The sequence below is a fragment of the Protopterus annectens genome, chromosome 9.part0 (assembly GCF_019279795.1).
Source record: "Protopterus annectens isolate FY-2018-M chromosome 9.part0, PAN1.0, whole genome shotgun sequence".
In the NCBI taxonomy this organism is placed as follows: domain Eukaryota; kingdom Metazoa; phylum Chordata; order Ceratodontiformes; family Protopteridae; genus Protopterus; species Protopterus annectens.
Window position 1 is genome coordinate 1,293,964,238 of NC_056743.1, and position 72,089 is coordinate 1,294,036,326.

The following is a 72,089-nucleotide window of genomic DNA, read 5'->3' on the forward strand; positions in this document are numbered from 1 at the left end:
GCAAGTCCCCAAAGTAAGGAGAAACAGGAATATCAGGAAACATCTGAAGAAGAAATATGGGTATGGGAAAGAAACAGAGATTTAATATGGTGTAATATTTATGCAAAGCTGAAAGCAAAACTAACCAATACAAAAAGAGCAGCACCAAAGATATTAGAAGAGAAATACAGGCAAAGGAATCGGGACATGGCAAACTTTGTCTTCTTATTTTTTGTACTGTAAAGAGGAAAAGGAGATTAGTAATGGAGAAGTTAAAGAAATAGAAACTGAGGTTATGGCGTACCTGCAAAGTGAAGGATACCATGTAGAAAATCGAATGCAGAAAGCACCACAACAGGACAGAGTAATGGATATCCAAATTAAGGGGAAACCAGTTGTTACAGAAAGCAATTGGTCTGGTGCCATATCAAGATATTTTGGAGCCTTCCACAGGAAACCAGTATAAACATTCACTTGAAGCTAGACAACAAGGAAAGGAACAGGAAACTGTGGAAACTCTGTTGAAGTCAATGTTGAGGAGTGATAGGCCAGTGAGTTCCCATGTGACAGAGCAACAGATGGCACAGAATGGAACTGAAGTGAAGGTGCCACAGGAAGATGCTATAGAACTTTCTATAGAATGCCCACAGGAAATGGAAAACAATGGATGTGCCCTCAGTTTGGAAGAAAATGACCTAAGAGAAGAGTTGCTTGATTTAATAGACATGGATAAATATATTAAAATCAATGAGAGAAACAAACTGCAGAAGATCAATAAAACCCAAAAAGTCAGAAGTCATAAAACAAATGAATGCAGTAATTAGGACTGTCCATAGAAACCTATATGATATAACATAAGTAAACAGGATATATTACAGTGCTGCTAAGTAACTGATTAAGTTCTACCACAAGAACATAGGGAAGAGAGAGAAAGGCAGGGGAGAGATCGAATACCACCATGGAAGTATTAAAAAGAGAAAATTATAAAGCAATTAAGACAAGAAGCGTCAATCTTAGAAGACTACGGAAGACGGACTAGATCAACAAAAATATTAATAAAGATAGATGTGATAAAAGCAATGCACAGTATTAGAACAGACCAGGATCTATCATGCACCATCACAAATAAACTAAAAATTTCAGCACAGGCAGAAGATACACAGATAAATATAAAAGAAAGTACAAAATAAGCAATTTATTGATGACCCAAAAAAGTTTTATAAAGACTTGGGAAATAAGGTAAAAGGAACTGAAAGACAGCCAAAAAAAGAGGAAGTAGATACATTTTGGAGAAATATCTATGAAGATTCTGTGGAACATAAAGATGCTAAATGGATAGAAGAAGTAAAAGAAAGAATAAGAAGTTTAAAGGTGCAGGATATGAAATGGGATGAAGTAAGAGAGAGAGAGAGATTGAAACAAAGTTAAGAAAAGCCACCAACTGGAAAACTTCAGGCCCAGATGCAGTACCTAACTTTTGGTTAAAAGTATTAACATCTTTGTAAGAAGATTTAGCCATGAGTAAGAACTATTTATATGCACACCTAAACATACACCAACCTGGCTAACAACAGGCAAAACAATGCTCTTACTTGAGAGTGAACCTGTAAGCTATCCTAAAAATCATAGGCCAATAACGTGCCTTCTGACGACATACAAACTATACAAGGGAATTGATGCTGACAGGGTTTATAGTCATTTAGAAGAAAATTCAATTATGGCAGTAGAACAAAAGGGCAATAAAAGGAAGTCATATGGAACAAAGGATAATTTGTTGTTAAGTAGTCATACTGGAGAACTGTAAAGAGGGGAAATAATTTAAGTATGGCATGGATTGGCTGTAAAAAAGCATTTGATAGTATCCCACCATTCATGGATAAGAGTGCTTAATGATGTACAAGACACACCCTACAATGATTGTCTACATTACAGTGACCATGACACAGTGGCAGACCACTTTGCAATTAAGCCATGATAAAGGACAGATTATTATCCTAGGGATAAAGCTTCAAAGGGGGATATTCCAGGGTGACTCTCTGTCACCATTGCGATTCTGCCTTGCCATTAATCCATTAACCCATTTACTTAGCAGCTTAGGCCACGGCTACAATTTGGCTCCTAAAAAACAACGAAGTGTAAAGACCTCTCACCTTCTCTTTCTCGAGGATTTAAAACTGCATAGATCATCAGATGAGGAACTGAAAGCACAGCTGCAGGTTGTCAAAACTTTTTCAGATGATATAAGAATGTCATTTGGTCTTGATAAGTGTGCAAAAGCAACCTTTAAAGCAGGAAAACATCAGTTTGGGGCAAGAATGTGATATAAAAGAACTTGACCAAGAGGGAGTGTATAAATATTTGGGAACTGATGAAGGATTAACAATAAAACATGAACAAATGCGAATAAAATTTAGTAAGGAATACTTTAGAAAACAAATTAATTCTGAAAACAGCGTTGACATCTAGGAACAAAATCCAAGCTATAAACAAAGTTGCCCTTCCTGTCCTAACTTACAGTTTTGGAGTGACTGACTGGCCCCAACATGTGGTGGACAAATTAGACAGGAAAACAAGAAGGATGATTCATGCTCACCAAATGATTTATAAAAATCAGTGCATACCAAGATTATGCATTCCCCATTCTGAAGGAGGAATGGGCCTCCTTGAAATTGATTACATGTATAGATCTGCAAATGTGGAACTCCACATATACCTGCTGACCTCACAAGACCCAAATGTAGTGAACATTTTGAAACATGGAAAATAAATCAAAGATGACTTCTCTGCTTAACTTAGCAGAAGCATATCACGTCAAGCAGAAATGGAAATCATTTTTTTTATTTCTGTGGTTGAATAAACAGAATTCATTAAACAGTATTCTTACTTATGAGAATGTACAAACAGAATTACTCAAAATTTAACACACTGGGTTTATTTTCTTGTATTGTATACCTCTATAATATGTATTTGTTTTGTATATCTACTTCAATTTGTAGTATGTAAACACTTTCTTGACTTTCAAAGTTAAGCTGATGTTATATAAATGTCTGTGATTATATGGAGCTTTTCTCCCTGGAGCCTCCACTGAAAATGGGTTGTTGGGCTCAGTGGACATTCCTCATCAACAAATGTCAATAAATAAATAAATAAATAATAAACCAAAAGTAGATAAAAATCAGGCAGCAACTGAATATACCAAAAAACAAAAGAAAGAATATAAGGTGAAGGACCAGATGAAAAGGCAAGAAATGTGGAAAAACCATATAGCTGCAAGTACAGAAAACATCTGGAAGAACCTCATGTTGATCAGGAATGAACGCAAAAATGGTCAAGGAGAGGCGAATTCAAACCAAGAGATGAAAGGTTAATATTGGCAGCCCAAGATAATGGGCTACGTACACGTTGGTTTACAAAGTCCATTGAACATGTGGCTGAAACAGACAAATGCAGGTTTTGTAAAACCGAATTGGAAACAGTTGCACACCTTAAAAGAAAAACTGCCAGTCCATAAGGGACCATGCGACCAAAAAATACAGAATAACAATAAACGGACCACTGCGGTAAATTGCTCTTACTTTATTGAGAGACAAACCAAACAAACTAAGTGCTTTCACCAGGTACTAAGCCCAGCTTCATCAGAGTCATTTAGTCAGACAATATTGCATATTTTTATACATAATAATTCAAACAGACCAATGACTGAGTCTCAATTAATGACCTCACAGTCTGATGTCATTACATATTTAAAGACACATAGTATAGAAGTTCATAACTTCAATTTCCACTTAACATAAAAAAAACTTCAAAATATTATTACCAACCATTAGCTATATTTAATACATATTAAAAAACACACTAAAATCTAAAAAAATATAATAATGAATATATAAATATGCATGTAATTCATGTATAACAAACATATTAAACCTAAAAATATATTTAGGGTAGATATATTTTTAGGTTTAATATGTTTCAATTATACATGAATTACATGCATATTTATATATTCATTATTATACTTTTTAGATTTTAGTGTGTTTTTTAATATGTATTAAATATAGCTAATGGATGGTAATATTTTGAAGTTTTTTTATGTAAAGTGCAAAATTGAAATTATGAACTTCAATACTATGTGTCTTTAAATATGTAATGACATCAGATTGTGAGGTCATTAATTGGGCATCAGTCATTGGTCTGCTTGAATTATGTATAAAAATATGCAATATTGTCTGACTAAATGACTCTGATGAACCTGGGCTTAGTACCCTGGTGAAAGCGCTTAGTTCGTTTGGTTTGTGTCTCAATAAAGTAAGCTGCACGCCTTGTTGCTGGCTGCAACATACTAATGGCAGAAGGACTGTATACTGAAAGGCATAATGTGGCAAGATTGTTGCACTGGGGATTGTGCAAACATTATGGTACTGAAGTGGCTGAAAAATACTGAAAACATGAGCCACAAAGCATAATAGAAAAATGGTTAAGTTTATATTACATGGGATCACCCATTACCAACAGTTCAAAAGACAGATACTAGAAAACCAGATATAGTGGTCCAAAAGAAGACAAGAGTAGCATTGATCACTGAAATCACCACACCCAGTGACTACGGTATCTTGCGTAGAGAGAGACACAAAGTCATAAAATATCAGGATCTGCAGGCTGAAATGAGAGCAATGTGGAAGAAAGATACGTATACAGTTCCAATAGCAGTAGGAGCAATGTGACTTATAAAAAGGTCTACAATCATATTTAGATATGTTACCAATACATGTAACTCCGCACAAATTGCATAAGGAGTCATTACTGGGCACACTGCAGGTGCTGCGAAGAGCACTTTTGGTTGACATCAAAGATTGAAACAATACTAATTTCATGAACTTTAATCGTACTTTGACTTAGGAATGGGGTCCATTCCCATCATGGTATTAGAAAGCCAAAACATTTGGAAAAATTAAACAGGGTAATCACTTCACTGTTGTTTTGCTAACATGCTACACTCAACACTTCCCCTTTCAATTTTATGATGTAATTACAGAATACCTCATCACTTTCAGTCTCAAAATGCAGCAGAGGTCATAGATAAATCTGGAAGGTCTGAAATGGTAAGTAGTTTACATTCCTTTTATGACTACTTTTAAAACTACTGTTACCTTATCAATTTTGTGATTTCATAGAGTTTTCTTGTTGACTTTACCCGTATCTTTCATCTTACGGATTGATGCATGTTCACAAAATCAGAAGTTAATAATGCTACAGAACTCACTAATAGGCTGCATCCTGATGAGATTTTACATAATTTATTGGATCACAGATTCACTAGTAAAAATCAAGGCAAGATGCTTTATCATGACTGCTTTTGCTTTTAATCTTACATTAAATATAATGGCGATAGGATGGCAATTTGGGTCAATTACAGATGATACACACATGCAGGGAAATCAGACACATCCTAGGTTTGTCAGTATGCCAAAGATAGTACCACTTCATACAATTTGTTCTAGACTGAACTGATTAACACACTTGCGTAATATAGGGGCATAAACTGTTAACCGAGTAGTTCACACAAGTCAATATTTTGATAGTTAATTTCTGTAAGGCTTATATTTCAATGATTTGTTTTTACAGCAATGAGTTTAGTCAGCAAATCCTTAAACTCTGCAAGGGATACACACTAGGTGACTATTACATCATATTCAAAGCCACTGACATTTATTACTGTATAGTTTCTAGTCCTGGTTTTTGCTTCTGGCTTCTGGCTTTTAAATATTTTATGAATACGGAAACATTGCCACCTCTAGCCCATTGGACATGCAACAGAGAGGGTAGGTAAAACCTGGAATTTGTTACATGTGTTTTCACACTTTAAATCAGGTTTCCATACAATGCAGAAAGCAGCATCCTTGTAAATTGGAAAGGTCTCTCATTTAAGATGGATATGAAGCCGCGGTGGTACAGCAGCAGTGTTGTTGTCTAACAGCAAGAGGTTCTCCTGTTCGATTCTCGGCTGGAGTGCCTTCTGTGTGGAGTCTGCATGTCCTCCCCGTGGTAGTGTGGCCTCTGAAAGACATGCGTGTGAATGGGCGTGCCTTCGCTGAAGGTTGGGCGTCGGGAAGGCAACTCGGCACCATAAAAAATATCTACTGCCAATCATTAGCAGACCGGAGTTCCGCTGTGGTGACCCCTAACAGGGAAAAGCCGAAAAGACAAACAAACCAGAGTAAAAAGCAATATCATAACTGAAAATGCATTTAAACAGCTGCCTTGAAAGGCTTGTTAGAATCTCAGGCTTCACTACTGACTTATTCTGATCACAAACTGAAACCAACAGGTCAGAAAAAAACTACTATATGTACAAAACAGTAGAATTTAATGCTCCACGTTATGTCAACACAATTGCCAAATATCTTGAGTAGCTTAGAAACAGTGGGACATGATTTTAGTCATCAGATACAAGTGCAGAACACTACAGGCTGCAGTACAGTCAACCAAAATTATTCTTGGTATTGTCTTGGCAGCATGGCATAGAGGAGTAGAAAGTACAGTTTTGTACCTACCATAAATGTAGATGTCCGATAGGTATGCATCTGCAGTCCTAACATATGGGTTTGTCCTGCCTCAGGCAGCCCTTCGGTCGGCCGGATTCCAAAGTCTGGGTCTGGCCTCAGCTGATGTCGCACTTCACCCGACGTCATAGCTGCTGGGGTATAAAGGCATTAGTCGACGCCATTTTCCTCTGTTTCTTGCCCCAGATGCCAGGTGCCCTCTAGGAAGGCTAAATTTGGATAAATGCAGATAATTCCAAACAGTAGAAAGCAAAATATATATATACATATATACATACAAACAAATACACCATAATTGATTCCCCCAGCTAGCTAAAAGAGGGGTAAGTACCCTAGGAATACCACAGAGGGGAAGGAGGGTGGGTAATCCTGACTGCAGATGCATACCTATCGGACATCTACATTTATGGTAGGTACAAAACTGTACTATGTCCTTCAAGGATGCATCTGCAGTCCTAACATATGGGTAGAATACCATAGCCAAACTGGGGGAGGAGGCACTAAGATAATGATGGTGTAGTTAAGATCCCTTGCAAAACAGCAGTTGCAAAACCTGCTCGGGATCTGGAGTATAAAGGAAGATTATAATGCTTGGCAAATGTATGCACGGAGCTCCAAGTAGCAGCTTCTAAAATGTCTTTGGTAGCCACTCCTCGTAGGAAAGCTGTAGTGGTGGCTGTAGCTCTTGTGGAGTGAGGCCTGATATTTTCAGGAGTTGTCTTTCCATGATAAGAGTAGCAGAATCTAATGCAATTTCCTATCCATTTTGAGATTGTCTGTTTTGAAATTGCTTTTCCTTGCACTCCTGTTGCATATGCTACCAGAAGCTGGTCAGTTTTTCTGCTGACCTTAGTTCTGTCCAGATAGTAGCGCAATTGTCTGTGCACATCCAAGGTGTGTAGTAGTCTTTCCCCCTGTTCTGTGGGTTGGGGAAGAATGTAGGTAAATGAATAGCTTGGTTCAATGATACCCTGGAGACCACCTTTGGCATAAAAGCAGGATTAGTTCTCAGAGACACTCTATCCTGATGGAAGATAAGGAAAGGCTGGACTGCCATTAATGCCTGTAATTCAGATACCCTTCTTGCTGAAGTGATTGCTAGCAGGAATGCAGTTTTCCAATATAAGTACTGTAAGTCTGCTGTTGCTGCTGGTTCAAAAGGGGGGAGTGTTAATTTTTCCAGCACAAAGTTGAGATCCCATGCAGGTAGAGGTGGTTTCCTTGGAGGCTTTACGTTTTTGATTCCTCTCAAGAACTGCCTGAGTAGAGGATGAGAGAAGACAGGAGGATCCATGTTGTACTCTGCTGAAATTGCTGATGCATGAATCTTAATGGAAGAGTAGGACAGGCCATTGTGGAACAGTTCTGCTAAGTATTCCAGGATGTGTGCTATGTTTGCCAATGAGACATTTTCTTCCTTTGCTGCACTCCAAATGAGGAATCTTTTCCATTTGGCTGAATATGTTTTCCTTGTGGAGGGTCTGCGAGCCTCCAGGATAATGTCCTTAACCCTCTGAGACAAATCTGGTTGATGTTGTTTTATGCAATATTCCAAGCAGTTAGCTGCAGTGTTTTCAAGTTTGGATGCAGGGTCTTGTAGTTGTTCTGTGTTAGAAGTAATGGACATAGAGGTAGAGGCCATGAGTGTGCCCGAGACATGCTTCTCAGTAGCGGGTACCAATGTTGTCTTGGCCAGTCTGGAGCTATCAGGATTACCTTTGGCTGATCCTCTCTGATCTTCAGTAGTACTTTGTACATCAAAGGAAGAGGTAGGAAGGCATATGCTGTCAGGTTTTTCCAGCTGAAGGAAAGGGAGTCCACCCTCCAGGCAAGTGGGTGGTATACTCTTGAGCAGAATTTCTTCAATTGGTGGTTGTGTGGGGAGGCGAACAGGTCTATCTCTGGCATTCCCCATTTCTTTGTTATGGTTTTGAAGATATCTGGATGCAGCATCCATTCGAGAGCATCCGTGGTAGTTCTGCTTAAGGTGTCTGCTAGTGAATTTTCTTTTCCTGGTACAAATCTGGCCTGCAGTTGGATGTTGAGATTCAGTGCTAAGTTCCACAGGTCCATTGCCATCCGGCATAGAGGGTATGAGTGTGTACCTCCCTGTTTGTTGATGTACCACTTGACTGTGGTATTGTCCGTCCTTACCAGCAGGTGTCCTTGTTGGAGGAATGGTCTGAATGTCTCTATTGCATGTTTCACTGCCAGCATCTCCTTTAGATTTATGTGTAGATTCAGCTGGTCTTGGGACCATAGGCCTTGGATACACTTGTCTTCCATGTATGCCCCCCAGCCTAGGTCTGAGGCGTCCGTGGTGATGGTCTGCCTTGGATGTGGTTTGTGGAAGGGCAATCCTCTGTTTATCTGACAGGCCTGAGCCCACCACATGAATTCTTTTTTCAGACATGGAATGATTGGTATCTGGGCTTCTAGACTGTGTTTGTGTTGAGACCATACATTCCTTAGGTACCATTGTAACTTTCTCATATGCAGCCTGGCATGAGGGATCAATATTATGCAGGATGCCATGTAACCCAGGGCTTGCAGGACTTTCCTTGCAGTAAGCTGAGTTTGTGTTGTTAATGCCATGAAATAGACTGGTAGTTGCTTTTGTTTTTCCTCTGTGAGAAAAGCCATCTGAGTTGTATCCAGTTCTGCACCCAAAAATGTTATCCTTTGGGATGGTACTAGCCTTGACTTTTGAATGTTGACTGCGTATCCCAAGGCTTGCAACAGTTGTATGACATTGGCCAAATCCTTTGTTAATTTTGTCTTGTTGTCCGCTTGTATTAGGCAGTCGTCCAGGTATGGGTAAATTTGAATTCCTGAAGCCTGCAATGAGCAATTACTGATGCCAGGCATTTCGTGAATACTCTGGGCGCAGTAGATAAGCCAAAGGGCAATGCTGAGAATTGATAATGCTCTGATCCTGCAAGAAATCTGAGGTGTCTTCTGCAATCTGGTCGTATAGGGACGTGCAGGTATGCCTCCTTGAGATCTAGAGTCACCAGCCAAGACTCCTTGCCCAACATGGGAAGAAGTTGCTGGAGGGTCAGCATTTTGAATTTTGGAACAATGAGGTATGTGTTCAGTGCGGACAAGTCGAGAATAGGTCTCCATTGATTTTCTTTTCTTGGTACAAGGAATAGTCTGGAGTAAAATCCTTGGCCTTGTTCCATAGATGGTACCTTTTCTATTGCTCTCATCCTTAGTAAGTTGATGATTTGTTTTAGAGCCTCTGTTTTTTGGCTTGGTGGAAGGTTTGGCATTCCTCTCTTTTTTTGTAGAGTATGGAAGTGAAACCTGTAGCCCTTGTCTATTGTTTGTAAAGTCCATTTGTCTCCTGTAACGCAATGCCAGTTGTCTGAAAATAAGGCTAGCTTTCCGCCCAAGGGTGCTTCCAGTTGTTCCCTGGTAGGCGGAATCAGAGCCAAGTCATTGTGTCTGTCCTGTGGAAGTGGTTGTAGTCATAGCTGTGGCAGCGCTTCTCTGGTTGGCCGGTTGCCACTGACGACCCCTGTAGGCACCCCTAGATTGACCTCTGCCTCTTGGGCGTCTATTTCTGCCTGTCTGTGCTCTGGAGGTGTCTGGAAAGGACCAATTCTTCGAAGGCCAATTTCTGCTAAACCTCGGTGGTTGGACCTGTAAAAAATCCTTGACTGTTTGGACAGATTTTGCTTTTTCTTCCACTTTCTTTAGAACCTCCTGTGCAGGGGAGCCAAACAAACTTTGTTTCTCCATAGGAGCATCTAGGAGTTTTGACTTAACATGGTCTGGTAAGGATTGCTCTTTTAACCAGGCATGCCTTAGAATCACTGTTCCAGTCATAGCTGATCTAAAAGAAGCCTCCAGTGCATCATAGCCACATTTTAAGAAATGATTACTGACCTGCTGAGAGTTATGTACCAAATCCTGAAGGGACTTACGGTCTATAGGTTCAGGAGAGGACAGTTTTTTATTTAGCTGGTCTAACAAAAATTCCTGGTACTGAATCATGTGAAATTGACAGTTTAAGGCCCTGGCCGAAAGAGTAGCAGATGTATAAACCTTTTTACCCAATCTCTCTAATGCTCTAGATTCCCTTTCAGAGGGAAGAGGGTTTTTGGCAGAGGCAGCTGCAACACCTTTAGGGCCCTGAGAAATGGTTTCTGGGTCTGCAACATGAGCCTTATACAAGTGGTAGTGAGTGTCCGGGACCCTGTAATATCTGTCAGGTTTGGCAGGGGCCGGAGGGAGAGAATCGGGGCAGTACTGGCATCATTATATGCATCATCAATAACTGATAGTACAGGAGGTATGGCTAAAGGCCTATGCTGTGGTAAATGTAAAAAAGTCCTTAGCCTTTTCCTTGAATCTGAATAATCCTGGCCCTGCCATTGGAAGTGTTCCCTCATAGAGTGTAGGGTTTCCCCAAAAGAAAATTCTTCAGGAGGGGAAGCAGAAGGAATGGAGTCTTCTGCATCAGAATCCTCATAAGGTGAATATGGGCCTTCCTGATGGTCAGAAATATCTGAGCCATCCGAGGAATAGTCTGTAGAGAGAGGTTCAGGGGGTTCAGTCCTAGGCCTCTTATCTGGAGGTGGTTGAGAGGCCCTGTCTGGGTGAGGTTGGGATCCCCTGATCAAAGAAATAAGATCCTCAGCCAGGCTGAGTATCTGGGAACTAGAGGTAGGCCTGTGAGAGGGAGCTTTTGTAGGCAAGGTCTTAGAAATTTTGACTGCTTTAGCCCTGGAAAAGGCCTTGATAGACATAGAAGTAGGGGGTCTAGCAGCCCCACGTGCAGGAATAGAGATGTCTAAAGGAATAGTGTCTGACAAATCCTGGGTGCCTGCTTCTGCAGCAGCAATTTCTGAAGCCGATTTAGCCATGGCCTGTGTGGCCTCGGTTATCGGTGGCATGCTTTCGGCCGAAGGGAGAACCGAAGACTCTGTTTCAGCCGAAACAGAGACACTCGCAGTTGGCCTAACCGTGGTTTCAGCCGAAACCGCGGGCAGTGTCGGTCCTTTTCCTTGCGCTTTTTAGCTAATTGTGTAGTCGGAGTCTCCGAAGGCATTTTATATGCAAAAGCGGGACCAAAAAACTCTTCGGCAAACTCCGACCGACGTCTAAGCGTCCGCTGGTTGAAGGAAGCACAGGCTAGACAAGCTGATACGTCGTGGTCTGGGCCTAAGCAAGGAAGGCAGTAAGAGTGGAAATCCTTATGAGGTATTTGTTTCCCACAAGTTAAACAATTATTTACTTTGTCTGACATCGGCTGAGGCAAGAAAGAGTCCCCAACGGGGTACTTAGCTTTTTTAGAAGTCTTCGGTAGCAGAAATCTCTGGATCTGACCGACCGGCACTTGCGAACAGCTTCTGCTTCGGGCACCGCGCGGCAAGAAAGACCGAGGAAAATGGCGTCGGCTGATGCCTTTATACCCCAGCAGCTATGACGTCGGGTGAAGTGCGACATCAGCCGAGGCCAGACCCAGACTTTGGAATCCGGCCGACCGAAGGGCTGCCTGAGGCAGGACAACCCATATGTTAGGACTGCAGATGCATCCTTGAAGGACATCCCCAACTGCAACCTTGGCAACCGGGGTTTGATCAGCAGCCACGACATCTGATGAGCCAGGAAGGGAGGGGAGAAGTGAATGTGTATGTATATGTATAACACACGAAGTCACTAGACTATTATAGTGCAGAGAATTTGTTCATCTCTGCAAACTTTAAATTAAGTGGAGATGTAAGGTGCAGTGCAGCATAGCTTTAAGTGTATCTGTAAGGCTAGTATGTGTGCCAATGTGCGTGCATGTGTGTGATTATGTACATGTCACATGGCTTCTGTCATGCTCCTCATTTACTGCCATGTCAGTAAATAGTGTGGATACATCCAGACATGCTGGTATTTGTAATTTACCGTCACATCTAAAATACAATAATATGAAGCCAACAACACACTGCCTTCTATACCAGGTCAAAAGATTCCTGTGCTACCCTTTTACAAATGACAAATTAAGGAGTCAGTGATTTTTGAGGGGCTGTTGCCAGTTGTCAAGACATCCATCCTTTTGACATCCAGGAGTCAGAAATCAGGTCTCTAACATATCTTGTTCAGACTTCAGCCTGTCATCTGGTCCTTGGGCTTCTGCACTCTTTCGGGTTTTTCTGGTTAGGGGTTGCCACAGCTGATCACCAGTCTGCTATTGATTGGCAGTGGATTTTTAAGGTGTCGGGTTGACAGCCTGGCGCCCAACTTTCAGAGAAGGCACACACACTCACCTACCTGCATGTCTTTAAAGTTGGCTTGACCATAGGGAGGACATGCAGACTCAGCACAGAAAGTGTTCCAGCTGAGAATCGAACCGGAGAGCCTCTTGCTGCGAGGCGAAAACTCTGCTGCACCACCGCTGCAGACTACCTTGGACATCTGCATTATAACTGTAGAAAGTATGAACATCTCTTCCAGTATTAAAAGAAATGTAGCAGGAGGAACATCAGTGGCCTCCAAAGCCAAAACAACTGCTGTTTTGGGGACCAACCCCGGCATCTGAGGACTATCACCTGGGGGGGGGGGGGGTTTCCTCCTGCTTACCTCTGCAAAAAAACTGGTGTTTTTAATGCACTTCAATTATCCATCACAATAATCTCATCTAAACGGCACTGTGTCTAGAAACACCCTTAAGAGTACTTGATCCATGGCTCCCTGACAAAACTTCAGTTCTGACAACAGCAAAAACAAGTCCACTACACTAGCACAGTCTTCTGGAGGTACTAATGGCAAAAACACAATGGAATATTCTTCTACTTCCACAAGCAAGTCGCTTGCTGTGACATCCCCAACAGAAGGGTTCAAAAATATCCTCAATACTGAGCAATGGTCATTGTTCAACCTAAAACAATGGGTTAAGAATCACTTTAAAATTCACACATTTGCATAATTCCATTTCTCTTGACTATAGGCAGAGTGAGATCATGATTAGATGAGACCCTAAGCAAGGTAATTGATTGGGGCCCCCCATACCGCCCGCAGCCATTCTAGTGTCCCATTACTTGGCTATTTCTCCCCAGTTGCCACTAACACTGTTCAAACCTTTCTGTGTCAATAATGTTCTCTGCTTTACTTCTACAATGATTCTGATTTAATTTAAAACTTTTATTTCAGATTTTATAGCACAAACACTGACAGACATTTGCTAAACAAAGCAATACAGTCTCTCAATGAAAACAAGACTTAGCCTTAAAACTTCTCTGCCCTTGAAACCCACATTCATTGAAATAGCAGTGAAACCCACATTCAAAAAAATGCATATGGCCAGTGGTGGATGAAGTTTACCTTTGGCTGTTTTCAAATCATAAGCCTCTTGCACACATTTTTAGGACCATGCACACATGTATGTGTTCTTTGATTCAGCTTCCCGATTGTATTAAATTGTATTCCTTGTGCAACACAGCACCACTTGTACGGTATGTTTTAAATTTGCAGTTTTGAACATTTCTCCAGCAAGCAATGAAACAAAATATATGAACCAATAATGACAAAACTGCCCAATTCAGAAAAAATCATCAATAAAAGTCTACTCAAAAGTTTGTTACAATCCACCAATATCAGTCAATATGCACAATCACTACAGAACTAAAGTCACCTGAATAACTGCATTAAAGAGATCTGTAATTAATGAAGAGGATGCTACTAGCAAACAACTTTTTATATTTCAGTGTTTCATCTAGAAATTCAGTGCCTGCTGCCCCTGAAAAATAAATTGCTTATACTACATTAAAAAGATGGTTACAATAGGGAATGGATGGCAAACTGACAAGAGGTTCACAGTTACTAGGCATTTCCTCCAAAGGAGAACTTAGTCAGGATTGCAGCACCCCACCCCTATTATATTATAACACAGCGTCAGCAATCCATCTACACGCTTGTAGGAGTAGAATTCACAGCCTTCTGCATCAAAAACAAGTATGCTATCCGTTGTGCTACTAACAATGCTTTTAAATTCTTTAGTACAATAGTGACACCATTTGCTAAACATCTGCACATTGCAAATAGACATGAGCAGCACTAAACTTATCTTCCCCTGAAGCTCTTAATTCCTTATAAAATGCACTTGACACCCAACTACATCTCTCAACCTTGAGGCACAAGAAATATGTACAAAGTCAAAATTAATGGGAGAGACACATGCGCAAAACTAGGGACAAATTTTAAATATTGCTTGCATAATCTTAGAAAGTTGCTAGAATAAAAATTTTTGGGTTACCATACATTTTGACTGAAACTTAGAAAAAAGTCAGTGTGTGAATGTGTAGACACCCACAAACACTGTAAGAACAGACAGGCTCATGTAGTAGTAAACTTTCCATGTTAGAATAGATGTGGTGTAACAACCATCTTCTATACCGTGGCATCCATGTTCTCATGACTGGGAGCTGCAGTGTGAAGAGATACTCTCCAATTCAACTTTTAAAGTTATCAGCTGTTCAGAACCTCACAGTTCCGGGTCAACTGCCTAAACAATGTAAAAGTCCAACATTTCTTTCTGGTTATTATATTTCAAAGTTACTAGCAACTTCCTCAACAAAACAATCCCCTCTCTGTCTGCTATGAGCCTTAAACTAAATTTCTGGAGGCAGAAGTTTAACATCCTGGAAGTGCTACTTAAACTCTCACTCAAACACAACACGTACCCGAGTTCCACAGTCACCTTTCTGCATTCACTTCATGTCTTAGCCATAAAGGCTGCCTCATTCTACAAACTGTATGGTACACCTCATGCCTCCTCCTTAATGGTAGTGCTCTATGCCTGTCAGCCCCATGTCCCACTCTTCTGATTTCTCTTCTTGCACATGTATGCTGCTGCTCTCCGAGCCATCCTTTTCTATTGGTTCGGATCTCTCCTAGACTGACAGTTCCCTTCTGACTGACAGACTGTCTAAAACAGTTCCATATTAGTTAAACTGCTTCACATTAAATGCAAGATATACATAATTATTCAATTGTTCACCTTATTAGACTTTTATTGAAGCTTTTCTCCGCAGGGCTCCACTGACAAGGGGCAATTTGCTGAGCCAGTCTTTTAGCAAATGTAAATAAATAAAATTTCTTACAGTTTCAGTCTTAAAACTGCACTAAACAAGCAAATGTAATCCTCTCCCACATCAGTAACATAGTTCATTACATTCAGTGTTCCTTACTTTGCACATGGCTGCCATCCCTCATTCTTGTCTAGAGTTCTCTGGCATCGCTGGTAGCTGTTTCCACTAACACAGCAATACAAAGTGCTTCTGAATACATTCAATCTGGATTCACAGACTAAATGTTCCTTGTTGATCATTCAGAACACTGCCAGAATGATAACTGCTTTTTTCAACCACATTTAATCTCAGAGACTCCTTATCTTCCATCTGATTCCTTATCAGAATAAAAAATGTTCGGAGATCAGCAAGTCCCACCCACACCCTAAAAAAAAAAAAACATTTTTTTTTATAATAAAAACAGCGAAGCTGAAACGTGGCATTTTCTCCAGTGTGTTTAAGCTTCTCAGTCTGCTGTATGACTTTCTCAGCTCACTAAAGATCATGTTCAAAGATCCACAGGATACAGACACCATTTTAGTGAGTACATATCAGTTAACAAAACAAATTTAAAACCTCAATTTCCTTGACAGTATGCACGGTTTCCTCCTTCCCAAATTAGTATCATCATGCAATGCGTTTTGATGATGCTACTATGATTCAAAAATAAGGAAAGAAGCACTAACAACAAAAATAACAGCACTATGGGCAAAGCAAGTTCAAATAATGAAAAAAGAAATTAAAGAGACACTCAAAAGCTAAACTGAACAAACATTTACTAAAAATGTCAGTTGAGAGCTCTTATCTTACTTCAGGAAGTAAGATACAACAAAAGCGCTCAACTGACATTTGGTTAATAACTTGCTTCACCTTTATTTTTCAGTAAACAAGGACTGGACAATGGTATAGATGTGCTGAAAGCAAATAAGAATGAGCAAAATTTAACAGATGAAAAAGCAGGAGGACAAAGGCTTGCTTGTTTTTATGTTTACGATATACTCACTATATATAGTACCATTCTAAAGCAAAGAGAACACCCCAAATGGCATCACTACATCACCAGCAAATGTACCTTATAATAATCCACATCAACAATGGAACAATTGCAGTTAGTGCAAGTTATTTTGAAAGTTATTTTAACTTTTATAGATTAAGAAACATAACAATAAGCACTATAAAAATCTGACTAAATGTCACAGCTACAGAAAGGCAGAAATGAAACTGCAGTGATGAAAGTCTACTTTGTGCCTTAGAAAGTACAGTTCTGTACACTTACCATAAATGTAGATGTTCGAGTGTATTCACTGTTGCAGTCATCACATTTGGGTTATCTGCTTGCAGTAGCCCTCACTCGGCCTGATTAACAAAGTCTTGGGTCCTGCGTCGGCTGCTGTCCCTTCTTCAGTGACGTCAGGTCGTCAGGGATATAAAACATGCAGCCGACACCATTACATCAGTTTTTCTTGCCCCAGATGTCAGGTGCCCCCCTAATGGGAAGCAATTAAATCTATAAATAAACAAGGATATACCTCCAACAAAAAAGAAAATACACCAAAAAGCTTTTGAGCATAGTAAAGGAGAGTAGAGGTATAGCCAAAAGAAGTAAGGGAGCTGGAGGGCGGGTAACCAGGACTGCAACAGTGAATACACTCAAACATCTACATTTATGGCAAGTGTACATAAAGTACAGTTGTGTACACTTACCATAAATGTAGATGTTCGAGTGTCTTCACTGTTGCAGTCATCACTGTAGGGTTCTTCCTGCCGGCAAGCAGCCCTCGGTCGGCCAGAATCCCAAAGTCTGGGTCCGGCGTCGGCTGTGTACTCACCCTCCCTGACGTCAGTGTGCCAGGGGTACAAAGCTCCCAGCCGACACCATGTTCTCCAGTTTTTCTTGCCCCAGATGTCAGGTGCCCAAAAATAAAGGCTAAAAGTAAAACAAAAATGTAACATACAACAAACCCCATACCCTGTAGCAAATATACCTCAGAAGAAGGGTGAAGCAGGGAACCACACCAATAAAAGTATAAGAGAGGACAGGAGGGTAGGGAACCCAAACTGCAACAGTCAAGACACTCGAACATCTACATTTATGGTAAGTGTACACAACTGTACTATTTCATCATGTTTCACTGTTGCGGTCATCACTGTAGGGTTGAATCCCAAAGCTGAGATAAAGGGTGGAGGTCATTAAGTAGAAGGGGCAGCTAGAAGGCCTTGCAAGACTGCAGAAGCAAAGCCTGCCCTGGACTTAGAATAAAGAGGGAGATTATAGTGCTTAGAGAAAGTATGCACCGAACTCCAAGTTGCAGCTTCCAAAATATCTTTGGTAGGTACTCCCCTGACAAAGGCAGCTGAAGCAGCAGCAGCTATGGTGGAGTGAGTCCCAATTTTTCCTGGGATTTGCTTTCCATGATGAGAGTAACAAAATCTGATTTCATGAGCAATCCATTTAGAAATGGTCCATTTTGAAATAGCTTTGCCTTGGGAATTTGCTGCATAAGAAACAAACAGTTGTTCTGGTTTCCTGATATCCTTGGTTCTGTCCAGGTAAAAGCAAAGCTGCCTGTGCACGTCCAAAGAATGCAAGATCCTCTCCCCCTTATTTTGTGGATAAGGGAAAAAAGTTGGCAGGTGAATAGTTTGGTTTAAAGCCACTTTAGAAACCACTTTAGGTATGAAAGTAGGGTTAGTCCTCAAAGAAAGCCTGTCTCTTGATGAAAAATAATGTAAGGTTCCACAGCCATGAGCGCTTGTAACTCCGAGACTCTCCTGGCTGAAGTTAAAGCCAGTAGGATAACAGTCTTCCATGACAAATACTTTATATCAGATGTGGCAGCAGGCTCAAAAGGAGGCAGAGTAAGTTTTTCCAGGACATAATTGAGGTCCCAGGCAGGAATGGGTGGAGTCCTAGGGGGCCTTAAATTCTTTGTTCCTCTGAGATATTGTTTCAGAAGTGGATGTGAAAAAATTGGAGGATCTGTATTATAATGTGCAGAGATAGCTGAGGCATGTATTTTTATGGAGGAAAAAGATAAACCTTTATGCAACATATATGCAACATATCTGTTAGGTAATGTAAAATCAATGGAATATTTGGAATGTGAGGATCTGATTCCTGAGCATGCATCCAGGTGTAAAATCTCTTCCATTTACCTGCATAAGATTTCCTAGTGCTAGGACTTCTGGATTCTAAAATAACATCCATGACCTGTTTGGAAAGGGTAAGATTAATTATAGACCCTGAATATGACAGGCTGCCAGGCTGAGAGTTTTGATATGAGAGTGCAGGACCTGGCCCTGATGTTGAGACAAAAGATTTGGAATCTGAAGTAGAATCCAAGGAGGTTCCTGGGATAGAGTTATCAGTGTTGAGTACCAAAATTGTCAAGGCCAATTTGGGGCTAGTAAGATCAGCTTTGGTTTGTCCTGTTTTATTTTTAATAACACCCTTGGTAGAAGAGGTAGTGGTGGAAAGGCATACCCCGAGAGGTTCCTCCAACTGAATGAGACAGCATCCACTTTCCAAGCTAGCTTGTGATATGTCCTTGTGCAAAAAGTCTGTAACTGGTAGTTGTGGGGAGATGCAAATAGATCTATGTCCGGGCAGCCCCAGGCTTCTGTAATCATCTTGAATATTTGGGTGTCTAGCATCCACTCGTGTGGTTCTGACAGGTTCCTGCTCAGGCTGTCTGCCAGAGTGTTTGTTTCCCTGGCAGGAATTGAGCTTGTAGATCCACTTTGCAAGCTAGTGCTGTGTTCCATAGAGTCATGGCTAGTCTGCAAAGGGGGTAGGAGTGTGAACCTCCTTGCTTGTTTATGTACCACATAACTGTGGTGTTGTCTGTCTGTATCAGTAGCTGCCCTGGCTGTAAAAGATCCCTGAAAGCCAAGAGGGCATTCTGCACAGCTAACATCTCTTTTAAATTGATATGTAGATGCTTCTGATCCTCTGTCCAAAAGCCTTGCAGGCCTTTCCCCTGCAAGTGGGCTCCCCATGCATAATCCGAGGCATCCGTGTTTATCACTTGGTAGGCTGGAGGTAGACTGAAGGCTTTTCCCTTTGTTTTGAAGATATGCCGTAGCCCACCAATGGAATTCCTTTTGCAGGCAAGGCAAGACAGCAATCACTGTTTCCAGACTGTGAGAATGCTGGGACCATATGCTTTTTAGGTACCATTGTATCTTCCTCATATGCAGTCTTGCATATGGTATGAGTAGGATGCAGGAAGCCATGTAACCCAAAGCCTGCAGGAATTTCCTTGCAGTTAGCTGAGACATTAATGCCAGGCTTTTGAAAGTTGAAGCCAGCTGTAGTTGTTTTTCTGGCGTTAGGAATGCCATCTGGGTTGTTGTGTTTAAAAGAGCACCCAGGAAAGTTATCTGTTGAGTGGGTGCCAAATTTAACTTTTTTACGTTCACAGTGAATCCCAGGTACTTGAGTAGATTCTGAACAAATTCCAGGTGCTGGAGTAAAATGTCCTTGCTGTCTGCTTGAATAAGGCAGTCGTCCAGATAAGGGTAAATTTGAATTCCCTTGAGTCTGCAGTAAGCTACTACTGGTGCCAGGCACTTGGTAAAGACCCTGGGCGCAGTAGACAAGCCAAAGGGCAGCGCAGAGAATTGGTAATGTTTCGAGCCTGCCTTGAACCTGAGGTATCTTCTGCACTCCAGTCTGATAGGAATGTGTATGTAAGCCTCCTTTAAGTCCAATGTCACCATCCATGCATTTTTGCTCAACATTGGCAGGAGCTGCTGCAGAGTAAGCATCTTGAACTTTGGTATCTCCAGGAAAGTATTTAAGACTGACAGATCTAGGATGGGTCTCCAAGTATTTTGCTTTCTGGGAATTAGAAAGAGTCTTGAATAAAAGCCTTGACCAGTCTCTGAATTTGGAACCCGTTCTATGACCCTCATAACCATAAGGGACCTCACCTGTTTTAACGCCTCTGCCCATTGAGTTTTTGGTAGGTCTGGCCATCTGTTTGGTTTTGGTAAGGTGTGAAAGTGGAATTTGTAACCTCTTAAAACTACATCCAGAACCCACTTGTCTTGGGTTATGCAAGTCCAATTTCGGTGAAAAAGAGAAAGTTTTCCTCCCAGAGGAGCTTCCAGGAGAGAGGTTCCTGGAACCATGCAGGGGGAGTCATTGAGCCTGTTTCCTATAAGGTTGAGACCGATCTTCTCCACCCCTGGGGGTGGAAGCACTCCACTGTCTAGGTCTATAAGAGGTCTGTTCTTGGGCCCTCCCTCTGTGGCGCCTATATCTACCCCTCTGAGGCCTGTCCGAGATGGGAAAGGACCAATTTTTAGCTGGCCAATTTCTGCTAAATCTAGGAGGCTGAACTTGTAAGAAATCCTTAACCGTTTGCATGGATTTTGTCTTATCCTCCATTTTCTTTATAACCTCTTCAGCCTTAGACCCAAACAAAACATTATGTTGAACAGGAGCATCCAGTAATTTTGCTTTTACTTGATCAGGCAAATTTTGTTCCTTTAACCAAGCATGCCTTCTAATAACCGTGCCAGTGGCAGCTGCCCTGCAAGAGGCCTCCAAAGCATCAAAACCACAGTGTAAGGTATGTTTCCCCATCTGCTCAGTAGCATGCATCAAATGTTGTAATTCCTTATTGTCTGCACATGCAGGAATGGTACACAGTTTTTGTTTCATAGCAGACAAAAGGTATTGCTGATATTTCAACATATGAAATTGACAATTTAAAGCCCTAATAGATAAAGTAGCAGAAGTGTACACTTTTTTGCCCCATCTCTCCAAAGCTCTAGAATCCTTATCTGATGGAATAGGGTTCTTAGCAATGGCGGCCTTAACACCCTTAGGACCCTGAGAAATGGTTTCTGATCAGCAGTAGGATTTTTAAATAGAAACTGGTGGGAGTCAGGGACTCTGTAATATCTATCAGGCTTAGCAGGGGCCAGAGGAAAGGAGTCAGGGGTTAAATTAGACTCAGAAAAGACATCATCCACAACATCCAAAATAGGAGGAATAGCCAGGGGTCTGTGTTGGGGAAGAAGGGAATCCCTAAGCCTTCTCTTAGATTCAGAGTACTCCTGTCCTTCCCAGTGAAAATGTTCCCTCATGTCATGTAAAGTTTCCCCAAAAGAATAATCTTCAGGAGGAGAAGCTGATGAAATGGATTCCTCAGCATCAGAATCCTCATAAGGAGGGAAAGCACAATCCTGTTCAGAGGAAGACACTGAAGAGATAGATACCTGATCAGAGGATTCAGAATCCAATTCTTGTCTTGGCCTTGGGGATGGGAACCCCTAATCATAGTTAGCAAGTCCTCCGCCATTTTAAGCATTTGTTTTTGAGATTTAGGTCCCGGATCAGAGGAGGCCTGGGCTTGAGTCTTTGTTTTAGAAGGAGTCTTTGTCTTTGCCTTTACCTGAAGCTGCGTTGGCCTGAAAACCCCCTCGGAAGCCGGTACCTGCACAGCGGCTCCGGACCCATCAGAGGGAGCATTATTCAAAGGTCCTGCACCTGGAGTATCCGAAGGCCTAGTTGGCTCCTCATGGGAGTCCGTTTCGGCAAGCGGTTCTGTAGTGGCCGATGACAGGGGCTGCGAAAGCGCCTCACTGATGACGGCTGAACCAGCAGCTGGCTCTGATTGTAAACTGTCATCTGATTTAGACCTCGGAGGCCTATCCTTATCCTTGCGCCTTTTATGAACTCCGGTAGTCGGAAGCGTGTCCGACGACATGTTATAATTAAATCACCTCCCAAAGTAATGAAAGGCAAAATCGTATCTCCGTTTAATAGTACGTTGATTAAATCTAGCACAAAACCGACAACTAGCTACGTCGTGGTCAGGGCCTAGACAAGGAATACAGTAAGAGTGAAAATCCTTATGAGGTATTTGCTTCCCACATGAAATACAATTATTAACTTTTTCTGACATCAGTCTGGAGCAAGAAAAAAGTTTCCCCAACGGGGTACTTAACTTTGAAACGAAGAATGTCTTCAGTATGAAGCACCAAAAATAACAGGAGTCAGCCGACCGGCACTTGCGAACTGCTTCCACCGCACGGCAAGAAAGACTGGAGAACATGGCGTCGGCTGGGTGCTTTGTACCCCTAGTGCATTGACGTCAGGGAGGGTGAGTACACAGCCGTCACCGGACCCAGACTTTGGGATTCTGGCCAACCAAGGGCTGCCTGCCAGCAGGAAGAACCCTACAGTGATGACTGCAACAGTGAAACACGATGAACATCTGTAATATGTTCTTTGTGTTTCACTGTTGCAGTCATCACATTTGGGTAGATTCCCAAAGCTAAGAACGGGAGGAGGAATTTAGATAGCATTATGACCAGCTATAAGGCCCTGCAAGACTGCAGTGGCAAAGTCAGCTCTGGATTTAGAGAAAATTGGCATATGGTAATGCTTGTTGGTGAAAGTATGTACAGAACTCCACATAGCAGCTTCTAGGATGTCCCTGGTAGGGATGACTATGGGAAAGGCTGTAGAGATAGATGCAGCCCTGGTTGAGTGGGGTCTGATCCCCTGTGGGATTGGTTTTCCATGGCGCTTATTGCAGAAATGAATGCAATGGCCTATGCATTTGGAAATGGTTTGCTTTGAAATAGCCTTCCCCTCGGCCCCTGCAGCAAATGCCACCAGCAGTTGTTCAGATTTCCTTTGAGGTTTAGTCCTGTCCAAGTAGAATCTAATCTGTGCACATCTAAGGAGTGCAGTATCCATTCCCCTTTGTTCTATGGATAGAAGGTTGGCAAATGAATGGACTGATTAAGGGCCACACTGGATACCACCTTGGGCATGAAGGAGGGATTGGTCCTGAGGGACACCCTGTCCACATGAAAGATGATGAAAGGCTCCACTGCCATAAGGGCCTGTAATTCAGATACCCTTCTTGCTGAAGTGATTGCTAAAAGGAAAGCTGTTTTCCAAGAAAGGAATTTTAAGTCTGCAGTAGCAGCTGGCTCAAAAGGAGGAAGAGTGAGCTTCTCCAATACAAAGTTAAGGTCCCAGGCTGGAGTTGGTGCTCTCCTGGGTGGTTGTAACTTTTTGGCCCCTCTGAGGAACTGCTTGAGCAATCGATAAGAGAAGAGGGGAGGTTCTTGAGTTATAATGAGCTGAAATAGCTGAGGCGTGAATTTTGATGGAGGAGAAAGACAGACCCTTGTGAAGCATCTCAGTTAAGTATTGTAAAATCTGAGGTAAATTGGGCACTGACTATAAGACTGCTGGTGAAACTGCACAAAATTACACCAAAAAACACTTAAACGCCAAAAAGATTTACTCCAAAACACACACAAATGCCAAAAAGAAGGGACATGAATAATATTTTAGAATTAAAAGAATATGAATGGATCATTAGACTGCAAGCAGATGTTACACCAGGTTTGAATACTACTGTCAGTATAAAACCTATATTAATTAAAAGGCAGAGAGAAAATATATAAAATTATATTTTAACTTTTTTATTAAGTTTTAGAATTTAGTAAATTGAATATGATAAGATTATTTTATAATAATTTTATAAAAATGTTATTCTCATTAAAGACTGTATAGATGTAGAGAATGTTTTTTATATATATATGTGTGTGTGTGTGTGTGTATTTATATATATATATATATATATATATATATATATATATATATATATATATATATATTACTGAAGTAAATGCATATATTTTAAATGTTTTTTAAAAGAAAACGATGACAGTTACTTTTGAATGAAATAATTTAAATATTTAATTGTTAGTCATTGTTGTTAGGCTGGCCATATCATGTGATTTTATTTGAATCCCTATTTAACTGTTGTAGAGACTTATTAACTTTATGTACTGATGAAAGGTGGTTAACCCGAAAGCTTTACTCATTAAATCTTTTTGGCGTTTAAGTGTGTTCTGGAGTAAATTGGGCACTGCCATGTTCATCCCTTGAGAATGGTTCCAGGCACAGAATCTTTTCCATTTTTCAGCATAAGATTTTCTAGTACTAGTCCTCCTTGCCTTTAAAATGATATCCATCACTGCTTTAATGAGGGATGGTAAAGGAGAGATTAGGTAATTAGCCAGGCTGCAAGGTTCAGTGTGTGAAGCTGAGTGTGCAGAATCTGGTTCTCCTGCTGAGCTGAGACAATAGGGTAGAAGTCTGAGGCAGGTGTCATGAGGCCAACAGTGACACACTGCACAAGAGGGGATACAGTACAGTTTTGTACCTACCATAAATGTAGATGTTCGAGTGCTACTACAGCTGCAGTCATAACAGATGGGTTCTCCTGCTGTCAGGCGGGTCCTCGGTCGGCCGAATTCCAATGTCTAGGTCTGGTGTCGGTTGTCGTCGCTTCTTCCCTGACGTCAGTGCGACAGGGGTATAAAGGAACCAGCCGACGCCATTTTCTTCAGTTTTTCTTGCCTCAGATGTCAGGTGCCCCCAGAAGGAATGCAATACATAAATTTGTGTAATAAAGCAATGCAATATAATCAAAATACAGTAGTTGCAAGCAAATACACCATAAATTAATACCCCAATCAGGTTGTATGAGGATGTGTTAGCCTGTAGGCCTGTCCCAAGAGGGGAAGGAGGGAGGGAAACCTGGACTGCAGCTGTATTAGCACTCGAACATCTACATTTATGGTAGGTACAAAACTGTACTATGTTCATCGTGCATACAGCTGCAGTCATAACAGATGGGTAGAATCCCAAAGCTAAGAAAGGGGTGGTAGGCACTAGGTGGAACTAGGAGGAGCCAGGATGCCCTGCAAGACTGCAGTGGCAAAGCCTGCTCTAGTTTTGGAGTATAATGGTAGGTGGTAGTGCTTGGAGAAAGTATGCACAGAACTCCAAGTGGCTGCTTTCAAAATATCTTTGGTAGGAACTCCTCTGAGGAAAGCTGCAGAGGTAGCTGTGGCCCTTGTGGAGTGAGATCTAATGCCTGTAGGTACAGTTTTGCCATGAAAAGAATAGCAAAAGCGTATGCAGTGGACTATCCATTTTGAGATTGTCTGTTTGGAAATTGGCTTTCCTTGAGCTCCTACAGCATAGGACACAAAGAGCTGTTCTGATTTTCTGAAAGGCTTTGTTCTGTCCAAATAATAATGCAGTTGTCTGTGGATGTCCAAGGAATGTAGTAATCTCTCCCCTTTGTTTTGAGGATTAGGATAAAACTTAGGTAAGTGTATGGCCTGATTCAAAGCTACCCTGGATACCACTTTAGGCATAAAGGACGGGTTGGTTCATAAGGAAACTCTGTCCTGATGGAAGATGATAAAAGGCTGCACAGCCATGAGAGCTTGTATTTCTGAAACTCTACGAGCTGAGGTAATAGCCAGAAGGAAAGCTGTTTTCCAAGACAAATATTGCAAATCTGATGAGGCAGCTGGCTCAAAGGGAGGCAAGGTCAGTTTTTCCAGAATGAAATTGAGATGCCAAGCAGGTATTGGTTGTTTCCTTGGGGGTCTTAGATTCTTAGCCCCTCTGAGGAACTGTCTTAAGAGAGGATGAGAGAATAAGGGTGGATCAGTGTTGTATTCTGCAGAAATGGCTGAGGCATGAATTTTGATGGAGGAGAATGAAAGTTCCAGGGTCCTGGCCCTTTTTCTCATTCCAGACACAAAACCGTTTCCATTTTGCGGATTAAGCTTTTCTAGTTGATGGCCTTCTGGCCTCCAAAATGACATCCTGCACCTCCTTGGAGAGTAGGGTCTGTTGTGATGCTAAGGAATCTTCCATGCGGCTAGATTGAGTGTTTTTAGCTGGCTGTGAAGAGTTTTGAAGCTGTCAATTAATTAATTACATTATATATTCCTGTGGTTTAAAAATGAATATACACAAAACAAATCAAATCAACCTATTTTATACTCTATAATTTTTAATATTGTTTTCAAATCATGCTGTGCTGTGCTGAGTCAGGAGAAGAGGCATTAGAGGCAGGGTCCATGGTGGGGAATGCATCAGGCTCCTCAGGAGTGGGTACCAGTGTTGTCTTGGCCAGTCTGGAGCAATGAGAATCATCTTTGGTCTGTCTGCTCTGGTTTTCAATAGAACTTTGGGCAGCAGAGGAAGAGGTGGGAAGGCATAAACTGTCATTGATGTCCAACTGAAAGAGGGAGCGTCCACTCTCCAGGCCTTTGGATGGAAAATCCTTGAGCAGAATTTTGTCAATTGGTGATTTTTGTGGGAGGCAAAGAGATCTATGTCTGGCCTTCCCCATGCTTGGATTATTTCTGTAAAAACTTTTGGATGCAACTTCCATTCATGTGGATCTGTCATATTTCTGCTTAGGTTGTCTGCCAGCGTGTTTTCTTTGCCTGGCAAGTACTGTGCTTGTAGTTTGATTTGTAAGTCCATGGCCATGTTCCAAAGTGACATGGCGAGTCTGCATAAGGGGTATGAATGTGTTCCTCCCTGTTTGTTTATGTACCACATAACTGTGGTGTTGTCCGTTCTTATCAATAGTTGACCTGGTTGCAGAAGGTCCTTGAAAGCTATAATAGCATTTATTGCTGCTAGCATTTCCTTTTGATTGATGTGAAGGTGCTTTTCTTTTTGGGACCATTTGCCCTGAATGCACCGATCTGTCATGTGCGGCCCCCAGGCGTAGTCCGAGGCGTCTGTTGTGATGACTTGATTTGCTTGAGGCTTGCTGAATGGAAGACCTGTGTTTGTCTGGCATGCTTGAGCCCACCACAGAAATTCCTTTTGTAGACATGGAATTAGTGGTATTATTGTTTCCAAACTGGGGCTGTGTTGAGACCATAGGTTTTTCAGGTACCATTGAAGTTTCCTCATATGCAGCTTTGCACATGGGATTAGTAAGATGCAAGATGCCATGAATCCCAGAGCCTGCAGGATTTTCCTTGCAGTCAGCCTGGTGCAATTTGCTAGTGCTCTGAAGTATTGAGTTAGTTGCCCCTGCTTCTCTGGTGTGAGGTAGGCCATCTGGGTGTTTGTGTCCAAGTTGACACCCAGGAAAATTATCTTCCGAGAGGGTATTAGTCTTGATTTCTTTTTGTTGACTGTGTATCCCAGAGAGTTGAACAACATTATTACATAAGGCAGATGTTTCAGAAGAATGTGCTTGCTGTCTGCTTGGATCAGGCAGTCGTCCAAATAGGGGTATATTTGTATCCCTTGAAGTCTGCAGTAGGCAATTACTGATGCCAGGCATTTTGTGAATACTCTGGGCGCAGTAGATAACCAAAGGGCAATGCAGAGAATTGATAATAGGTTGAACCTGCAAGAAATCTGAGGTATCTTCTGCAATTTTGTCTGATTGGGATATGCAGGTATGCCTCCTTGAGGTCCAATGTTACCAGCCAAGACTCCTTGCCCAGCATGGGAAGAAGCTGCTGTAGAGTGAGCATCTTGAATTTTGGTACGGGTAGAAATGTGTTTAGGATGGATAGGTCCAAAATAGGTCTCCAATCTTTTCCCTTCCTTGGTACCAGGAATAGTCTGGAATAAAAACCTTGACCTTGTTCACGCGTAGGTACCTCTTGAATAGCTTTCATGTCCATGAGATCTGTAATTTGCCTTTGTGCCTCTGCCCTTTGATTGTGTGGCAGGTTTGGCATGCCTCTCATTTTTGGAAGGGTGTGAAAATGGAATCTGTAGCCTCTGTTTATAATGTCCAGGATCCATTTGTCTTTTGTGACAATATGCCAATTTTTTGAAAATAATGCCAGCTTTCCTCCTAAGGGGGCTGCCATTTGAGTCTTGCTTGGCATGCAAAGGGGAAAGTCATTGGGCTTGCTTTCTGAATGATTGCGAGTTATCCTCACCACCTCTTTGTGTAGGAGCTTGCCATTGTCTGCCTCTAAATGATCCTTGGGATTGTCCTCTGCCCCTCGGGCGCCTGTATCTGCCTCTTTGGGGTCTGTCCGTGGCTGGAAAGGACCAATTTTTGGAAGGCCAATTTCTACTGAAACGTGGGGTTGTACCTGTAGAAAATCTTTCACAGTTTGCATTGATTTAGCCTTTTCCTCCATTTTCCTTAATACCTCCTCAGCATTAGCACCAAATAATACATCCTTTTGTAGAGGGGCATCTAGTAATTTAGCTTTGACATGATCAGGCAAGGCTTGTTCCTTGAGCCAGGCATGTCTACGTATGACTGATCCTGTAATCGCAGCTCTACATGAGGCCTCTAGAGCATCAAAACCACATTGTAAGGTATGCTTACCCACTTGTTCTGCACTATGCATCAAATCCTGCAACTCCTTCAAGTCTGGTTGTTCAGGTTGTGACATTTTACTTTTCAATTGTGATAACAAAAACTGTTGGTATTTTAGCATATGGAACTGACAGTTTAAGGCCCTCATGGTTAAGGTAGCAGAGGTATATACCTTTTTTCCCCACCTTTCTAAGGATCTGGAATCTCTCTCAGAAGGTAATGGATTTTTAGCAGCGGAGGCCTTAATACCCTTGGGGCCCTGTGAGATGGTTTCTGGGTCAGCAGCATGGCTTTTGTATAGAAATTGGTGTGAGTCAGGAACCCTGTAGTACCTGTCAGGCTTGACTGGGGCTGGAGGCAGAGAGTCCGGGTTAAGGCAGGCCTCCGAGTAAACATCATCTAGGATGTCCAAGACAGGAGGTATAGCCAGAGGCCTGTGCTGAGGTAGCAAGAGAAATTCTCTAAGCCTTTTCTTGGAATCTGAATAATCTTGGCTTTCCCAGTGGAAGTGTTCCCTTAAGGTATGCAAAGTTTCCCCAAATGAGTAATCCTCTGGGGGGATACAGAAGGAATGGACTCCTCCGCATCAGAGTCTTCAAAAGGGGAGTAAGAATGTTCCTGATCATCAGAGTGCTCTGAAATAATGGAGCCCTGATCAGAGGAGGGGGATTCTTCCTCCACTCTGGGCCTTTGTCCGATGGGGTTGAGAACCCTGATAAGAGTAATTAAATCCTCAGCCATCTTAAGCATCTGTTTTTTAGGCATGGGGCCTGGAGATGGGCCCTGTGTAGCTTGTCTCTTAGAATGCATGGCTGCTTTAGACTTAGTGAAAGCCTTGATGGAGAAAGAAGAGTAAGGTCTGAAGACACCTTGAGTGGAGGTAGACCTGTCCACATTTTGAGGTTCAACGCCAAGAGTGGCTTCAGTATCTGTAGTCGGGGTGTGAGTCGAGGAGCCTGCGACCTCGGGTACAGGAGACATCGCCAATGAAGTGTCGTCGGTAGTCAGGGGCTGCATAGGCGCCTCGCTGAGAACCGGACCACGTGTAGTCGGCTTTGGCGTGGTGTCGGTAGAGGCCGCAGACCTCGTGTGTTGGTCCTTATCTTTGCGTTTTTTAGACAGAACTGGAGTCGGAGTATCCGACGACATAATATAGTTAAATGTTTTTCCAAAATAATGCTGGGCGAACTCCGCCCGACGCTTAATGGTGCATTTGTTGAATGTAGCACAAAAGCGACAGACCGAGACGTCGTGGTCTGGGCCTAAACAAGGTATACAGAGGGAATGGAAATCCTTATGCGGTATTTGCTTCCCACATGAAATACAATTATTAACTTTGTCTGACATCGGTCTGAGGCAAGAAAAGTTTCCCCAACCGGGTACTTAGCTTTCAAGAAGACTTCGGTTTCAAAATTTTCATAATTTCAGGAGCTGGCCGACCGGCACTTGCGAACTGCTTCTGCTTCGGGCACCGCACGGCAAGAAAGACCGAAGAAAATGGCGTCGGCTGGTTCCTTTATATCCCTGTCGCACTGACGTCAGGGAAGAAGCGACGACAACCAACGCCGGACCTAGGCTTTGGAATTCGGCCGACTGAGGACCCGCCTGATGGCAGGAGAACCCATCTGTTATGACTGCAGCTGTATGCATGATGAACATCAGTGTTGGTGTGTCCAATCAGGTGCAATCAAAATTGTCCTTGGCTTGTCTTGTTTGATCTTTAGTAGTACTTTGGAGAGCAGAGGCAGAGGAGGAAAGATATACACTGATAGGTTTTTCCAGCTGAAGGACAAAGCATCCACTTTCCAAGCTTGTTTGTGGGGAGTCCTTGTGCAAAATTTGTCCATTTGATAGTTCTGAGGGGAGGCAAACATGTCTATATCTGGGCTCCCCCATTTACTTGTCAACATGTTGAAAATCCTTGGTTCCAGTTTCCAGTCGTTTGGGTCAATGAGGTTTCTGCTTAGTTCGTCTGCCAGTGTGCTTAGTTTTCCTGGCAGGAATTGAGCTTGTAGATGCACTTGCTAGCTCAGGGCCGTGTTCCACAATGCCATGGCTTGTCTGCAGAAGAGGTAAGAATGTGTACCCCCCTGCCTGTTTACGTACCACATAACAGTGGTGTTGTCCATCTTTACCATTAATTGTCCTGGAAGAATGTGGTCCTTGAAGGTGGTCAGAGCATTCTGTATAGCTAACATTTATTTTTGATTGATATGCAGGTGCATTTGACTTGAGTTCCATTTGCCCCGAATGCACTTCCCTACCAGGTGAGCCCCCCATGCATAGTCTGATGCGTCTGTTAGTGTTTGGGTGGCAGGGGGTAGTTTGAATGGTAGTCCCTTATTTTGGTGGCAGGCCTCTGCCCACCAAAGGAACTCTAGGTGTAGGCAAGGTATGATAGGAATCATTTCTTCTAGATCATGAGAATGTTGACACCATAGGCTTTTTAGATACCATTGTAGTTTCCTCATATGCAGTCTTGCATATGGAATTAGAAGAATGCAGGAGGCCATGAACCATAACATAACATATCTCATAATACAGAAGGTCTTTGGCTAACAAAGTTTGCAGATGACTGCAAACTAGGAGCCATAATTGAAACTCCTAACGATGTGGACATACTACAAAAGGGCCTCACTGAGACAGATGCCTGGCGTCAAAGCCATGGTCTGAAGCTCTGTGCCAAAAAGTGTATTGTCATCCCCTTTGGTAAAAACTCTGTACCCATGAACTACCACATAAGTGGTAGTCTACTTAATGTCAAAAGTGTGATAAGAGACCTTGGGACACAGGTGGACAGTAGTCTCTCCTTTGATAATCACATCACCACAATAGTCAGGAAATCCTTCTACGTGGCTCACCCCATCACAAAAGGTTTCTCATCCCGAAAAAAAGAGGTCATTGTTCCCCTCTACTCATCCCTCATTAGACCTATTATAGAGTACAATGCCCCTTTTGATATGTATCTCACAAGAAATCTACAACAACTGGAAAGGCCACAGAAATACCTCACAAAGAGGATTACTGGCCTCAAACAGATGCCCTATACAGACCGTCTCAAAAAACTCCAGCTTTACTCCATTGCATATCGCCTACTCAGAGGTGATCTCTGCCTAACATACAAAGCTATGTCAAACCCAGAGCTGTTGGACATGCTCCACTTAAAGAAATCCCAATCCATCCGAGCTACACGCTCTAGGAACCTAAACGTTGTCACCATAATAAACAGAACATGCTGGTGGGATAGATTCCTGTCTCAGAGACTTCCCATACTCTGGAACAGACTACCTATGTCAAACAGAGCTCCTCATCAACACTCTTCAAGAAAAATCTTGATGACTGGATGGGAAACAGGAAATTCACCCCAGGGATCACTTCTGTGGCTCTGCTCAACAGGGGCACAGGAAAATAATTTTCTTGGGTGGCGAAAGCCAGGGTACCTTTTTGGCTAGGTTTATATAGGCCCTAGGGCTAATAGCCTAGTACCTACCTTTGAATCTATGAACCCTGCTTGTAGTATTTGCCTTGCAGATAGCAGGGTTTTTGTGGCCACTTTTTTGAAGTAGGTTGTCAAATTAATTTGTTTCTCTGGTGTGAGGAAAGCCATCTGGGAAGTTGTATTCAAGCTTGCTCCCAGGAATATAATTTGTTGACAGGGTACCAGGTGCAATTTCTTTTTGTTTATGGTGTACCCCAGAGAAGTTAGCACCCTTTGTACAAAGGCCAGATGATTCAAAAGTATGCCTGGCTTTCTGCCTGAATTAGACAATCGTCCAGGTATGGGTATATTTGAATATTTCTTTGCCTGCAAAATGCAGTGACTGGAGCTAGGCACTTTGTGAATACCCTGGGTGCAGTAAATAAACCAAAGGGCAGTGCAGAGAACTGATAGTGCGTGTAGCCTGCTTTGAAGCGTAGGTATCTTCTGCAAGATTCCTTGATTGGGATGTGCATGTATGCTTCCTTTAAATCTAGTGTTGCCAACCAGGCATCTTTGCCTAGCATAGGGAGCAACTGGTGAAGAGTCAGCATCTTGAATTTTGGAATCACCAAAAAGGTGTTTATAGTAGACAAATCCAGGATAGGATGCCATGAATTGTCTTTTCTGGATACCAGGAAAAGTCTTGAGTAGAAACCTTGTCCCTTTTCCTCTTCTGGTACCAAATGAATAGCCCCCATGCTTAATTTGGGGGTAGATCTGGCCATCCGCTTGGTGTTGGTAATGTGTGGAAGTGAAATCTGTATCCCTGAGACACTCTTTAAAACCCATTTTTCCTGGGTAATGACTTTGAAGTTCTTTGCATGAAGAGCAGTCTTTCCCCCCAAAGGGGCAGTCAGTTGAGAAGTGCTTGGAAGTTTTGAAAGAAGTCATTGAGACCGTTTACCATACGGGGGAGTTTTATTACTCCCAGATTTGGAAGCGGAGGCCCCCCACTGCTTAGTTCTGTGCGTACCCTGGGACTGAAGCCTGGGAGCTTCTGCTGGATCTGGGTTTGGACTGAGAAGGCCTGGAAGAGGCAGGAAAGGACCAATTCTTGGAAGGCCAATGCCTACTAAACCTTGGAGGTTGTACTTGTAAAATATCTTTAACAGTTTGCATACATTTAGCTTCTTCCTCCATCTTTGTAAGAACTTCTTCTGCCTTGTTGCCAAACAGGCGGTCCTGGTTTAAGGGAGCATCCAGTAATTTCGCTTTAACATGATCTGGCAAGGATTGCTCCTTAAGCCAAGCATGCCTTCTAAGTACAGACCCAGTTACAGCAGTCCTGTAAGATGCCTCTAGTGAATCAAAACCACATTGCAAAGCATATTTTCCAACTTGTTCAGCTGAATGCAGTAAATCCTTATTTTCAGCACAATCAGGAAACAACATTATTTTCTGTTTAAGCAATCAAATAATATGCTGCTGATACTAACATACGAAAATGGCAGTTTAAGGCCCTAATGGCCAAAGTTGCAGAAGTGTACACCTTCTTACCCCATCTATCCAGTGCCCTGGAGTCTCTATCAGAGGGGGTAGGAATTTTGGCAGTAGTAGCTTTAATGGCCTTGGGTCCCTGTGAAATGGTCTCAGGATCCGCAGTAGGATTTTTAAAAAGGAACTTGTGAGAGTCAGAGACCCTGTAATATCGATCAGGTTTTCTGGGAGCAGGAGGTAAAGAGTCGGGGGCCAAGCTAGATTCCGAAAAGACATCATCAACAATGTCTAGTACAAGAGGTATGGCTAAAGGTCTGTGCTGGGGCAGGAGTAAAAAAATCCCTAAACCTCTTTTTAGAATCACAGAAATCCTGACTTTCCCAAAGAAAATGCTCCCTGAGAGTATGCAAGGTTTCACCAAAAGAGAAATCCTCTGATGGGGAAGCAGAGGGGATAGAGTCCTTAGCATCAGAATCCTCATAGGTAGATAAGGGTAAATCCTGGTCATCAGAGGAAACAGAAAATTCAGAATCCTGGTCAAAAGTATCATAAGCAAACTCAGTCCTAGGTCTCTTAGAGGGGGAAGGCTGGCTTCCCCTGATTAAAGTAATAAGGTCTTCAGCCATTCTTATCATTTGTTTTTTAGGCATAGAGGCCTGACCATGTGGTCTGGGCGTCAGTTTTCTAGGCATGGTTCGAGTTTTTGGCCTTGAAGAAGAAGGCGTCAGTTTAATACGCAAGTCAGTAGGCCTGAATACACCCTCAGAAGCCGGTACCTGCACAGCGGCTCCGGACCCATCCAAGGTAGAGACATCCGCAGGTTCCACAGTTGAAGCATCTCACGGCATACAGGACTCCGAATGGGTCTCAGTAGAGGCCTGCGAATCCGAAGTAGTGGGTATCAGGGGCTGCGAAAGTGCCTCACTGAGTACCGATGAACTGGCGACTGGCTTAGGAGAACCGTCGTCGGCAGTTTTGGACCTAGGCGACCTTGTCTCTGTCTTTATCTTTGCATTTTTTCGGAATGTTGGTAGTCAGATGGCTTACCGAAGACATATCAGGATAATTGAAACGAGCACCAAAATATTTATAAGCGAAAATATACTGATGACTGATAGTTCGTGGTTTAAATAAGGCGCAAAACTGACAGTGAGGTACGTCATGGTCAGGGCCTAGGCAAGGAATACAGTACGAATGAAAATCTTTATGAGGTATTTGCTTTCCACAAGTAATGCAATTATTTACTTTTACTGACATCGGTTTAGAGCAAGAAAAAGTTTCCCCAATGGGGTACTTCGCTTTTAGTTAAAGACTTTGGTTCTGAAACTCGAAAACAAAAATTTCAGGAGTCTGCCGACCAGCACTTGCGAACTGCTTCTGCTTCGGGCACTGCACGGCAAGAAAGACTGATGTAATGGCATCGGCTGCATGTTTTATACCCCTGACAACCTGACGTCAAGGAAGAAAGGACAGCAACCGACACAGGACCCAAGACTTTGTTAATCAGGCCGACTGAGGGCTACTGCAAGCAGATAACCCAAATTTGATGACTGCAACGGTGAAACATGAAGAACATACTGATCTTTAACGAAGGAGCCACCCATTGCTGTGAAACACTGCTCAATCCTCTCAGTAAACATTATCCTCCAGCTGTTACACAGTCAAGAATACACATCTGTCCAATGTAACCCGCCACTGTTGTACGTTACTGGCCTGTAACAACCCAACTTGCAGAGAGCACAGAATGCATCTTATAATCATTCAGCAAGTTACTTTACTCTCTAGTCAACAAACGAAGACAGCCCACCTGAAAACCCAGGCAGACCAATGCAATTGAACTGATTCATAGAGGGTGCTAAGTCAATCAAAAGGATATCAGTACACTACAGTAAGATTTCTATCTCCCCAAGCACCACAGCAGTCACAACTTTTATTATCATACCCCCTCAAACAGTATACTTAAAGGGATGGCATATTTGAGGGGAATTTCACCTGTTGACATTTTTCAGGGAATATAATTTTTCCACAAAATAAATTACAAAAACTGTACTTACATTGGTGTAGGAGGCAGTAAATATATTATTGCAACTACTCTACAATTGGGCTTTTATCACCCGATAATACTGACAAGCTAATCACAGTGTTCCATTTAGTCAGGACAGCAAAAAAAATAAAATATGGAAGGAAGTGTGGAAGTTGTTCTCTTTCACTTTTAATACAGAACGGCTGCCCTCTAATGGTCACAGCGCAGGAATGCAACAGACTGCTGAAGAGAAAAACTAGAGTGATGCATGCTTTGTACATATTCTGAAACATATTCACCCATACCTTTCTCAACTGTCCTTGATTTTCAGAGACATCCCTGATTTCTGACTCAAACTTTAGATCATTGTCTCAATACCTCCTAAAACTGGTAACTTTTGTAAAAAAGGAGGTGAATAGCACTTAATGACAATAATTAGAGTTGCAGACTTCTTTTACTTCAGAAAATGTACATCGATTCATATTCTCTTATTATAGATTAGGTTCATAGATAAGTACTAAGCTAATTGCCCTTGTAGACCATTTTAAGCCTAGCCAATTACCCCAGGTAAGAATCAAACCCTGCACCTTGTGTTTGTAGGGTAACCACCTTAACCATGATGCCAACTCCCACCCTATGTCAATGTCTCAGGTTAATAATACTAATATTTTAAAAAATGTCCCTCATTATTTCTGTATTTGTCCCCGATTCTGTTGAGACCTATGTATTGCAGAAATTATCTGTGATATCCGTGTTTTCGTGTGTGTGTGTGTGTGTGTGTGTGTGTGTGTGTGTAGATAGATAGATACACACACCTCACACACATTCAGCAGATATAAAGAGTGTGTGTATATATATATATATATATATATATATATATATATATATATATATATATATATATATATATATATATACATACATACACATATACATACCCATCAAGAAAAAACAAAACTACATGGTGATGTGCTGCAACTTAACTGAAAAGAGATGCAGAGGATCTGCTTTCCAGCATTTCTTGAAAAACGCACACAACCTTAACCTTCTCAGGCTATTTTTTCCAGTGGTTTAAAATAGTTTTGAGAGACTGAAAAACGGAAATCTAGGAATTAATGACAGTTTTCAAGCCTTACATTATAAGCTTCAGTTCAAAAGTGTACTTGCTTATGTGCTATTTTCTACTCATAAGTAGCACTTTTTTTAAATTACACTGTTTAACTCAGTAATTTTTCAGGGCTGCTCTCCTGTCTGTAGTTTTGTACTAGCTTGTCAGTTGCTGTACTTCCTGCCTGCCATCTGCAGCACCTGGGTGTGCAGTATATTCAGATATGCAATTTATCATCTAGGAATGAAGCTTAGTGCACAAACTTCACAGCTTGCAGGCATTTCACTTTATTAAAAGCAGAAACATTCATCGTCTTTGTTATGTCAAGATACCCTAATGGTTACTAAGTTGCAAGCCAAAAGTATTCAGTTTGCAAATAATGTCTATTCCAATGTATGCACATATGTATAACAAAAATAATAAGCCACAAAAACAAATCAAAGTTAGTGCATGTAACAACTTGCTGCATACAGACAGGAAAATATTATACCACTTCTTGAGAAATGGAATACAATTTACATAATTTACTTAAGCTTGCTGGCATCTGTTTATTCTAAGGTTAAGTAATATGATGACCTGCTATCTCTTGCTGTGTACATGGAAACCTTTTTTATGATTAACATTTAGAAAACAATTTCTCAGTCAACAGCTGCCATGGAAAAAGGTTCTGCTCCTCTGTAAACACAAACTTTACTTGAATCCATATTTCTAGAGTGATTTGCAATTTCATACCAATTAAAGGCTGTTTTCATGTTTAGCAGTTCACAGAGGCTGCAAAATGTTCCATACTTTCTGCATAGCACAAATCTTTATCACATCTACACACAGATCTGTGGGACGCTTGCCCAGTACATGGCTGCTCTAAAAACAAATACTAAAGACTGCTTGTGAAGCTCAAAGCATAAGCCTGGGCTCGTCATTTTACACAGAGAGACAAACATCTGAGGAAACTTGTTCCTAGATGACTTGCCTGACAGGAAATTCTATGTGCTAATACAAGTGGTATCTGCCCTGTAGCAAGACTTTACATGCTCTGACAAAATACAGAAATGGAAAACAACTCTGAGATTATACAGGGTCATAGAAAATTGGGCATCAATGTGAACAGTGTCCCTATAATGCATGACATGACACTGACCATTTAAATACTAAACTCTCTTTGCTGACAAAAAAAAGGGAAAGAATCCAAACAGCAATCTTTTCAATCATGACTAGGGGAAACAAAATACAAGAAAAAATCCATACACGTGTTAAAAATGTAAAAGAAGTTGAACTAATTTTATCTAAACAAATGAAAATAAATTAACACACAAATTATATTCTGGGCAGCTTATTGGTACAGATGTGCCATAAAAGACACTGACAAACAGCTGTTCATGACAGAGGCCAGGAAAAGCAGAAGGAAGAGGTGACCAAGAAAGATATTTATACACAGACAGGAAAGTGCCCATATCCATAATCAGTTTTAGGCATCAACAAACCCTGTACTCAAAAGAGGCACCTTTGAAAGCTAGGAGGGCGACAAGAACTGCTTTAATACTTTTAAGTATGTGTTTAAAAAACAACAAAAAAAGTTTTCTAGCACTGTCTGCAGTTAATGCAGATGGCTCATCATGGATGCAATGATGTGAAGATCGCTTCCACACGGAACAAAACATTTTGGGTATGCAGGCCAAACTAAATTAAAGGGGGTCATAGCTGAGAAGTGGGGTTTATGATTTTACCAAACTTACCCCAATCCCTCAATTTTGCTGGTGTCCCCAACTTCCTGTAGTCCTCCTCTGTGTCACCCAATTTCGATAACTACACAGGGGCCCAAGATTAAACCTACAGGAGTTCCCTAGTCTAAACAATACTGATAAAGGCTCATTCGCTCCATTAATCCTGTTGTGAGCTTGTGAATATGTCTGACTGGCAGCTGATCCATAAATTCCATTGCAAAAGTGCTGTGATTCTGACAATCCTTCTGGGTCCTCCCACTTCTATTAATCATGTGGAGAACTGAGATTCTAATCTTTATTTGGGATGCTGATTCCTTTAATTCAGCTGTGTATGTCTGGGTTCCATTAACTGTGCTATAACCGCAAGTCTGGGGCCCCTGATTCTAGTAATCTTGAAATGACTCTTGGGCTACTTTTAATCCTGCTCTGTGTCACTTGATTCCATTAGTTCTACCATGCTGGCTGATTTAATCATACTGATGCTATCTAAATTGGTTAACTTTCTTGGTGGAGGGGTCTTATTATTTTAACCATGATGGCGTCACTGATTTTGTTAATTCTGTGGAGTTATTCTAGCTCTGTTAGTCCCTCTGGGATATTCACTCTCTAACCCAGCTCAGTCTTGCTGAGGGATTTCTATGTTTAGTGGCCCATCAAGGCCCTTAAAAGTGCCAGTTCTGTCAGTGGCCCTGACCTGTTTCTATTTTTATACCCCAATGTATTTCATGGACCACCTGTTGCTCACTTCTGCCCACTATTTTCTTCAAACAACGAGCAATGGGCAGAAGGTTCTAGATGTTTGTTACACTGTGGGGATAATTTCTCCCCCTTTATTCAATGCAATTATCCCATCCAGGCAATGCAATGGTCTCTGCCTTTGAAAAATGCATGTATACCTACATAATCAGTGCAAGATTTTAGCATGCCATCTGTAGGAGAGGCTGTGATAACAAGAAATTGTTTGTTTCAAAAAATATGAGCTGGCAGAGGTTACCAATAGCCCCACTGAGCCCACCAACATCTGTGATATTAAAGTAAACAATTTACTAGCAGTGACAGTGGCAAGGCTGACATTCTCCCATATCATCTAGCTTGTGGCTGATTTGACTATTCCTGCTGGAGCTCAATCTCAATTCATTTTGCTAGGGTCCCCAAAAATGTAAAGCTGGCCCCGGCCTACACATAGGATTCTGCTTCGGAATGAATCTAACAGCAGAGCTGAAACAAGAAAAATTTTAGGCACCTGTGCTGCACCAGGACACCTGTACTATTTTACCTGGATTCTGACATCAGAGCTCGACAAAGTCATACGTCTGGTCAAACAGCATTAAGCACCCCCATAAAACATAAGTAAAGTCAGTGTATAAAACACATCCAATAGAAGAATTATTACTTGCAAAACTCAGGTGAATGAAATGAAAGTTATGCACTTACCATAAGGATAAATCCTTGTTGTCTGTCTTTGCCTGGTTCAGCCTGTGGGTTTATTGTATCCAGTGCCAGCCAAATCCATGAGACGTCAACTCCCCTGGCTTTGCCTCCCCTACTCACCATCCCCCGCTCCCTACAGGATATCTCCAACTGAGTTTGCCCTATTTCAGTCTAAGAAGAAAGAATGATTCCTACATAAAGGAGGATGATGGACTCCTACAAAAAAGGATCAACCATACCTCTTCCACTCAATCACTCTAGGAGAAGAGACTCACCAAAAAAGGTGGGGGAAGATGAAGGGGGAAGGTTGAACCAGATGGAGAAAGACAACACAGACATCTTTATGGTAAGTGCATAACTTTCATATCCAAACTTGTCTTCTATGTCTGGTTTCAACATGTGGGACAGAGTTTCCAGCCAAGTAAAACCCCCTTGGAGGATCTACAGAAGGATATTCCACAACACTGTGGCACCAAAAGAAGTCTTGGACCTGGGCTACATTTCCCACATGTGGTGACTAACAAAGGTGTAAGGGGCTCACCCAAGTCACTGCTACACATACATCTAAGGAAGCTCTGGAGAAGAGAGCCAGAGAGAGAGCCATGGCTCTAGTGGAGCAATCTTAAGTATACTACACAATGTCTTACCTCTTAAGGCATAAGCAAAGGAAACAGAGTCTGATAGCCACTTGGATAATCTAACCTTAGACGCAGACCTAACCAATCTGTATTCTGAAAAGGAAACAAACAGCCAATTGGAATTATTGCCTATGTACATCCAAACAATGCAATAAGCATTTGCCCTTGTTTGACAAATTAGGAAAAAGTACAGGCAGATGAATAGACCTATTCAAATTACTCTCAGTGGCCACCTCAGGAAGAAAAGAAGAGCTTGTGCAAAGGGAGACCCTACACTTCTGGAACACCAAGTATGGAGAAATAGCAGCCAGAGCTTGCAGCTCAGCTACTCTCCTGATCAAGATAACCAGGATATCAGCCAACAGGAACAAGGTTTTCCAAGATAACAACTTGGGTATGATGCAGCAGACATTTCAAAAGGAGGACCTGTAAGGACAACACAAAAGGTAAATCCCACAGAGGGACAAGACCCTGAATGGGGGGGGACGACGACAAAAGAAATTCCCCTTTAAGAACACTTTGGAAATTTTCAGAGCAGCCAAGGTAACATTATCTCTGCCAATATGAAAATTAGATATGGCCACCAGTTGTACCTTAATCATTGAAAGGCTAGAGCCCAAATTGAACAACTCGGTGAGAAAATCTAAACCGGACTCTAAGATAGAGGAAGAAAGATTAAATCCTCAAGAGTCCGCCCACACCACAAAGCACTTCCATTAATTTGAGTATACTTTCCTAGAAGAAAACTTCTGGGACGAGGACAAAATATGCACAACGCTGTCTGATAGCTTGGGATTTCTGGCCAACAAACTAGAGAAATCATGTGGTTAACATGAGGGACTGAAGGCTGGGTAGATCCAGACCCACTGGATGAGAAAAGATCTGTAGTGAGATCCAGAACCCAAGGAGGATATCTCAGGAGAGGCCACAGAAAGGGGAGCCACACCTGACAAGGCAAGAAGGGAGCTATGAGGATCACTGTCACTCTGCAATGAGCTGCCTTCTGAAAAAAACTTGATTATCAGGGGAACTGCAGGATAAGTATACAGGAGACGTGGGGGCCACACTTACAAAAATTATCTCTGGGTGACTGCCCCGGAGGAGGGACTAAGGTATAACATTTGTTGCATTTGATGCTGGAGGGGAAGCAAAATGAACGTGACAGAGTTCCCCCAGCACCGAATAATCCAAACTATTACCATTGGATTCACAGACCACTCTAGAGGAAGAATATTCTTACTCAAACTGACAGTTAAAATATTGGACCACCTTTGGAAGTGCATCACGAGGAGAAACTGCCCATTGTCAAACCCTCATGGTCTCTCGATAAAGACCCCAGACATATTTGTCTGTCTGGATCCAAATTGCACCACTTGAGATGGCATCCTGAAAAGCATGGAATGCAAGAAGTGCAGCCTTCATCTCGTGAACACTGATGTCCACAGAAGTCTAGGACCCTTGAACAGTGTTCCCTTTGAAATGTCCCCCACCCAAGGAGGGTTGCATCTGTGGTGTCCATGGCCAAAGGATAGGGAAGAATGAACAATGAACAAGAACAGTCTCCCACTGATCACCAATGGCAAATCCAAAGAATATCTGCAAAATCTAAGGAATTCCGAATGTGATCATGACAAACCTTTGTCAACCTGATGTGAAAGTCCACTGGATGAGTCAAATAGGACCAAAAATACTTCCACAAGAAAACCTGTCATAAGCTTCAAATAAAAATTTTGAGTTCATTAATGCAACAGATTTATGAAAAACATTACATAAGAAACCTTGGTCTATTTGGAAAAAGAAGCAACTGAAGAAATGCAAAAATATAAAGATCAAAATGTAAACTTTTGAAAGATATGAAAAAAGAAATATGGATATGGGAACAGAAGAGAGATCTGATATGGTGCAATGTTTATGTAAAGTAGAAAATCAAATTAAATCAATACAAAAAAGGCAGCCCCAAAGATATTTGAAGAGAAATACAGGCAAAGGCATCCAGATATGGAAAATTTCACAATAAAACAAAGAGGGAACGTAGAATAGAAGATTAGTAAGGTAGAAGTTAAAATAAATAGAAGCTGAAGTTACGGAATAATTGCAAAGTGAAGGATTTAGTGTAGAAAGTCTAACACAGGTTACATCACAGCATGATGGAACGAGTCCCCAAAGTAAAGTGAAACAGGAGGATCAGGTGACATCTGAAGAAGAAATATGGACATGGGAAAGAAAAACAGATTTAATGTGGTGTAATATTTATGCAAAGAAGACAGCAAAACTAATCAATAGAAAAATATAGGCAAAGGCATCTGGATATGGAATTTTTTTACAATACAAAGAAATAAGAAATAAGAAAACAAAGAGGAAAAGTGCAAAAAAAGGATTAGTAATGGAAACATTAAAGAAACAGAAACTGAGGTTATGGAGTACCTGTGAAGTAAAGGATTTATTGTAGAAAATCTTACTCAGAAAACATCACTGCAGAATACAGCAATGAAACCAGAGCAGCAGGAAACATCTGATCAGTTGCCAGATGAAGATACTTTGGAGCCTTCCATAGGAAAAGTACAGTTTTGTACCTACCATAAATGTAGATGTCCGATAGATATGCAACTGCAGTCATAACATATGGGTTGTTCTGCCTCAGGCAGCCCTCGGTCAGCCGGATTCCAAAGTCTGGGTCCGGCGTCGGCTGGTGTCACCTCCTCTCCGACGTCAGAACGGCTGGAGTATAAAGGCATCGGCCGACGCCATCTTCTTCAGTGTTTCTTGCCCCAGATGCCAGGTGCCCTCCTAGGAATGCTAAACTTGGTGAATGGATAAACAATTCCAGACATGCACAACAGTAATAAACAGATACACCATAGGAGATACCCCCAGCTAATAGGAATAGGGGGAGTGGACCCATAAAGAAGGTTGCAGAGGGGTAGGAGGGTGGGTAAATCCGACTGCAGTTGCATATCTATCGGACATCTACATTTATGGTAGGTACAAAACTGTACTATGTCCTTCAAGAATGCAACTGCAGTCATAACATATGGGTTGAATACCATAGCCAAGCTGGGGGTGGTTGGAACTAAGAAAGTGATGGTGTAGCTAAAATGCCCTGCAGGACTGCCGAAGCAAAGCCTGCTCGGGATCTGGAGTATAAAGGCAGGTTGTAGTGCTTGGTAAATGTATGCACGAAGCTCCATGTAGCAGCCTCTAGAATGTCCTTTGTAGCCACTCCTCTTGGGAAAGCTGTGGATGTGGCTATAGCTCTGGTGGAGTGTGGCCTAATATTGGCTGGCACACTTTTTCCATGAAAAGAATAGCAGAATCTGATGCAGTGTCCAATCCATTTTGAAATTGTTTGTTTGGAGATTGCTTTTCCTTGTACTCCAGCAGCATAGGCTACAAGCAGTTGGTCAGACTTTATGGTGGCCTTAGTTCTGTCCAAGTAGTAGCGTAGTTGCCTGTGTATGTCCAAAGTATGCAGCAGTGCTTCTCCCCTGTTTTGATGATTGGGGAAGAAAGTAGGCAGGTGAATGGCTTGATTTGGAGACACCCTGGAAATTACTTTTGGCATGAATGAAGGATTGGTTCTTAGAGAGACTCTGTCCTGATGAAAAATGAGAAAAGGAGGTACTGCCATGAGTGCCTGTATCTCCGAGACTCTTCTTGCTGATGTGATTGCAAATAGGAAAACCGTTTTCCATGAGAGAAATTGCATTTCTGAAGTTGCTGCTGGTTCAAAGGGAGGAAGAGTTAATTTTTCCAAGACGAAATTGAGGTCCCATGCAGGTACTGGTGGTTTCCTGGGAGGTTTGATATTCTTTATCCCTCTTAGGAACTGTCTTAGCAAAGGATGCGAAAACACAGGTGGATCACAATTGTATTTTGCTGAGATTGCTGAGGCATGAATCTTTATGGAAGAATATGAGAGACCAGCATGAAACATTTCTACCAAGTATTCCAATATCTGAGGTATACTCAATACTGTTGTATCCTGACCCCTGTTAGCATTCCAGATGATGAATCTCTTCCACTTGGCTGAATAGGTTTTTCTGGTGGAAGGTCTGCGTGCTTCCAGTAAGATCTCTTGAACTTTTTTTGAAAGAGAGATATCGGAAGGAGTTATGGTAACCTCCAGGCTGTCAGATGCAATGTTTTCAGGTTTTGATGAACAGTCCTGTAATTGTGTTGTGTTAGAAGCAGAGGTCATAGGGGCAGAGGCCACGGTTTGGTCCGAGTTATGCTCAACAGCAATGGGTACCAGTGCTGCCTTGGCCAGTCTGGAGCTATCAAAATGCCTGTTGGTTGTTCTGCTTTGATCTTCAGTATCACCTTGATCAGCAGTGGTAGAGGAGGGAATGCATAAATTGTTAGGGAATTCCAGCTGAAGGAGAGAGCATCCGTTTTCCAGGCTAGAGGATGGTGGGTCCTTGTACAGAACTTTTCCAGGTGATGATTCATGTGAGAAGCAAAGAGATCTATGTCCAGTCTTCCCCATGTCCTTGTTATTTTTGAGAAAATGTGAGGATGCAGCATCCATTCGTGTGGATCCAAGAAATTTCTGCTCAGCTTGTCCGCCAGTACATTGTCCTTGCCTGGCACAAACTGGGATTGCAGATGTATCTTCAGACTTAGGGATTTTTCCCAGAGAATCATTGTTAGTCTGCAGAGGGGATAAGAATGAGTGCCCCCCTGCTTGTTTATATACCACATAACAGTGGTGTTGTCTGTCCTTATTAGCAAATGTCTTTGTTGAAGTGATTTTTCGAAAGACTCGATTGCATGTATCACTGCCAACATCTCTTTTTGGTTTATGTGCAGATGCCTTTCCCATGGTGTCCATTGACCTTGAATGCATCTGCCCTCCATGTGCGCCCCCCATCCATGGTCTGAGGCATCTGTTGTAATCATTTGACCTGCTTGAGGTTTGTTGAAAGACATGCCTTTGTTTAACTGACTTGTTTGAGCCCACCACAAAAATTCTCTTTGTAGACATGGAATGAGTGGGATTACGTCCTCTAGGCTTTGGCTGTGTTGGGACCATAAGCTTTTTAAGTACCATTGCAGCTTTCTCATATGAAGTCTTGCCAAAGGTATCAGAAGAATGCAAGATGCCATGAACCCCAGGGCCTGCAGGATTTTCCTTGCAGTCAGCTGGGAGAGCTTTGCTAGGCCTTTGAAGTACTCTGGTAACTGCTGTTGCTTTTCCTCTGTGAGATAAGCCATTTGTGTTTTTGTGTCCAGTTTGGCTCCTAGGAAAATAATCTGTTGGGATGGCAGAAGTCTTGATTTCTGAATGTTGACTGTGTATCCCAAGGCCTGTAGTAATTGAATGACATAGTCTAAGTTTGCTATCAAGGTTTGTTTGTTGTCTGCTTGTATGAGGCAGTCGTCCAGGTAGGGGTATATTTGAATCCCCTGGAGTCTGCAGTGTGCCACTACTGATGCCAGGCATTTCGTGAACACTCTGGGTGCAGTAGATAAGCCAAACGGCAATGCTGAGAATTGATAATGCTCTGTCCCTGCAAGAAATCTGAGGTATCTACTGCAGCTTTGTCTGATTGGGACATGCAGGTATGCCTCCTTGAGGTCCAGAGTGACCAGCCAAGACCCCTTGCCCAGCATGGGAAGGAGTTGCTGCAACGTCAGCATTTTGAACTTTGGCACAATGAGATAAGTATTTAGAGTAGACAAGTCCAGTATAGGCCTCCATTTGTTTTCCTTTCTTGGAACAAGGAACAGTCTTGAATAAAATCCCTGGCCTTGTTCCTGTGGAGGGACCTTTTCTATTGCTTTTATATTTAACAGCTTTGAAACTTGAATGAGTGCCTCTGCCCTTTGATGAAATGGCAGGTTTGACATGCCTTGTCTTATTGGTAAAGTATGGAAGTGGAATCTGTAACCTTTGTCTATTAAATCCAGAATCCATTTGTCCTTGGTTAAGATTTGCCATTTTTTTGAGAATAAGGATAATTTTCCGCCCAAAGGTGCTTCTCTTTGAACCTTTGTAGGCGGTATGAAAGTCAAGTCATTGTGGTTGTCCTTGTGGTGCAGCTGGACTGCCTGCGCCACTTCTTTGATTTGGTGGTTGCCATTGGCGGCCCCTGTAGGAGCCTCGGTATTGCCCTCTACCTCGGGCATGCCTGTTTTTCCCCTTTGAAACTTGTCAGTGTCTGGAAAGGACCAATTCTTTGAAGGCCAATTCCTGCTGAATCTGGGTGGCTGAACCTGGAGGAAATCTTTGACTGTCTGTACTGATTTAGCTTTTTCCTCAATGGACTTCAACACATCTTGTGCATTAGCACCAAAAAGCTTCTGTTTTCAGAGGTGCATCAAGTAACTCTACTTTAACATGGTCTGGCAGTGGCTGTTCTTTTAACCAAGCATGTCTCATAACAGCCCCAGTCATAGCTGCCCTACATGAAGCCTCCAATGCATCATAACCACACTGAAGAAAATGATTGCTAACCTGCTGAGTGTTATGTACTAGATCCTGCAATGCCTTTCTATCAATAGGCTCAGGACAGGCTAGCTTTTTCTGTAAATCATCCAGTAAAAAATCCTGGTACTGAAACATATGAAAAAGGCAGTTAAGTGACCTCATGGCCAGGGTGGTAGAGGTATAAACTTTTTTACCCCATCTCTCCAGGGACCTAGCTTCCCTATCTGCTGGCAGTGGATTCTTGGCTGTGGAAGTAGCCACTCCCTTGGGGCCCTGTGAAATAGTTTCTAGATCCACAGAATGGGCCTTAAAGAGATGTTTATGGGTATCAGGGACCCTATAATATCTGTCTGGCTTGACAGGAGCAGGAGGGAGAAATCAGGGTTAGCACTGGAGTCGGAGAAAACATCATCCAGGACATCCATAACTGGAGGGATAGCTAAAGGTCTGTGCTGGGGTAGCTTAAGGAAGGTACGTAGTCTTTTCCTGGAATCAGAGAATTCCTGACCCTGCCATTTAAAATGCTCCCTCATAGAGTGTAGGACTTCACTGAACGAAAAATCCTCTGGAGGAGAGGCAGAGGGAATTGATTCCTCAGCATCTGAGTCCTCATAGGCCTGGAAGGATTCTTCTTGGGTATCTGAATGCTCAGAATCCCCAGAGGCTTCATCTGAAGAGAGGTTGTCGGCCTGCTCAGGTCTGGGCCTTTTCTCTGCAGGCGGCTGAGAACCTCTGTCTGGATGAGGGTGAGACCCCCTGATAAGAGAAATAAGATCTGCAGCAAGAGACATGATCTGTTTATCAGAAGAAGGGGCCTGGGCAGTAGGTTTAGGATGGGCCTTGGCCTAGCTGGCAGCCTTAGCACGTGCAAAGGCCTTGATGGACATGGATACAGGAGGCCTAGCTGCCCCACGTGCAGGAGTAACTTTGTCCACAGGAATGGTGTCGGGTAGATCCAGAACTTTGGTTTCTGGAGGAAAATCAACAACCGGCACCGGTGTAGACTCCGAGACCGAAGGACGTGTTAACGCTGTGTCGTCGGCCTGGAGCGGTTGAATTACCGCTTCCGAAGGGACCGAAGCACTCGCGGAGGGTTTAGGAGGAGTATCGGTGGAGGATGCTGGCCGAGGATGTCGGTCCCGGTCCTTTCGTTTTTTGGTAGATTGAGTTGTCGGTTGTTCCGACGGCATGATATAAGCGAAAGATTCGCCGAAAAAGTCTTCGGCAAATTCTGCCCGGCGCCTGAGTGTGCTTATTAAAGCAAGCACAGGCAGCACAGGCCGAGACGTCGTGGTCTGGGCCCAAGCAAGGGAGGCAATAAGAATGGAAGTCCTTATGAGGTATTTGTTTACCATAAGACAAACAATTATTAACTTTCTCAATTTGTTCTGACATCGGCTGAGGCAAGAAAAAATGTTCCCCAACGGGGTACTTAGCTTTTAGATGACTTCGGTACTGAAAACACAGGGGCTGACCGACCGGCACTTGCGAACTGCTTCTGCTTCCGGCACCGTGCGGCAAGAAAGACTGAAGAAGATGGCGTTGGCCGATGCCTTTATACTCCAGCCATTCTGCCGCCGGAGAGGAGGCGACACCAGCCGACGCTGGACCCAGACTTTGGAATCCGGCCGACCGAGGGTTGCCTGAGGCAGGACAACCCATATGTTATGACTGCAGTTGCATTCTTGAAGGACATCCAGTACAAACATTTAGATGAAGTTGCACAGCAAGGGAAGGAACAGAAACTGTGGCAACTCTGATGCAGCCTTGTGTGGCGATAGGCCAGTGAGTTCCCATATGAAAGAGCAACGGATAGCACAGGAGGAAACCGAACAGAATATGGCACTGTGGAACTATCTAAAGAATGCCCACAGGAAATGGAGAACAAAGAATATGCCCTCACTTTAGAAGAAAATGATCTAAGAGAAGAGTTGCTTGATTTAATAGAGATGAACAGGCATAGTAAGATCAATGAAAGAAATATACTACAGAAGTCAATAAAACCCAAAAGTTATAAGTTTAATAAAACAAGTGAACACAGTAATTATGACCGTCTATAGAGATTCATGTGATATAACAGAATTAAATAGACTATACTACTGTGCAGTTAAATTAATCACAGATAGTCTTACCACAAAAACATAGGGTAGCAAAGGAAAGGAAAAGGAGAAATCAAATGCCATCATGGAAGTATAGAATTGAAAAAACTACAAAGCAATTAAGAGAAATGTCACTGTTAGTATAGAAGAGGGAACAGATGAATAAAAATACTAAGAAAGATAGGCATGATAAAAGCAATGCACAGTATCAGAACAGAACAGGACAGATTGTGCACTATCACAAATAATAAACTAAACCTATCAGCACAGGCAGAAAACTTACGGAATTAAATTTAAAGGAAAAGTACAAAATAAGCAATTTATTGATGACCCAAAAAAGTTTTATAGAGAATTGGTAAACAATGCAAAAGGAACTGAACCACCACCAAAAATGAAGAAATAGAAACATTTTGAAGAAATATCTATGTAGACCCTGTGGAACGTAACAAAAATACGAAATGGATAGAAGTAAAAGAAAGAATAAAAAGTTCAAACATACAGGATATGGAATGGCATGAAGTAACAGCCAGAGAGATTGAAACAAAGTTAAGAAAAGCTCTAACTGGAAAATCCCAAGCCTAGATGCAGTACCTAACTTCTGGTTAAAAGCATTAACATTTTACATGAAGATTTAGCCATGAGTAAGAATTATTTATATGCGCACCCCGAACTAACACCAGCCTGGCTAACAACAGGAAAAACAATACTCCTACTTAAGAGTGAACCTGTAAGCTATCCTAAAAACTATAGAGTCTAGACCAATAACTTGCCTTCCAGTGATGTATAAACTAATCACTGGAACGGATGCTGACAGAGTTTATAGTCATTTAATAGAAAACTCAATCATGGCAATAGAACAAAAGTGTAAAAAAAGAAAGTTGTATGGAACAAAGGATCATTTGATGTTAAATAAAGTCATAATTGAGAAGTGTAAAAAGGAGGAATCTAAGTATGGCATGGATAGACTACAAAAAAGCATTTGACAGTACCCCACATTCATGGCTAAAACAGTGCTTAAAATGTATAAGATATACACTACATTGATTGATTACATTACAGCGACCATGAAACAGTGGCAAACCACTTTGCAGTTAAACCATGATAAAAGATAGATTATTATTCCAGGGATAAGTATTCAAAGGGGGATATTCCAGCGTGACTCTCTGTCACCACTGCTCTTTGGTCTTGCCCTTAACCCATTAAGCTGTCTACTTAAGAGATTAGGTCGTGGCTATAATTTGGCTGCTAGAAAACAACAAAATGTAAAGACTTCTCATCTTCTTTTTGTAGAGGATTTAAAGCTGTATAGTTCATCAGATGAGGAATTGAAAGCATAACTGCAAATAGTTAAAACATTTTCAGATTATATAAGAATATCATCTGGTCTTCATAAATTTGCAAAGCCAACCTTTACAGCAGGAAAACTGCTGCACCAAGAAAATCATCAGTTTGGGACAGAAATGTGATATAAAAGAACATGAACAAGAGGGAGTATATAAATATTTTGGAATTGATGAAGGATCAACAATAAAACATGAACACGTGAATAAAACTTAGTAAGGAATATTTTAGAAGACTTAAATTAATAATAAAAGCAGCATTGACATCCGGGAACAAAGTCCAAGCTATAAACCAATTTGCTCTTTCTGTCCTAACTTACAGTTTTGGAGTGATTGATTGGCCTCAAAAGGTGTTGGATGGTTTGTACAGGAAAAAAGAGGAGGATGCTTCATGCTTATCAAATGATAAAAAAGTTGTGTAAAATCTTACCATAACCATAGATGTCCCTCTCTTCCATGTTTCAGTATTCTGCATATGGGTTTACTCCTCTAGTCTCACATACGTATGGCTAGTATTGAAAAGCTTTCAGTCCCTCCAAGGTGTGTGAGACGTCTGACGTAGCTGAGAGAACGTGGACCATAAAAGGTGACGTCAGCATGCACCAGTCCTCAGAAGTGAAGGACCCAGTTAGAGCCAGTCCTGGTAAAGGCAATGCCAATTCATTGCCATCCAGAGAGGGAAGTTATTAGCTGACAAGAGGGGAAGGTCGGTGGGAAGGAATACTGCAACATGGGAGAGGACATATATGGTTATGGTAAGATTTTACCCAACTTTTCTATGTCCTTCAATTCCCATGGTACAGTATTCTGCATACGGGTGAGTGCCAAAGCTCACTGAGATTGAGGTGGTGATCTAGAGGCAGACTCCAGGAATTCATGAAGGACAGCTCTGGCAAACCCTGCCCTGATCTGGAGATGTGGTCAAATTTATAGTGTTTGGTGAAGGTGTGAATAGAAGACCAAGTAGAAGCCACCAGGATAGTAGGGATATCTAGGCCTTAACTCATTCCCTCCAGTTGAGCTCTTTTGAGTGTGTACCTTTAACTCCCAGTGGGCGTGGCTTCAGCATTTAAAAAATAAAGTTTTCACCTTATATTTTTAACAAGTACCCATTGACAGATAAATATATCAATACAATTGTGTTTACCATCATGTATGCTTCAAGATAAAATTTTCTGATACCTTGTATGTAACATGGTTTTGGAATTATTAATACAAATATGAACAGGGAATATTTGACGCCTAGAGGCGCAGTAGAAGGTAACTGTAGAAACGCCTGGAGACATCACTCGGCTGTAGAAGGCACCCGAAGAGGCCATGGCTCTTGTGGAATGGGCTTTAATTTTATCCTGCAGAGACTTACCATGGAATTGGTAGCAGAAGGTGATGGCCTTGGAGACCCAAGTAGAAATAGTCTGTTTGGATACTGCCTTCCCCAGGGCTCTAGGGTGGAAGGATACGAAAAGCTGGTCAACCTGTCTGATAGAGTTGGTGTTGTGCAGGTAGAACCTGATTTGTCTGTGTACATCCATGGAATGTAGCACTCTCTTCACTATCCCCTTGTGGGTTTGGGAAAAAGACAGGTAAGTATATGGCCTGGTTAAGGGACAGGTCATTCACTACCTTGGGCATGAAGGATGGGTTTGTCGTGAGGATAACCCTGTCCTTGTGGAAAACGAGGAAAGGAGAATAGCCATAAGGGCCTGGAGTTCTGATAGTGGTCCTGACCTCAGCCAGAAAAGTAACAGAACAATTTTCCAAGTACAATGCTTTAGGGAAGCTTTATCTGCTGGCTCAAAGGGTGGGAGCGTAAGCTTCTTAAGCATGTAGTTAAGGTCCCAAGGTGGGGGAGAAGGTTTACTGGGGGGGTCTGCAGTGAAGTACCCCTTTAAGGAAGACTGTGGAAGGAAGTACAGATGCTAATGGGGGATCAGAGGCAGGCATGCAGAAATAGCAAACAGATGAGCTTTGATGGATGAGTAAGCCAATTCCATCTGTAGTAGTTCACATAGGTAAGACAGCACTAGAGGGGGTTCACTAAGAAGTGGGTCCAGCTGCCTTTTATGACACCAAACAGTGAATCTTTTCCACTTTGAAAGTTATGATTTTCTTGTATTTGGTTTCCTGGCCTCTTGCAGGACACTGAGCACATCCTTGTTGTAAAGGTGTCTGAAGGAGATCAGAATCCTATCAGCCACAGGGTTAGATGTAGAAGTTGCCACTGTGGGTAAATTAGTGACCCCTTGTGTTGTGTGAGAAGGTCCATTCTGGGGGGTAACGTGTGATTGCCCTTGGACAATTGCAGGAGTAAGGGGAATCAGTGCTGTCTGGGCCAGTAGGGTGTCACCAACAAGATATTTGGATCATCCTGCTGTATTTTAAGCAGGACCCTCTGAATGAGTGGGAAGGGGGGAATGCATACAAATATTTCCCCTTCCAGGAAATTGAGAAGGCATTTGTTGCCAGTGCCTGGGGTTCTGTTGCCCTGGTACAAAAGACAGGAAGTTGTCTGTTGATGGTGGAGACAAACAGGTCTATTTGAGGTATACTCCAATTGTGAACCAGATCGAGGAAGACATCACTGTGAAGCATCCATTCATGTTTGTTTGTGCTGGTTCTGCTCAAATAATCTGCCTGGGAATTGTGGAGAGAGGGAATGTAGGTTGCCTGCAGAGTGATTCCCTGTGAGCTGACAAATTCCCAAACCAACAGGTTTAGTCTGCAGAGCAGGTTGGACTTGGTCCCTCCCTGCTTGTTGATATACCACAGCACAGTGGTGCTGTCTATGTACATCTGACATGGTCCCTGCTGTAGGAAAGAAAGAAATTACTTGAGGGCTACAAGGATTGCCCTCATCTCTCTGGAATTGATGTGTTCTAATTTGTGGGGATTTGGCCACAGGTCCTGCACCCTTCAGTGGCAGAGAATGGCTCCCCAACCCAGGTCTGAGGCATCTGTGTGCATGACTTGTGTGGGCTGAGGTGGTTGGACAGGAAGGCCTGGGTTGTGCTTCACCTGTGCCAACCACCATAGTATTTCCTTTTTTAGGCAAGGTAGATGGGGGCACAATGTGCTCCAGAGGGTGGTTGTGTTTCTTCCAGACTGACCGAAGGTACCACTGTAGCTTTCTCATGTGCAATCTTGCTAAAGGAAGCATGGGTATGGCAGCTGACATGTACCCCAGTAGTTTGAGGTACTGCCTTGCAGTCAACTCTGAGGAATGAAAGACCAGAAGGAGATGTTCTGTCAATGAGTTCACTTTGGATGGGCGTAGGTTTGCCTCCATGAGGTCTGAATGGATCCTGCACTTGAGGAATACAATGTCTTGGGTTGGTTATAGATGAGATTTTGGGAAGTTTACCTGGAATCCCAGTGATTAAAGAGGGCCACCATAAAGTGGATGTGCCTTTGGAGGGCTTCTTGGGTGGCAGCCTGGATCAACATGTCCAGGTAAGGAAATATCATATTCCCTTTGTCCTGCAGTAAGCAACTACTGGTGCCAAGCATTTTGTGAAGACTCTGGGTGCAGTGGAGAGTCCAAAGGGCAAGGCAGAGAACTGCAAGTGAGAGGAACCCACCAAGAATCGCAGGTATTTCCTGTAGGTGGGTTTTATTGAGATGTGGAGGTAAGCATCTTTTATATCTAAAGTTGCCAGAAATCCTTGTGGAATTAAGTGGGAAAAGGGCTGGCAGGGTCAGCATTTTGAAGGTAGGAACCTTTAGATAACGGTTGAGATTTGAGAGGTCTAGACTAGGTCTCCAGGGTTCGTCCTTCCTGGGGACCAGGAAGAGCCTTGAGTAGAATCCTCTTCCTTTTGCTGCTGGGGGGACTGTCTCTATGGTGCCCCGAGATAACAGGGTCTGCAAAAGCGGTTGCAAGAGGTGCAGTTGCTGTGAAGGTGGTTGTGGGATGCCTCACCCTATGGCTGGGGAGATCCAGGACATGAAGTAACTCATTTTGTAGTATGGACAGGACCCACTTGTCTGAGGTGAGACTGGTCCAACCAGGGAGGCAGTGAGAGGCGAGCTGACAGTGGTACAGAAAGAGGGAGGTGGAGGAAGCAAAGGTGGCAGGTAATCGGATGCTACCTGCCCTGTCTTGAAATGGCGGTCTCTGGCTAGAGGGAGGGGATGCTCTAGCTGGAATAGGTTGTTTCCTTGTGGGCTTAAGAGGCCTTGAAGGAAGGGCAGGACAAGAGTGCTTTCTAATAAACTGTGTTTTTGCTGGACAGCTTCTTTGAAACTTGGGGATTGGTGACACCAGTAAATGTTTAATGTCCTGCATTTTTTTGCATTTTTGCTGCAAAGACCTGAAAAGGTCTGCTACTTTAGAACCAAACAGTGCAGCATTGTCCAAAGGAGCTCAATGAGCTTTGCCCTGAAATCATCAGGCAGGGGTTGTAGGTGAAGCCAAGAATATCTGTGTGAGGCAGAAGCTGATGCTGCTGACCTGGATGAGAATTCAGCAGCATCATAACTGCACTTTTATAGAATGTCTGCTGAACTGAAAAGAGAGGGCCAGGAGGGAGGATATTGATGCTTTGGCAGGGGAGTCTGGAATATCAGCCAGATGTTTGGAGGCAGATTCGAAGAGGGACAAGGCATACTTGGCCATGTGAGTCTGGTAGTTTGAAGGCCAAGGAAGCTAAAGTGTATATCTTTTTGCCCAACCTTTCCATAGTTTTGCTGTCTTTGTCAGCAGGGAGAATGGTGGTAGTAGGTAGGAGCTTGGAGGCTTTGTCCATAGAGATTGAGATAGTGGCTGAATCAGCATGTGTGCACTTAAGCAGATGCTTAGCAGTGTCAGGCACCTTGTAAAGTCTGTCTGGTCTGCGTAGAGCAGGAGGTTGGAAGTCTGGGTTAAGAGATGCTGATGAGAAGGCATCTAAAATGGCAGGCAGAATAGGAGGAACAGCAGATGGGTTGGGGGATTCCATTTGAATGAGGTTGTAATGTCTTTTTTGTACCTCAGTCATTTCTGAGGATTCCCATTTAAAGTGTTCCTTCATCCTGCAAATAGTTTCTCCAAAAGTCAGGTCTTCAACTGGGGAGTCAGGGTCCACTGATTCTTCCTATGGGGATCTGTATCCCAAAGGGGAAGATATCTAAGAGTTGTATGAAAGTGATTCCTCTGAGGAATCTGAAAGGACTTCCTCTTCCCTAGTGACTGTCTCTGTAGTCTGAGGCCTAGACCTCAGGAGAGGAGGTGATGTGGAAGTAGTAACAGCAGAGGTAGGCCTCAGTGCCATAAAAACACTGGAAAGGATTTGACTAAAAGCCTGACAATCAGGCATGCTTTCTGTTGTGGGAGAAATATGTTTTCTCTCCTTTTAAGAGGTCCGGCAGACGTCTGTGTGGGCCTAGAAACCAGAGACAGCAAAGGATCGAAGAGATCAGATGGATCCTCAGAAAATGCCCCCCCCCCCCGATGTTGGAACCCGGTGCCAAAACAGCCTCTGTGCACATGCTCTCACCTAGGGATAATGCAGTGTCCTTAGAGGTACCCACGTTATCCAGCGTGGCAGATCTGGGTCCAGATCCTTGTACCAGGCCAATATCGGCTACAGGCTGAGGATCCGTCGGAAGAAGCTCAGCAGTAAATGAAGGCCATAAGGTCTTAGCCTTTTTTTGGCAGTTCCGAGACGTTTGAGGATCCTCCCATCCCTAAAGTAATCTGCTTCAGACATTAGTTTTCTAGGTAAAGATTTAACGCATGCAAGTGACTACATAAGGTCTTGGGCATGAATTGCTTGGCAAACAGGGTAGGCCTTGTGGTCGTGTGACCATCCCAAACAAAAAAAGGCACTTATCATGGGCATCCTTATGAGGGATCTGGCGGCCGCAATGACACTTACCCTTTTCTGGATAACATGAAAAAACAATACAGATTTTGAGGAGTGAAAAGGTCCCCAATGGGGTACTTATCTTATTGAAATGAATCCGGCATCAGAGGTAGCAGAAAACTACAGTTGTATACACTTACCATAAATGTAGATGTTCGAGTGTATTCACTGTCGCAGTCATCACACTTGGGTTATCTGCCTGCAGGTAGCCCACAGTCGGCCGGAATACCAGAGTCTTGGGATTTCTGCTTCAGATGATGTCGCCTCTTCCATGACGTCAGGTCGTCAGGGGTATAAAACATGCAGCCGATGCCATTACATCAGTTTTTCTTGTCCCAGATGTCAGGAGCACCCAAAAAAGGAAGCCATTACATGGTGTGGAACACCTCCAATAAAAAGTAAATTTCATTGCCATGAGATATGGCCAAAAAGAGGACATGTAGAAAGTATAGAAGAAATCAGGGGGCTGGAGGGAGGGTAACTAGGACTGCAACAGTGAATACACTTGAACATCTACATTTATGGTTAAGTGTACACAACTGTACTATGTTCTTCATGTTTCGCTGTTGCAGTCATCATACTTGGGTTGATTCCCAAAGCTGAGAAAGGATGGAGGCAGTCCAGAAGTATTAGGGCTGGCTAGCAGGCCTTGTAAGACTCCTGTGGCAAATCCAGCTCTGGATTTAGAAAAGATAGGCAAGTGGTGATGCTTGGTGAATGTGTGTACACAGCTCCAGGTTGCAGCTTCCAGGATGTCCATGGTAGGGACTCCCCTAAGAAATGCTGTAGAGGTTAAGGTAGCCCTAGTGGAATGAGTTCTAACCCCCTGCGGGGTAGGTTTTTGATGGTGTTTGTAGCAGAAATGGATGCAGTGTGCTATCCATTTGGAGCTGGTTTGCTTTGAAATGGCCTTGTCCTCTGCCCCTGTAGCAAAGCTGACTAGCAGCTGGTCAGACTTTCTGAAAGGTTTCGTCCTGTCACGGTAGAACCTGAGCTGTCTGTGCACATCCAAGGAGTGCAGGATCCTTTCCCCTTTATTCTGAGGATTAGGGAAAAAGGTTGGTAAATGGATGGATTGATTTAAAGCCACACTGGATATCACCTTGGGCATAAATGATGGGTTAGTCCTGAGTGAAACCCTGTCAGCATGGAAACTAATGAAGGGTTCCACAGCCATTAGTGCCTGTAACTCAGACACTCTTCTTGCTCAAGTGATGGCTAGCAGTAAGGCTGTTTCCCAAGAGAGGAATTTTAACTCTGCTGCAGCAGCAGGCTGAAAGGGGGGGGGGGGGTGAGTCCCAGGCAGGGGTGGGAGCACTCCTTGGGGAACTTAAATTGTTAGCTCCTCTCAGGAACTGTTTAATGAGAGGGTGAGAAAAGAGAGGCGGCTCAGTATTGTAATGAGCTGAGATGGCAAAGGCATGAATCTTAATTGATGAGAAGGATAGGCCTCTGTGGAGCAGCTCTGCTAGGTAATCTAGGATTTGAGGTAAGGAGGGCACGGCTGTGTCCTTCCCTTGAGACTGGCTCCAAGAACGATATCTTTTCCACTTTTCTGAATAGTATTTCCTAGTACTAGGCCTTCTGGCCTTAAGGATGACATCAAGCACCTGTTTGCCAAGGGTTGCTGGTGGTGTATTCATGGGATAAGCCAGGCTGTAAGGTTCAGGGTTTGCATCTGTGGATGCAAAATTTGTCCCTCCTGCTGGGACAGCAGGGAGGGGGTCTGATGTAGCTGCCAGGGTGGAACTGCTGTCAGACTGAGTAGGAGTGGGTACCAGTGCTGGCGCGGCCAGTCTGGGGCAATAAGGATTGCCCTTGGTCTGTCCTGTTTGATCTTGAGTAGTACTTGAGAGAGAAGGGGTAGAGGGTGAAAGGCATAAATTGAGAGGTTTTCCCATGTAAAAGATTAGGGCATCCACTTTCCACGCTTTGCTGTGAGGATTTCTGGTGCAAACTTTGCTCAATTGATGGTTCTGGCGGGAGGCAAAGAGGTCCACCTCTGGTGTCCCCACCAGTGGATTAGAAGTTTGAATGAGTTGGGTTTCAGTTTCCACTCATGTGGGTCCAGTAGATTTCTTCTTAAGTCGTCTGCCAGTGAATTTTGTTTGCCTGGCAGGAATTGAGCTTGCAAGTGCACTTGGTTGCTCAAGGCTGTGTTCCACAAGGCCATGGCTAACCTGCAGAATGGGTAGGAATGGGTTCCCCCCTGCTTGTTTATGTACCACATAACTCTGGTGTTGTCTGTCTTTATCGGGAGTTGTCCTGGAAGGATAAGGTATTTGAAGGCTGTCAGAGCATTCTGTGCAGCTAACATTTCTTTTTGATTGATATGCAGGGGAATTTGTTCTGGGCTCCATTTGCCTGCCATGTGAGCCCCCCATGCATAGTCTGATGAGTCTGTTGTCAGGGTTTGGGCGGCGAGGGGCTGAGTGAAAGGAAGTCCCTTGTTGTTGTTGCATGCCTCTGCCCACCAAAGGAACTCTGCCCTTAGGCAAGGATTGATAGGAATCACTGTTTACATGTCACAGACTTTTTAAGTACCATTGAAGTTTCCTCATATGCAATCTTGCATATGGTATTAGTAGAATGCATGAGGCCATGAACCCTAGGGCTTGCAGTATTTTTTCCTGCAGATATCTGGATTTTGGTGGCCATTAGTTTGAAGTAGTTTGTCAAATCAGCCTGTTTTTCTGGAGTGAGGAATGCCATCTGGGAAGTTGTGTTCAAGCTTGCACCCAGGAATACAACCTTTTGGCTGGGCACCAGTTGCGATTTCTTTTCGTTGATGGTGCACCCCAGGGAAGTTAGAAGTCTCTTTACAAATGCCAGGTGCTGAAGCAGCAATTCCTGACTGTCCACCTGAATCAGGCAATCATCCAAGTACGGGTAAATTTAAATATTTCTCTGCCTGCAGTATGCAATGATGGAGCCAGGCATTTTGTGAACACCCTGGGCACAGTAGGTAAGCCAAAGGGAAGTGCAGAGAACTGATAGTGCATAGAGCCTGCCCTGAAATGTAGATATTTCCTGGAAGATTCCCTTATGGGTGTTTGCAGATAAGCTTCTTTTAAGTCTAGGATGACAAGCCAGGCGTCTTTGGCTAGCACAGGAAGAAACTGTTGCAGTGTATGCATTTTGAATTCTGGGACCACCAGAAAGGTGTTGAGAATTGACAGATCCAGGATAGGCTGCCAAGAGCTCTCTTTTCTGGGCACCAGAAAAAGTCTGCAATAGAAACCCTGTCCCCTTTGCTCTATTGGAACAGGTTGAATAGCCCTGATACTGAGAAAGTATTTGCTTTTGAGCCTCTGCCCACTGGTTTGGAGGAAGGTCTGGCATCCCGCTTGGGGTTGGCAGTGAGTGGAAGTAGAAACGGTATCCCTGGGATACAATGTTTAGGACCCATTGGTCTTGGGTAATGGACATCCAGTTTTCTGCATGCAGAGCGAGTTTTCCTCCTAGGGGTGCAAGTACTTGGGCATGGCTGGGGGGATGATAGTCAAGTAATTGTGAACTTTTCCCATAAGGGGGTGGCTTACCACTCCCTGTTTTTGAGGAGGGAACACTCCATTGTTTAGATCTTTGCATACCCTGAGACTGAAGTCTTGGTGGTCTGTTGCCCCTGGGTTTGGGCTGAGAAGGCCTGGGAGGGACTGGAAAGGACCAGTTTTTAGAAGGCCAATGCCTACTGAATCTAGGTGGCTGACCTGTAAGAAATCTTTAACAGTTTGCATAGATTTAGCTTTTTCCTCCATCTTTTTGAGCCAAACAAGCATTCCTTTTTGTGCCAAACAAGCATTCCTTGTTTAATGGAGCATCTAGTAACTTTGCTTTGACATGGTCTGGCAAGATATGTTCCTTCAGCCAAGCATGCCTTCTCAGTACCGACCCAGTGACAGCAGCCCTGCAAGATGAATCTAAGTCATCAAAACCACACTGCAAAGTGTGTTTACTAACTTGGTTTGCAGAATGCATTAACTCTTGTAAATCTTTATTTTCTGTACAATTTGGAAGCAACAACATTTTTTGTTTAATTAGTCCCATAATATGCTGCTGGTACTTCAACATGTGAAACTGGCAATTCAAAGCCCTGATGGCAAGAGTTACAGAGGTATATACCTTCTTACCCAATCTGTTTAAAGCTCTAAAATCCCTGTCCGAAGGAGTAGGGTTTTTGGCTGTAGTAGCCTTAATGCCTTTAGGTCCCTGGGAAATGGTCTCTGGATCCACAATGGGATTTTTAAAGATAAATTTGTGAGAGTCATTTACTCTGTAGTACCGGTCAGACTTTCTAGGAACTGGTCGCAAAGTATCAGGAGTAAGACTGGATTCCATGAAGACATCATCTACAATAGCCAGGACAGGGGGTATAGATAGAGGCATGTGCTGAGGCAAGTCTAAAAATTCTCGGAGTCTCTTTTTGGACCGAGGGTAGTCCTGGAATTCCCAGAGGAAATGCTCTCAAAGTATGCAAGGTTTCACCAAAAGAAAAATCCTCTGGAGGGGAGGAAGAAGGAATGGAATCCTCTGCATCTGAATCCTCATAGGTAGATAAGGGTAAATCCCAGTAATCAGAGGGATCACAGTCATCGGACTCATGGTCTGTAGAATCAGAAGGAAAATCAATTCTCTGTCTTTTAGAGGGGGAAGGCTGGCTTCCCCTAATTAAGATTATACGGTCTTCCGCCATTGTAAGCATTTGTTTCTGTGGCATGGGAGCTTCAGCATGCGCTTTGGTTGTCGGTTTTCTAGGTGTAGTGTGAACTCTGGGCCTGAGAAACTCAGTAGTTTTAGTCAAAAATGATGTTGTTGGTTTAATGCGAACATCAGAAGGTCGGAATACACCCTCAGAAGCCGGTGCCTGCACAGCGGCTCCGGACCCATCCAAGGTTGAGACATCCACAGGTTCCATAGTGGAAGGATCTCACGGCATACCAGACTCCGAATGGGTCTCAGCAGAGGCCTGCAAATCTGTAGAAGCGGGTATCAGGGGCTGCAAAAGCACCTCACTGAGTACCGGTGGACTGGTGACTAGCTTAACGGAAGCACTGATGGCAGTTTTGGACCTATGCGGTCTGTCTCTATCTTTATCCTTACTTTTTTTGGAAGATCGGTAGTCAGAGAATGCGGAGAACGAGAGTGAAAGAATTTAGTGACAAAGTTAGCTCGATGAATAGTTTGGGTGTTAAGGCACAAAACCAACAGCGAGGAACGTCGTGGTCTGGGCCTAAACAGGTGATGCAATAAGAATGAAAATCTCTATGAGGTATTTGCTTTCCATAGGCAAGACAACTGTTAACTTTTTCTGACATTGGTTAGAGCAAGAAAAATGGATCCCCAACGGGGTACTTCGCTTTAGAAGACTTCAGGTTTGAAACTCTAACAACGAAAATTTCAGGTCACAGCCGACCGGCACTTGCAAACTGCTTCTGCACTCTTTTGTAATACTTGACAAGTCAACTTTGATTCACTACTTATGATGTTATTGTGAGGCAAATTAAGGGTGGGTACTTCAGATACAACATTCACTAACTCAAACTCCTCTTCCAAATTGTCATCCAGTAAACCAACCAAGTCAGATTTCTCCAACACATTTTTCCTTAACATAAATTCACCATCTGGTGTTTTGTCAGTTTCAGTTTGTTTCTCACATTCAATTTGTTTGTCTTGTGTAATCAAATGTACCCCCCCATTTACATCATCCGTGTCACTTTCTGTTATCAAACAGTTAGATGTTTGCATGCATGAAAAAAACATCGTACAATCACTGGTCGTCTTAGCCAAAGGTACAACATAACATGCTTCCCCATACTTAACATAATCTTGACACAAGTCACAGTCAGTTAGAAATGCTCGTAATTTTCTTCCCTCCCCCACCCCCTGTGGGGTTTGTCCATGCAGGTTGTTTTCTGCATCTTGTTTTGTAACCTCTTGGACCGACGTGGCCCCAGAGGCGATTCCAAAAAATCCACCTCTTCAAGGATTTCATCGACCCTCTCTCCGTTTACAACCCCTGATGTGTCATCGACTTGATCAAAGCCACACTCATTGCCCTGGGCATCCCCTTTATTCCCTTTATATTCTTGATGAATATAATGAGTGAGAATCACCCCTATAACTAGATTTTCCAGGTGGATAAGCTGTGTTGTACTCATAGTCAGTTGTGTCCCTCGCCAATTTTTTTACCTTAATAGTCATACTTTTTTTCACAAAACTGTCAAGCTTTTTGAGAACATTTTTGAAACGGATCTCATACTGATAAAATAGTAAGTCAGAACTAATACTTTCGTACAACTGTAAAATTTCTTCCTGAATAGTGAGTAATTTTTTATGATTACTTTTAATAATAATGTCTAACAATTCAAGTCCCGCCCTGTCACATAAGGCAACAAGCTCAGTATATTCTTCAGTGCCAAAATCAATACCCATCGGGAGCTTCCAAATTCTAAGCCCCTTGGGTACTTGATTGAGTTCTTTAGATCGTGCAAGAAAAAGATTATCTAGTTGCACTGCTTTGTATCTGGTACAGAGTTTTTCGTACCTGTTAATCTGCTCTCTGAGAGTCAAACCACCTCCACGCTCTAACACACGAGCAGCCTTCCCAACGGTTAATACAGGTTCCTCGAACCATGAAAGCATGTCATCCAAACAAACAACGCCTTCCCTTCTCGAACCAACAATTGGCTGCTCAGGTAACAACTCCACTCTCCCATTCGGGGCCTCCGAGGATCCTTCACCAGAATTAACGTCCGAGCAAGTAACCGGAACAACAGACCTCTGTCCCAGCGGAAAACTAGACCCGACATCCGACTGTGTTACTGCAACAACTGACCTCTGCCTGGACGGCAAACTAGGAACACTAGTACCCGAACAAACATTCCTCTGCCCTGGCGGCAAAACAGACCCAGCGTCCGATTGTGTAACTGGTACAGCCGGTCTTTGCCCTGACGGCAAAACAGGAACACTAGTGCCCAAACAAGCAGTCCTCTGCCCTGCAGGCATATTGGAGTTTAAAGCCACCGGAGAATGCAGTGTGTAAAGCTCTACCTCTGAGCCAGTAGGACTAGCAATCTCCGGAACCTTGCCGTTTTCACACATAGTGAGCAGCTTGCTCACTCCTGCTAGAATGTCTCTAAGAATTACCTCCATTGGCCCAGCGCTGTGTACAAACGAAATGAAGCAGAATCGAACACTACTTGAATAAATCTAAATTCCCAAAAAAAGGGCAACCAGCAAAGAACTCGAACCACAATACGATCACAACCTCAAATACAATGGCCACACACCAAGTCTTGGAGGAAACCTCTTTTATTTCACCGACTAAGCGCTTTCACCATGAAATGGCTTCATCAGAGTCAGTGCATTACAAAAATCATAATTTATACTCAGTTAGTAACATCATCAAATTGTTCAAAACAATACACCTCTAAAAAACCTTTTAAGGTACTTGCAAAATCTTTTTTACATTTTTGTTATCATAAAAACACGTATTACCTAGTAACATTCTGTTTCCCAGCAATGTTAAACTCAAGTGTTGTAATATTTCTTAAAAATTCATTCTCTAATGTGTTTTTCTTTTTATGTGATTTAATCCATTGTATTATATGAATTACACATTTTACAATCATATTGTTATTATATGTATTATATGATACTAGCCTTATGTTTCAAGACCGGTTTTATGGAAATGTAGTCGTTAATTCCAGGGTATCTAGTGGCATTTAATCTAAACTGCCACATAGTTTCCAATAATGCTACCCTATTTCCTACATCACCCTCTTGGTCTAACATTACTCTATCTATCACAAAGAATACAAACTTCTTAAATTCCCTACAGTTAGTACTATGAATGTAAAGTGCATTGTGGGAATCCTTGTTTTTGATAGCTTTTTTAAGAAATATTAACACTTATTGAGTTTAACATTGCTGGGAAACAGAATGTTACTAGGTAATACGTGTTATTTTTTATGATAACAACAAAAAATGTAAAAAGATTTTTTGCAAGTACCTTAAAAAGGTTTTTTAGAGGTGTATTGTTTTAAATGGATTAATTAGTTAATTGAACAATTTGATGATGTTACTAACTGAGTATAAATTGATTATGATTTTTGTAATGCACTGACTCTGATGAAGCCATTTCATGGTGAAAGCGCTTAGTCGGTGAAATAAAAGAGGTTTCCTCCAAGGCTTGGTGTGTGGCCATTGTATTTGAGGTTGTGATCGTAATGTGGCAAGACTGTTGCATTGGGGATTGTGCAAACATTATAATACTGAAGTACCTGAAAAGCACTGAAAACATGAGGCACAAAGCACAATAGAAAATGATGACATTTACATCACATGGGCTCATCCATTATCAACAGTTCATAAAACAGATGTAAGAAAACCAGATACAGTAGCCCATGAAAAAAAAGACAAAAGTAGCATTGATTACTGAAATCGCTACACCTAGTGACTACAGTGTCTTGCGTACAGAGAGACACAAATCCATAAAATTCCAGGATTTGCAGGCAGAAACGAGGGCAATGTGGAAGAAAGATACTCGGACAGTTCCAGTAGTAGTAGGAGCAATGGATCTTATAAAAAAGAATTTACAATCATACTTAGATATGTTACCGATACATGTAACTCCATATGAATTGCAGGAGAAGTCATTACTGGGCACACTGTGGGTGCTGCGAAGAGCACTTCAGGCTAACATCAAAGAATGAAACAGTACTAATTTCATGAATTTTAATCATACTTTGACTTAGGAATGGGGTCCATTCCTGTCATGGTATTAGAAACTCAAAAAACATGAGAAATTAAACTGAGAGACCATTGCACTGAGGAAGCCCACTGCAGAGCCCTCATGTGGTACCTTGCTAAGGAGACCAACCCTGTGGAAGCTGCCATGAGGCCCAAGTATTTCAAAACAGCATGAGTTGATGGTTTTGCATGAGCAAGCACAGATAGTGTCTGGAATCGAAGGCTGATTACTCTGGAGCTTGGCAATTTGGGATACACCATCCAAGTGGCAGCTTATGAACTCCAATGTCTGGGTAGGTGACTTTTGATAACTGACAGTTATCCCCAAATGGCTGAACAACTGGAGTAATATAACCTTGGCCATGGTTAAAGAAGCTCTCATGGGGGCAGTAAGGAGTCAATCATCTGGGTATGGAAAGACAGGAAATCTCTGCAACCAGAGCCAGGCTGCTACCACTGCCATTCACTTAGTGAACACCTGGGGGGCAGTGGTGAAGCCAAATGGCAGGGCTTTGAACTAATAAAGACTGGCCCCCAGATGGATGTATAGGAACCTCCAGGAATATCTTGCTATCTGGATACGATGAGAGGTCTGTTGAGCACATCCAGCTGTCCTTCCTTAAGAGAGATACAATGGACTGCACCATGACCATCCAGAATTTGGTCTGTCTTATGAAGGGATATAATTTGCTCAAATTCAAAACTGGGCTGAGAGCCTTGTTCTTTTTTGACACCAAACAGAACCTTGACTAGACCCTGGATCCTCGTTGGTATGGCAGCACCACTTGGATGACTAAATTTGCCAGCAGCTTCTGAACCCTAGTGCTGCCTGCTGTATTTGATGGTGTGGAACACCCAGGAGACCTCCAAGACTGAAACTTGAAATGTCTAAAAATGGAATAATATTGCCTCTGGATATGACTCAACTCCCAAGCATCTGAGGTGATGGCCTCCCAAGCTTCTGGGTGAAGAGCAAAGTGACTCCCCCCCTCCCGAATGCTTCCAAAGTAGGACAGTCAGGCAACCCCTCAGGGTCACTGGAAGGGCCCACTGGAAAAAAGTCTGTGAAAGCCCTGGTTCTGTGGATTGCCCCTGCCCCAACAGCAGTGGTCATTAGGCCCTCCACCAGAGGTGGAACCCTCAGAAGCAGCATTCTGGGGAGGCTGTTGCAATTTTCTAAAGAAGAGACATTTGCCCCCCCCCCCCTTTCATTCCTTCAGAAGACTCACTGAGGGGGAGGAAAATGCAATTAAACAGCAGACTGCACCTTCCTGTCTTCCTCACTCCTAGTAAGAGTGTCTTTAATCTTCTCCCCAAATAAAGAGGAGCCATTGAAAGGGGCATTAATACAGGACACCTTGAAACAGTCCATGAAACTGCACAGCCGCATCCAAGCATGGCGTCACATGATCATGCTGGTGTCAGCTGCTTGGGATGCTCCATTGGCTGCATTAGAAATGAGCCTCAGGGAGATGTTGGCAAAAGACTGGAGAGTGGACAACTGAGTCTCCAGTGTCCGCTGGACGTCTCAAAAATGTTGTGCTTTAATATTCCTAGTTACTTCAGCAATAAGATTGAAGGCTTGTTAAGTGCCCTTAAAGCGAATATCATTGAGACAAAAGAGTTTTCCTAAATCGGTCCAAGGCCTGAGACACTATTTGGGGCATGGACTTAGGAACTCTCCTCAGAGATTTCCCTTTTTGTGGTGGCCACCACCACGATTGCATCCATGGCTGGGATCTTACTCTACTGTACTTAATATTTAGGCGGGGAGAGAATTTTGTCAGGCTTCTTGGGGACTAGCTCCACCACATTATGTTCTTTTCATGCTCTCCAAAACACCAGATCTATGAGTACATCAAGAGGGAGAACCACCCAAGGCATGGATGGGCCCACACCGAAGGCCTCCAAAAATACTGACTCCTCTGAAGAGCAGGTTTTTGTCGTCTGGCCCCCATGCTGGCAAAGATCATCCAAACAAAATCACCAATGGAGGAGTCATCAAGTGGTGGCTTAGGAGGACCCCTCTCCTTCCTCAAGATTAATATCCTCAGTGTAGGACTCCTCAGGGGTGTCCAGGTGCTTCATTTTTGCCCAACACTTCCCACTCTAGTGAATCCAGAGGTGAAGGGGAAGAACCAAGGACTCCCAGCAAAGGGGCTAGATTGAAGGTCAACCAGCATGGGCTGGCCTGGAGATGGGAGATAACTGGTCACAGACACAGATGGCAAAGGGGAGGAAGACCGACCCATCTCCTTAGCCTAGAACATCCTCTCAACAATGTCAAAGACACAAGTCGAAGCTGGCTGCCTGGAGTAGACCATCCCAGGATCCTGTTATCCTCACTAGAGCTGAACTGTCAAGGGAAGATGTCCCCAGTGGGAGGGACAAAGTACAGTTGTGTACACTTACCATAAATGTAGATGTTCGAGTGCATTTACTGTTGCAGTCATTACATTTGGGTAATCTGCTGGCAGGTTGCCCTCAGTCGGCCTGAATTCCAAAGTCTTGGGTTCTACGTCGGCTGCTGTCTCCTCTTCCATGACATCAGGTGGTCAGGGGTATAAAACATGCAGCCGACGCCATTTTCTTAGTTTTTTTTTTGCCCCCGATGTCAGGTGCCCCCAAAAAGGTAGCAATATTTTATATATATATATATATATATATATATATATATATATATATATATATATATATATGTGTGTATATATATATATATATATATATATATATATATATATATATATATATATATATGTGTGTGTGTATATATGTATATCTCTATACATGCATCAATATAAACTTTACCTCCATCTACAAATACACCACATAGGTTGTAGAAGATAGAGAAGGAAAGATAACCTGTAGAATGACAGGGGGATGGTGGGAGGGTAACCTGGACTGCAACAGTGAATACACTCGAACATCTACATTTATGGTAAGTGTACACAACTGTACTATGTTCTTCGTGTTTCACTGTTGCAGTCATTACATTTGGGTAGAATCCCAAAGCTATAGTTGGGAGGCTGGAGCTAAACAGTATTAGGTGCGGCTATAAGTCCCTGCAGCATTGCAGTGGCAAAGCCTGCCCTGGACTTAGAGTAGAGAGGTAAATGGTAATGCTTTGTAAAGGTGTGAACAGAACTCCAAGTAGCAGCCTCCAGAATATCTTTGTTGGTACTCCTCTGAGAAAGGCTGCTGAAGTAGCTGCAGCTCTGGTGGAATGAGACCCAATGCCCTTGGGCACAGGTTTACCATGGTGTAAGTAGCAGAAACGGATGCAGTGGCTTATCCACTTTGAAATTGTCTGCTTTGAGATAGCCTTTCCTTCTGATCCTGCAGCGTATGACACTAGTAATTTCTCAGTTTTTCTTAGAGCTTTTGTCCTGCTCAAGTAGAATCTTAGCTGTCTGTGTACGTCCAAGAAATGCAGAATTCTCTCCCCTTTGATGTCCTTCATGGATGCATCTGCAGTCATAACAAATGGGTTGTCCTGTCGTCAGGCAGCCCTTCGGTCGGCCGGATTCCAAAGTCTGGGTCGGCTGATGTCGCGCCAGCCCGACGTCATCTCTGCTGGTCTTCGGGTATAAAGGCATCAGCCGGCGCCATTTTCCTCAGTCTTTCTTGCAGCGAAGATGAAGCTGTTCGCAAGTGCCGGTCGGTCCGATCCAGAGATTACTACTACCGAATACTACTTAGACTTCTAAAAGCTAAGTACCCGGGGACTCTTTCTTGCCTCAGCCGATGTCAGAAAAGTCAATAACTGTTTAACTTGTGGGAAACAAATACCTCATAAAGATTTCCACTCTTACTGTCTGCCTTGCTTAGGCCCAGACGTAGCAGCCTGTTCGGCCTGCGCTCTTCAACCGACGAACGCTCAGGCCTGTCGGAGTTTGCTGAACAATTTTTCGGCTCAGATTTTGCTTACATTATGCCGCCGGATCCTCCGACTACCCAAATTGTTAAAAGCGCAAAGGAAAGACCGACTTTCGCGGTCCATGGTTTCGGCGAAACCACGGTTAAGCAAGCATGAGTGTCTGGTTTCGGCAAACCGAGAAAACTGGTCAATCCTCAGCCGAATCCATGGCTACTACTGAGGCTCCTGCTACCTTACCTGAATCGGCCTCAGAAATTTTGCCTACAATTGTGGTTTCTAGTGAGTTATCAGACACCATCCCTTTGGATGTTTCTACCCCAGCACGTGGTGCTGCTAGACCTGCAGCCATGTCTATCAAGGCCTTTGCCAGGGCTAAAGCAGCCAAATCTGCTAAGTCAGTGCCTGTTAAACCTCCCTCACACAGGCCCACCTCTAGTTCACAAATGCTTACTCTGGCAGAAGATTTAATATCCTTGATTAGGGATCCCAATCTCACCCAGACAGGGCCTCTCAGCCCCAGAAAAGAGACCTAGGACAGAGCCCCCGAGCCAGTGTCCTCTGATGATTCTATGGATGACTCCGACATTACAGAACAGCCAGAGGATCCTTTTCTAATTATGAAGACTCCGATGCTGAAGAATCCATTCCAGCTGCCTCTCCACCAGAGGAATTTTCCTTTGGGGAAACCTTACATGCCATGAGAGAACAATTTCAATGGCAGGGACAAGATTTCACAGACTCAAGAAAAGGCTTAGGACCTTTCTGCATTTACCACAACATAGGCCCTTAGCTATACCTCCTGTTTTGCCTGTTGTGGATGATGCATTTAATGATGTCTGCCCTGCTCCTGATTCTTTACCTCCAGCCCTGCCAAACCTGATAGATTTTACAGGGTCCCAGACACTCACCACCTATACAAGGCCCCACTGGCAGACCCAAACTATTTCCCAGGGGCCTAAGGCAGTAGCCTCGACCACAGCAAAACCCTATTCCTTCAGAAAGGGAATCCAGGTCCTTGGACAGATGGGGGAAAAAAGTTCACACCTCTGCTACTCTCTCAGCTAGAGCTTTAAACTGTCAGTTTCACATGATCCAATACCAAGAGTTTATGCTTGATCAGTTAACTAAAAAAGTATCCTCTGATGAATCTATAGATAAGAAATATGTATTAGAAATGGTGAATAACATACAACAGGTTAGTAACCATTCCTTAAAATGTGGCTATGATGCACCGGAGGCTTCATTTAGATCAGCCATGACTGGCACAGTGATAAGAAGACATGCATGGTTGAAAGAGCAGGTCTTACCAGATCATGTTAAAGCTAAGCTATTAGATGCTCCTATGGATAAGGCCAGTTTATTTGGTACACCTGCCCAGCAGGTAATGAAGAAAATGTAAGAAAAGGCAAAATCTGTACAAACAGTTAAAGATTTCTTACAGGTTCAGCCCCCAAGGTTTAGCAGGAACTGGCCTGCCAAAAATTGGTCCTTTCCTGACTCCGCAAGATCCCAAAGGGGCAGGAATAGACGCTCCAGAGGCAGAAATCAATCCAGAGGAGGTGCCTACAGAGGACGACAGTGGCAAGGTAATAACAGAGGCACAGACACAACCACTACCACTGCAACGGGACAATCACAGTGACTTGGCTCTAACTCCGCCTGCCAGGGAGCAAATAGCAGCACCATTAGGCGGAAAGTTAGCCTTATTTTCGAAAAATTGGCACTATATCACAAAAGACAAGTGGATTTTGCAAACCATAGACCAAGGCTACCGGTTCCACTTCCACACCTTACCAGTAAAATGAGGAATGCCAAACCTGCCTCCAAATCAGAAATGAGAAGCTCTACAGCAGATAACGGAATTAACAAAGATGAGAGCTGTGGAAAGAGTACCAATAACAGAACAGGGCAAAGGATTCTATTCCAGACTCTTCCTAGTACCAAGAAAAGAAAAAAGTTGGAGACCTATTCTCGACCTGTCCATCTTAAACACATATATCACTGTCCCAAAATTCAAAATGCTGACCCTACAGCAACTTCTTCCCATGCTGGGCAAGGAGTGTTGGCTGGTAACTCTAGATCTCAAGGAGGCATACCTGCACTCCCCATTCGACCAAATTGCAGAAGATACCTCAGATTTCTTGCAGGATCAGAGCATTATCAATTCTCAGCATTGCCCTTTGGCTTATCTACTGCCAGAGTATTCACAAAATGCCTGGCATCAGTAATCGCTCACTGCAGACTACAGGGAATCCAAATTTATCCATACCTGGACAACTGCCTGCTACAAGCGGACAACAAAAGCAAGCTGACAACAGATTTACAAAGGGTCATTTACTTGCTACAAGCCCTGGGATACACAGTCAATTTTCAAAAATCAAGGCTGATACCATCCCAAACAAGAACATTCTGCGGAATTGGACACAGTAAAACAAATGGCATTCCTAACTGCAGAAAAACAAAAAGAACTCCCTCTTTACTTCTTGGCATTAACAAAACAGAACAAACTAACAGCAAGAAAAGTTCTGCAGGCCTTGGGCTTCATGGCATCATGCATAATCTTGGTCCCACATGCCAGACTGCATATGAGAAAACTACAGTGGTACCTAAAGAATTTATGGTCTCAACACAGGCACAGCCTAGAAGCAGAAATACCACTAATCCCATGCCTAAAACAGGAGTTCCTATGGTGGGCTCCTGGATGAAGTAAGTCCTTGAAGGTTGTTAGGGCACTTTGAACAGCTAGCATCTCTTTCTGGTTGATATGTAGATGCATTTGATTTGGTGCCCATATGCAATGAATGCATCTTCCTGCCATGTGGGCCCCCCAGGCATAATCTGATGCATCTGTTAAGGTTTGGCTGGCAGGGGGTAGAATGAAGGGCCGTCCCATGTTTTGGTGACAGGCCTTTGCCCACCACAGAAACTCCTGTTGCAGACGGGATGAGAGGAATCACTGTTTCCAGACTGTGTGAATGTGGATTCCATAAACTTTTTAGGTACCATTGCAGTTTCCTCATATGCAGTCTTGCATATGGAATTAGTAGGATGCAGGATGCCATGAAGCCCAGAGCCTGCAGAATTTGTCTTGCAGAAGAGTGGGTTTTGTTGCCATCAGTTTGAAGTAAGTAGTCAGTTGC